The sequence below is a fragment of the Papaver somniferum genome, unplaced genomic scaffold, assembly GCF_003573695.1.
Source record: "Papaver somniferum cultivar HN1 unplaced genomic scaffold, ASM357369v1 unplaced-scaffold_128, whole genome shotgun sequence".
NCBI lineage: Eukaryota > Viridiplantae > Streptophyta > Magnoliopsida > Ranunculales > Papaveraceae > Papaver > Papaver somniferum.
In genome coordinates, this window is record NW_020621936.1 from 10,625,285 (window position 1) to 10,697,373 (window position 72,089).

Below are 72,089 nucleotides of genomic sequence, written 5' to 3' on the forward strand. Positions count from 1 at the left end.
AGTGGTTATGGCTGGCTGTGTACACTCAAAACCTATGGAATATGGTAAGGGTTCTATCTGGGACTCCTTATAATCGGTAGGTTGTTAAGTTGTATTCCCTTCCGATTATACCAGGTTTCAAAATTCAATACATGAAGGATTTTAGAAAAAAACTCATTTTTGGGCAACTTATAATCGGTAGTCATATATGTTGGATAACCTACCGATTATAAAAGGGATTATTAGCCGAAGTATCTACACTATAATCGGTAGGTACAGTTTCAATTTAACATACCGATTCACCTCTAACCTACCGATTATGGTGTAGGCTCCCGATTATATAAGGGCATATTGGCCATTTCGAAAAATCAGAAATAAGGGGTAGCTTAGAATTACGTTTGGATAACTTTTTCTGTCTTTTAGTGTCGCCTCTAATTCCTTTTGGGTCGCCCTAAAAATGCTAGTATTTTTTTATGCCCCTCATTCCATCGAAAAAAAAAATCTATGAACTATGAAGAACCCGAAATTATATCACAAAATTGGTTAAAAAGACCAAAATTAACAATTTCCGGGTGAAAAAGATTTGTACATTTTGATCCTCTTTAAATGGCAAAAAATTAAAAAGATACTGTTCAAATGGACAAAAAAATATAAAAATAGCCATGATGTAACCAGTTTCATCCTACTAATTTTCAAATATTTTTTCTTATTTTTAATTTATATCAGGATGCATTCAGTTTCATCGTTGCTATTTTTTAAGTTTATGCCGCGATGAATCTAGCTTCATCCTTGCTAAATTCTTTTTGGCCATTTCACCCATACTAATTTTTACTCGTACATTTGAACCATGTTTTAAGTTTTTTTGGACAAATGACTCATTTTCCGAAATTATATTGCCATTCACAAAAGTTCAGCATAATCGGACACGTCACACGAGTATTTCAGTTTGTGTACCGTGTGTCAATATTTTATCGGACACGTCGCAGGAGTATTTCACTCCCAGTGTCGATATCTATCTATTTTACCCTGAAACCAGAAACTCATTGAAAATTCAAATGTTTTCAGGGTTTTATTTATTTTTCCTTTTCACAACTTGGCGCGAATACTGAACTCTTTCCCGCCCTCATCCTCTTTACTCTTCCAGTATATAATGTAAAAGTGCGGTCCAAATCTACTAAATATCCTAGAACAAGGGTTCCAAAATTCCATTCCCCCTCTCGGTCTCCCCAGATCGAACATTCTGAGGGTCATATTTCAATCTGGTCACTCATTTTGATTTTCTAGGTTTTTTTTCTTCATTTATCAAGATGGGATCTGCAGCTCTATTGGATCCCAAACCAATCGTCGCGTCCGATGGTGCTGATAGTTGCAACGCTTCAGGTATAATCTCACTCTACCCAAACTCTATATTATATGTATGTTTGGTTTTGGAGTTAGAGTTAGGGTTTGTTGTCATCTGTGATTTCCCCTAATTTGCGTGAATTTTCTCACCAGACTTCCCAGATTCAGGTAGGATTGCAAAAGTAAGATATCATTAAACTGTTTGTTAGGGTTTTGCAGTAACGCATCTAACCTAATTTGCTCGTTTACCAGAAGTAACTTTTGTTCTGATACATTCTGACACTTTGTTGCTAGGGCTTTCTGACAAGTATGTATTACTTATATTACGTTTGTTAGGGTTGGTTCAATTCATTTCGTAATAGCATCTTCTTGTTTGTTTTACCATTGCATGTATAACTGTTTCTATACATCTAGGCATGACAAGGTTTATTTATTCATCTTGTATGGAAGGTTATTCTCCTGCAAGAAGATCTCCATCATTTGTGATATGTGACTATGTGTAGAGTTTACAGTTTGTGTGTGTTTTGTTCTTGGTGGTTCTTAGTAGTATCTCTAAAATAATTTATTGGGATGATAATGGGTTTTTTTAAGCAAAATTTGATTTTTGAGTTGTTGTTATTATCATTGGGCATTCATTTATTGTACGTTAATCCCGATGCACGCCTCTAGTTATTGTTCCATGTCGGGGGGGGGGGGTGATCTTTTTGGAAAGATATTAATTGTGGTTTTATTACAATCAAAAACCTCAATTCCTTGGGATCTTGTCTTCTATGTTATTAGTTCTATCTTGGGGTTCCTTTTTTGGTTTTGCTAGAAGTATCTAACAGCTTTATATGTAAAGTAGGTATATTGTTGGTGGATTTTTAGCTTTAATTGTGCATTGTGCATATTTGAAGAATTTTGAATCCTTCAATTATGACATTGTCTTTTATAGATATTATGACCTGGAAATTGATATCCCTAAGGTGAATTGTATTGGTCCCAAATCTAACCTACAAACATCATGCTCGTTGCATATAAATAGGGAGGGATGCTTTGTTACATGTTATTATACTGCCATACGTGGGTAAACCAAAGATATCTGGTATCTCTTTTGTTTGTCAAATTCATCTTTGGGATAGTTTTTCTCGTTTAGTTATAGATCAGATTGCAGATGTTTAACTGTTGTAACGTTCCCTCCTCGCAAGGTTAAGAGTTTTAGCAGGATATACGGTACTATGGCAATACCTAACACTTATTCGATCCTCTTTTCTGTTTCATTCTCTTTTCTGTTTTTATTGCTTATGATCTATTTTCTTTTTGAGTTATCAAAAGAAAGGTCAATTTGCTTTTCCTGATACTGTTCACTCGTTGAGTTATGTGTTATTCAACGTTATCTTTCGTATAATCTGTTCACAATTTTTTTTTTGTGCAACTTGACAGCATGTTATGAGGTTTATCCTGCAGTTTTGCTTTGCACTTGCTAATTTTTCTTCGCAGATTTCTTGAGTAGTATTTGTTTGATGCCATTCTTGATTCTGCACAATGTAGTGTTGATATTTGCAAAAGAGTAAAACTGTCTGATAAGTTATCCCCGGTTCTCTGTACACGAATTAATTCCAGATTTGAGTTTTTGAACCTTACCTGTTCTTTGAAGAGATCTTTATCCCTGAGAAGCTTGAATTGGAGATAGCAGATGATTACCTCTCTTAAACTTATCGTTGGTTCTATTATGAAATGTCTGTTATCAAACAACTTTCTTAAAGTTAAAGCACATGGGTGTTCGAATGTCTATATACCAAAAAGACCTGACACTTATTTGTTTGTTTGCATGTGGGTGTTCACCACACTTCATTTCAATAGGTTTCTTTTAGACACAGTTTAGGTTGTTGAAACTTTGCGTATATCAAGATGCTGAGTAGTAGAACTCATGTAGGGTTTTTAGCAGTTGATGTGGTATAACTGATTTGCGGGAATATCTACCACTTCATATATCAATTGACCGTTTTCTGTCGGTTTTAATGCACAGTTGGTTGATACATTTGCTTGTTTAGTTGTTAGTAGTTTGCTATTGCATTTTATGGCATTTATTCAGTACTACACAGTTCGGTTTTGAGTTTGGTGTTAGATAGCTCATTCTTACTTTTTGTCTTAATGATTCCTACTCCTTTTTTCCCTGTTGCATTTTCTGTTTGTTTCCGTAGTTTTTAGGTTAGATTTAGCACACATTTTTTCAGATGTTGTCTAACAAGCATATTTATGGTGCATCATAGTGTTCCTTCTTTTGTCATCTTACTGTATTTATTAGTTTTTCATTAGAGTTTCTCATCCTGTCAATCTTGATTAAGTAACTAATTATCATATTGTTTTGAGCACTCTCGAACATGGTTCAAGTATATACTCTTGGTTGAGTTATTGAATCAAAATCTTACCCTGCACATTATGTTGACTGCATGCTCAAATGGGCTGCATATTTGCATCTTATAGGGGTATATTGCTAAGGCCCTTAAACTACCCGTCACTTCTTTTTATATAAATTTTTTCTTTGATTAGAAAAGATACGTGGTCCGGCACTTCCTCTATAAACATCAGTTATTCCTTTTTTTCCCTTTATTCTTTAAGGGGATCTTAAAAGTACCCGGATAGGTTCCCAAAAGGCTTACTTTCTTGTTATTTAATCTCATAGTATTACCTTTGTTATATATATATCTGTGTGGAATATTCTTCTGATTCGTGCCTTTCTAGATTTTGTCGATGACGTATCACCACTTATATTCGTCAGATATCTCTTTTCTTCCCTATTTTTTACCTTTTAACTAGATTATTAATTGGTTTTCTAAGTTGCTTAGCAATTATGGATGAATATGATTCTAATTGTTTTCTTTCTTTTTAATTATGTATTAATAGAAGAAATGAGGAGAAAGACTAGAAGTGGCAGCCGGAAATCTACAAGCTCTGACTTTGAGAAAATAGTTGGTGATGAGGTTGTAGCTGCAGAGGTACCCAAAGTGAAGAAGCGAAATGCTTCCAAGAAGGTTGAAGATCCTTTGCCTACTCAGAAAAGGCCAAAACGTGCAGCTGCTCCCTCAAACTTTCAAGAGAAGTCATTTCGCCTCTCTGATAAGTCTTCTGTCGTGGAAGCGAAAGAAGAACATATTGTTAATGATGAAATCAGCGCAATACGTCTTACTTCTGGCCCAGATAATCCTCGACTGAACAGAAGACTCACAGATTTCACTTTACATAAGGGGGATGGGAAACCACAGCATCTCGAGATGTCAGAAGTGGATGATTTGTTCATTTCTGGTCTGATCTTAACGTTGGACGACAATCCAGAGAATGACAAAGAAAAAGTAAAAGGAGTGCGATGTGAAGATTTTGGTCGGATAGAGTCCTGGGCAATCTCGGGTTATGAAGATGGGTCTCCTGTTGTTTGGGTCTCAACTGAGCTAACAGACTATGTTTGTGTGAAACCTGCAAGCAACTACAAGAACTTATATGACCTTTTCTTCTGCAAGGCTCAGGCTTGTATCGAGGTTTACAAAAAGTTAACCAAGTCTTATGGAGGGAACCGTGACTTGAGTCTAGATGAACTGCTTGCTGGAGTAACTCGTTCCATGAGTGGAATCAAGGGCTTTCCTGGTGGAGTGTCTGTTAAGGAATTTGTTATCTCACAAGGTGACTTTATCTATAAACAACTGATTGGGTTGGATGAAACTTCCACCAAAAATGATCAAATCTTTAACGAGTTACCTGTACTTGTTGCTCTTCGAGATGAGTCAAAGATGGGCAATGTTAGAGTACCTGCCAAACTATTGTCAGGTGGAAGTTTGAAGATTGGAGATGTAGGAGAGAAATTGGATAGCATGTCTATGGAAGTCGATGACGATAAGTATGCACGGTTGCTGCAGGAAGAAGAGGACTGGAAGACAATGAAAAACTCAAGGAAAAATCAGCGCGCTGCATCAGCAAATGATTACATCAAGATCAGTGAAGATGAAATTGCAAATGATTATCCTCTACCAGCATACTACAAACCATCTCCCGATGAGATTGATGAGTATCTAGTCCATGACATGGATGACAATGTTGAACTCCCAACAAACATGCTTCATTACTGGTCGCTCTACAATGTAGATCTCAGACTTATTTCTTTGGAGCTTCTTCCGATGAAGTTCACTGAAGCTGATGTTACAATGTTTGGCTCTGGGGCCATGACTGCTGATAATGGGGGCGGATTCTTTAGTGATGATACTGGTGTTTCTGGAGCACAAGCCGGAGACGGGGTTCCAATTTATCTCAGTGCAGTAAAGGAATGGTGTATTGAATTTGGATGTGGACTGATGTCGATAATGATACGTACTGATCTGTCTTGGTAAGTCAGCTTATATTTATCTGTTAAGTAAAAATAGTAATATACCAATAATACTCGAGTTGGAGCTTTCTACATATAGAATTTACTACCTCCTGTTAATTATTATCATATGAATTTCTAGTTATTCATGTATTGGGTTCTCATTTCTTCAGGTATAGACTTGGGAAACCATCAAAACAGTACACTCCATGGTATGAAACTGTTACCAAAGTGGCAAGGCTTGCGATAAGCATCATCAATTTGTTATTGGAGCAAAGCCGGGTAGCTCGGCTTTCTTTTGCAGATGTGATCAAGAGAGTTTCTGACTTTGGGAAGGACAATCCGTCTTATGTATCATCTAATTTGGCAGTAGTTGAGAGGTTCGTGGTTGTCCATGGACAGATCATACTGCAACTATTTGCTATATACCCTCATACATCCATCAACAAGTGTGCTTTTGTCACCGGCCTTTCTGCCAAAATGGTGCAAAGATGCCACACAAAGTTGAAAATAAAGGGGCGGCATAAGAAAGATGAGCGACTCTTGAACCCTCGGGCAACAATGGGACCTATTATATCTAAAAAGCAAGCAATGCAGGCGACTGCAACAAGGTTGATCAGTAAAATTTGGGGCGAGTACTATTTAAATTACTCACCTGAAGTTCCAGTCGAAGGAGATATGTGTGAAGTTAAAGAAGATGCAGAGGTAGAGGAAGAGGCTGAAGAAGATATTGAAGAGGAGGACGCCGAAGAGAAGGTGGTATTGCTTGATGAAAAGGTTCCGAAGTCTCATTCACCAAAACCAGTTAAAGCTAAGTCAAGTAGCAAAGAAATCAGATGGGATGGGGATTCTATTGGCAAAACTTGTTCCGGCGAGTCTCTTTACAAACAGGCTATTGTACGTGGTGATGTGGTTGTTGTTGGAGGTACTGTAGGACTCGAACTTGATGATTCAGATGAAATGCTGGTTATTTGCTTTGTGGAATACATGTATGAAAGATCAAATGGAAGAAAAATGGTGCATGGTAGGGTTATGAAGAGAGGATCTGAGACTGTTCTTGGTAACACTGCTAATGAGAGGGAGGTTTTTATGACAAATAATTGTCACGAATTTGAATTGGGTGATATTAAACAAATGTTTGTTGTGGAAATAAGAAAAATTTCTTGGGGACATCAGTATAGGAAGGATAATGCTAGTGCTGACAAATCTGACACGGCACGAGCAGAGGAGATGAAGAAAAAAGGATTACCAATGGAGTACTACTGCAAGAGTTTGTATTGGCCTGAAAAAGGTGCTTTCGTTAGTTTGCCTTTGAAAAGCTTGGGTCTTGGAAACGGGGTTTGTAATTCCTGCAAATTAATGGAAACTCAGAAGGAGAAAGATATTCTCAAAGCAGCTTCATCAAATACTGGCTTCATCTACAAGGGAGTTGAGTATATGGTTAACGACTTTGTCTATGTCAGCCCTGAACACTTCACAGCAGATGAAGAAGAGCTTGGTACTTTTAAATCGGGCCGAAATGTTGGTCTGAAAGCTTTCGTTGTGTGTCAGTTGGTCGATGTTGACTTCCCTAAGAACTCCAAGAAAATTACCCCCCAGTCTTTTGAGGTTGAGGTCCGGAGATTTTTCAGACCGGAAGATGCCTCTTTCGAGAAGGCTTATGCATCAGATGTTAGAGAAGTAAGTTAAAAGCCTCTCTCTTTCTCACTTGCTCCCTCTCTCATGCATATATGCATTACACCTGCCAGATTATTCCTTGTTTGTCTAATAGTTTGTCATCTGGAAATGTAGGTGTACTACAGCGAAGAGACACTTCATGTGCCTGTATCAACCTTAGAAGGGAAGTGTGAAATCAGAAAGAAGTGTGATCTTCCATCTTTTGGTGGTCCTGGAATGTTTGAGCATGTCTTCTTTTGTGAACACCAGTACGACCCCACTAAAAGAACTATAAAGCAGGTAAGTAACCATTAAGCTAGCTATGTTTACATCTCTCTCTCTCTCTCTCTCACTCACTATTTACACTTCATGGACAGTTGACACCAAACATCAAGATTAGGTTTTCTCCGGGCAAGGTAGTTAATGATGCTGCAGTCCGTAAGAAAAAGGGAAAAGCTAAAGCCATTGAAGATGAATTAGATGTTACTGACAAACAAGATATGTCTCAGGAAAATCGCTTAGCTACTTTAGATATTTTTGCTGGTTGTGGTGGGTTGTCAGAAGGATTACAACAAGCTGGTAAGTTCACTATTATTAATTTCCTATTCAATTTATTTGTAGATACTTAGATATACTATCATTTGCTTTGGCATTCACAGGGGTTGCATGTACTAAGTGGGCTATTGAATACGAACAACCTGCTGGAGAAGCATTTATAGTTAATCATCCAGATGCTTTGATGTTCGTTGATAATTGTAATGTGATCCTGAGGTAATTGCTTGCCTTCTTTATTTTATTTTCATCTACTTTCCGTTTGACATATCTAGTTTGCATCCTTTTCACTTGCTAACGGATTCTTGCTGCAGGGCTATAATGGAAAAATGTGGGGACCTAGATGATTGTATCTCCACTCCCGAGGCTGCTGAGTTAGCTGCAAAACTCACTGAGGAGAAAATCAACAATTTACCATTACCTGGTCAGGTGGATTTTATCAATGGTGGTCCTCCGTGCCAGGTCTGTGAGAACTCTTACATGCTAACAATGCAATTTGGCTTTAATACCCTACTTGTTTAGCCTAATTTATAATATATTACTCTTTACACTTTTACTGAATATAGTTCTCGTGTAGGGTTTTTCTGGAATGAATAGATTTAATCAAAGTACATGGAGTAAGGTCCAATGTGAGATGATCTTAGCATTTCTATCCTTCGCCGATTACTTTCGGCCCAAGTTTTTCCTTCTTGAGAATGTGAGGACCTTCGTATCATTCAACAAAGGACAGACATTCCGCTTAACTTTAGCTTCACTCCTTGAAATGGGTTATCAGGTACCTGTTTTTTATCGCTTATACCCTGAGTACTTTCACCTAATTTGTTTGTATTTTAAACGGTTGAAATGCTGGAATCAAAACTATAATCCTGTGTTATAGGTGAGATTTGGTGTTCTAGAAGCTGGCGCGTTTGGTATTTCTCAGTCTAGAAAGCGAGCGTTTATATGGGCAGCTTCTCCAGAAGAGAATCTACCTGAATGGCCTGAGCCAATGCATGTTTTCAATAGCCCAGCATTGAAAATTGCACTGCCGGGAGGTGTGCAGTATGCAGCTGCACGGAGTACATCTACTGGAGCCCCTTTCCGTGCGATAACTGTAAGAGATACAATTGGAGATCTCCCACCTGTTTCAAACGGGGCATCTAAGATCGAGATGGAGGTATCTTTTGGCTTTTCTTATAAATCAAGTTCCTAGAATCTATTTATCGATTAGCAGTTTGTTTTCTTCCCTGTTCTCTTAATCTTTGTCTCTGTTTTTCACAGTATGAAAATGAACCTGTGTCCTGGTTCCAAAAACAAATTCGAGCAGACATGGTGCTCTTGTCTGATCATATATCGAAGGAAATGAATGAGCTGAATCTTATCCGGTGTCAGAGAATTCCTAAGCGCCCGGGTGCTGATTGGCTATGTCTTCCTAACGAAAAGGTATCTGCTTTTAACTTGTCACTAAAACATTTGCATCTAACAAACCCACTTCAAACCTAGGCCTCAGCATGTGGTTATGCACTCTAAAATAGTTATAAAGCTGACTAAATTGACCGTTTCAGTGCCCACCAAGCAGGGACGAAGCTAGGAAACTAGCCGAGGGTAGGCAAAAAAAAATCTCCAAGTTTTTAGGGTAGGCAAAAGTGGAAAAATAGGCTTGGAACCCATAATACAAAAGAAAAAAGGCTTAGGAGCCAGCTTAGCAGAGTAGGCAGTCCCTTGATGTGTGATGGCTCCGCCACTGCCACCAAGCATATGTTGGATCTTCTCTACTTACGGTTAACATAAGGTCAACGAAATTGAAACCTTATGGATGATTGTTTAATTGGCTGTGTTGTTAATTGGCTTCGTTGTGGAGTGTAGGTGAAACTGTCTTCAGGAGAATTGGTAGACCTGATACCATGGTGCCTTCCGAACACAGCGAAAAGGCACAATCAATGGAAGGGGTTGTTTGGAAGATTGGATTGGAGAGGTAATTTCCCAACCTCTGTCACTGACCCTCAACCTATGGGTAAAGTTGGAATGTGCTTCCACCCTGATCAGGACAGGATTGTTACGGTTCGGGAATGTGCTAGATCCCAAGTAAGTCATGATTTTTCCAACTTTCTTTACATTATTTATTATCATAGCCATCTTAAGCCTTGTAACATCTTTGCTCATTAAAGTGTGAAGTACAATAATTAACAATTAACACATAAGATGAAAAATACTAAGGGTTTGATTATCTTTTTTCTTATGCAGGGTTTTCGGGACAGTTTCAAGTTTGCTGGAAACACTATTAATAAGCATAGGCAAATTGGAAATGCAGTGCCACCTCCATTAGCGTTTGCTTTGGGTAGAAAACTCAAAGAAGCTGTGGATGGAAAGGGCTTATTTAAAGGAGCAGAATGCTGAAATTCCTCGAAGCATGTAGGGATTCAAAAGATAGCTCAGTAGCCAGCTTTGCCTGACTGATTTTTTGACTGAAATGATATCCACAATCATGTCAAACAATATTGCTTTCATCTATATCTAAATCTATACTAAATAAAGCAAAGCCTGTTCACCTCTTTTTGGCTTATTTGTACATAGTGGTTCTTTTTCTTAGTCCTTGCTTTATTTAAGCTGAAAATGAATTTTGGTGGTTTAATCAGAATGGAGGCAAATGCAATATTTTTAGGTTAGGAGAATGTGGATGTTTTTTTTTTCAGGTTAAGAGAAAGTGGATGTTATTCATGTGTATTACAATTGCACTTGATCATCTGCGAGAGTGTTCAAATGTAGTTATGGAGGAAATTATATTTGGACATAAACATCAAGGACAGTCTTGTATGTAATCTAACTTTGATGTAGCTGAGAATCCTCTTGGCTGCTGCCAAGCGAGTTGTCCTTGGATGCTGCATATGTAGATAAACCCACCAAAAACAAAAGCAATATCAGTCATCCTTGGATGCTGCATATGTAGATAAACCCACCAAAAACAAAAGCAATATCAGTCATACTCTCTGTTGGATGATGTAAAGAACCCACCAAAAACCATACTTTGTAGGATCTTCAATCAGTACGTCAGACTTGCTCGACTTAATGTTAGCATGAATATAGGTTTAACATGGCTTAGAACCAACCACGTTCGTCTTCTTCTTCAACAAGTCAAAGGCTTACTTGATTGGAGACAGAAAGTCCTTTTAACATCAAGACCAAGAAAGTAGTATAAAGGATCCCGGAGAGCATTCCAATGCAAAGGGTCAAGGTTATCCTACGTGGAGGTCTTATTAACACATTCTTATGTGTGAGTCATTAGAGCATTTCTAATGCAAGGGGTGGAGGTCATTAAAAACTATGCCACTTAAGATTTAAGACCTTTTATTACCAAAATTCCATCTCCAATGCTAGGGTTAAGGACCTTGGGTTGTGACATAATTATGTGGGGTGGAAGAGAAAGGCTAAATAAGACCTTCTCTATGACCTTGGGTCAAAGTCCACATTATCAATTGTCTCTATTTTAACTTGAATATTGTTAGATAAAACCTTGAGAATTGAAGATGATTTTTTGGGTTGAAAGGTGTTAACTTTATTTGCTTTGTCCATATATGAATGACCTTCGTAGAAAATGTGATATTTAGACCTCCACATAGGATCACCTCCACCCTAGCATTGGAGATGCTCTTACTAGTTAACGAGTTGATCACGATTTTTGTTCTCCTCAGATCTTTTTTTTGCTCTCCCTTTAACAAAAATCTTTGTTAATGGCATTAGAATACTAATGAAACATATAATCTTTTTTTATTAGTTTTTAGCCATTGGCATGGGAAGACTAATCATACCGTACAACTTTGTGCATCCTTTAAATTCAATGTGAACAATATGACCCTTCTTGTTAGTCAAAATTAGTTTTCTGATTTTCAGTTATTTCCTTTACATTTTTTTAGATATATATTTTAAAATCACATTTAAAATAAGAAAGTTAAAGTTTCCAACATTTAAGCACTTTTGGATTCTACTGCCAAATTGTAATGGTACCCAACTATGACTACTGAGTGAAGCTCTGTAATTTTCTTTCTTTCTTGGTCTCATTTCTTCTTCTCTGTTTTCACTAAGATAGTTGAGAAGATACCAAACTGTAAGATGCAGAATTTGAAACTTCTCAGCAAGACGCAATTATAGCCCATATTAGTATTAGCAACATAAAGCAGAAGAAATAAAACCCAGATCCATAATTAACTTTGGGGAATTTTGATCAATTTTTCTCCCTATACAATCTACATCTATCAATCCATTATCAACAATTAAGGTATAATTTACAAAAGGAAATAAAGATGATGAAGAATCAGAAGCAAAATGATACATGACGTATTTTGGCAAGTCTCATATATTCAATATTTGACTAAATTTTGGATATTTATAAGTTTTGGTATTTAAGTTATTAGGATAATTAGTTTTTTCTTAGATTTATTCTGTTTTTGTGAGAAAAATATATTCTCCTAGGTAGTTTAGTAATTTTAGACTTTTACATTTGGAGGCTATAAATAGCCATTTCCATTATCATTGTAATTAGCCTGGGAGCTCGTTTATTGAAATATTATTAACCAGTTGGTTGTTATTTGGGTTAAACTCCATTGTTACTTTCTTGTACTCTTGGATTAGAGTTTGCTCCTGGATTGGAGTGTTTTATCGGTTACTTTAAGGAGTGGATTCTCCTTGTTTTCAAATCGCTTCCGTGTGCCATATCAGGTGGTACCAGAGCAGGCTTTTCCTGTGATGTTCGTCTGTGGATTTTGCCTGGAAGGATCGATCGAAGAGTCTCGTGATATCTAGGTTATTTATCGAAAAAAAAAAACGTGCATTCATCGTCAAGTTGAAACTTCTGTTTTGGTACGTATCTTATTCTTCATCTGTTGCGGTTTACTGAAATCTTTGTTTTCTTACTTGAAGAAAAAGAGTTGAAGAAAGAGGTATGTTCGGTGAGATCTATAGATATTGATACTATAGGTTGTTGGGTCTTATTTTTATTACTCGTCGACACAGACTAAGTCCATTAACTATTTTACTCTACTGTTCTTAGTTTTCAAAAACCCATTTTAATTAAGTGGTGTACACTAAGTGTCTGTTCCATCAAGGGATAGTTTTCAAACCTCTCGTTCAGTACCTACCCGGGAAAAGTTAATTTATATGCAAGAATCAAGATGCATATACAAACCTATACTTTTCGTGGTTGATATATACTGGAGAGTAAACTTTGGGATTTTGTTATCCATAATTGTTGTGAACAAAATCTGGTGGCGATAAAAATGATGGAATCTTTGGGGTTAGAGATGGATTGGTATCCTGTCCCAGACCGGATTAAATGGGTCAATAGCAAAGACGGCCTAACTACTTGTTTAGGTGTTTGCAAAATTCCAATAGCAATTGGTAAGTGTTACTCCGACATAATCATTTGCGAAGTAGTTGACATTGACGTTTGTGATGTTGTGTTGGGTGCTCCATGGCTGTTTGAGGTTCGAGCAAGTTGTCGTGACAACATTTGTGAATTCATGTGGGGAACAACCAAAGTCAAGCTAGTGCCCGGTAAGCGACCGCCAGGAAAATTAAAAGAAATGGTGTCTAAAAGTGCTCTTCATGCAACATGTGATGTTAAGTTTCAAGGAAATCTTGGTGTTGATGAAAGCGACAGTATCCAGGCCGTTAATCAAATTACTGAAGACAATGAGATACTTAATGAAGGTCCCTCCCAAATGGATGCAGTTGTGGTAACAATTCCCAAAAGCTCATATGAAGATCCTTTTGCAATATTCTATACACCTATATCTGTCGGATGCTCACAAGACTTTTTGTGGAAGTGTTCATGGGAATTTTTGTACTGTGGCCGATCATGTATTTGGTACATGTTAATGAAGAAGCATATGAAGAAAAAATTAGTTTTTGAACGGTAAGTGATTCCGATGCATAACTCAAGGTCCACTTGTGACACAAGTGGGAGCACCAAAGTTCTTTCTTCAACTTGTCATTCTCGGTATAAACTCTAGACGAGTTTCGTTGCAGTAGGGGAACCTGATACGGGACGTATTTTGGCAAGTCTCATATATTCAATAATTGACTAAATTTTGGATATTTATTAGTTTTGGTATTTAAGTTATTAGTTTTTTTCTTAAATTTATCCTGTTTTTATGAGAATAATATATTCTCCTAGGTAGTTTAGTAATTTTAGACTTTTAGGTTCTTACGTTTGGAGGCTATAAATAGCCATTTCCATCGTCATTGTAATTAGCCTGCGAGCTCGTTTATTGAAATATTATTAACCAGTTGGTTGCTATTTGGGTTAAACTCCATTGTTACTTTCTTATACTCTTGGATTAGAGTTTGTTCCTGGATTGGAATGTTTTATCGAGTTACTTTTAGGAGTGGGATTCTCCTTGTTTTCAAATCGTTTCGGTGTGCCATATCCCAAAAACCAAATGATTATAATTTTCATAAAACTTTAAATTTGGATAATTATAATCCAGTTTTACATTGTGAATCTCTCTTTTAGGTTTAAGGCCAGGGATTTAGTGTTATGGAAATACAATAATGAACTGACAGCTACATTTTATCATGCTATACGACAAGAGAAATTATGAAAGAAACTTGGGATTGTGCATCAAAGAAGTTATAAAGTCGATTTATTTGTTTTTAAATTGGTCAAAATAAATATATATACAGAAATGAAAGAAATTAAATACAAAAAGAAGCTTGATTAAGTGGTGGTACCGGCAATGATTGTGATCGTGATGTTAATAAATTCCTGTTAGTAAATATTCCTATTTTCTTACACAATTACATCAGTTATGTGCAAAACCCATTAACATGCTCAATTACACAATTTGAGACTACTAATTAGTGACTATTTAACAAAGAAGAGAAACGATATTGTGGAAAATTCGTGTTTAAATGCAAAATATGAAATACCAAATCAACATATTTGGTAGAATACTTCAGTTAGTTCACGAGGGGTGATACAAAATGAAAGGTAACAAATAGGGACAAAATTATGATAGTCAGGTACTCTCAGTTTTTAAGCTTGGAAATAGAAATATCAAATACAATGAGATTATTGATTGTTATTCGAAGCTTCCAGCAAATGGTTACACTCTCTTCTGCTGCGATGGTTCATCCTTTGGAAATCCAGGCGTTGCAGGTATTGAGATTGTTGCAAGGGGCTGTGAACGTCAGGTGATAGGTACTCTGTCTGGTGGAATTGGAATTGCTACTAACTTTATAGCAGATATGTATGCAATTCTTTGTGCATTGGAATTGGCAGTGTATCTGAACTGTAAAAAAATAATTGTGCAATCTGATTCCTTATCGGTGATCAATTTGTTTAAACAAGGAAATGTACCTTGGTTTATCAGAGAAAGATCGGATGAAAGTACTACAAGCAATGGAAGATGTTCAATTTTATCAAGTTTTCAGAGAAATCAACTTTTCAGCTGACACCTTAGCTAAAAAGGGTGCAGTACTGAATGTTGGAGAAAAAATTATACACATGGAAAAACCTTCTTTTCTTAGGAGAATTGAAATGTCTGAGGTAGTTTACTACATATTTTGTTGAGTCAGTAAACATGATTATTATCTTTATTTTTCTTTGTTGATTGTTGAGTTTTCTTGAGTCAGTCCCGTAATATTGTTTAGCTTTTGCATTTTTTTTTAATAAAAAGTGTGATTTAGTAAAAATAAAATAAAAATGAAATACCAAATCAGGTATTTGAACAAGAATTTCTCCATTTAAGAGGGTTGGAATGTGCACCCGAATTTAGAGGGGTGCACAAATTTTGACTCATAAACATAGATTGTAAGGATTTAAGTTAAATTAAAACTAACAGGGGGTTAGTCCTCCTGAGAATTGGGGAAGTTGAGTGTAGTTCAGTTTTTCCCCGTTAGTCGTGGAGGAGTTCGAAAGAGTCTGTCAAAATCCCCGTTAGTCGTGGGGGAGTTTGAAAGAAACTGTTGAACTCCTTGTTACTGGTAAAAACTAAAATGTTAGGGAGTTGGTTTGTTTTGGGGTGTTCTGGGGAGTTTATAGGTTCGACTTGGTCGACGTTTTTTTCCCTTAGTTGAACCTCACACTGTGAGTACAAAAAATCATCTACATGTTTGGATTCCTACTAAATTAATCAAATCTAAAACCAAACATCTATGTTTTTGGATTCTTACGGAAACTCCATTCTCTTAATTTTTTTTTATATTTTATTTGAGTCATGTTGTGGGTTCACGCTCGTGACAACATTTTTAAGGGTCCGACCCATTTTCCGACCTTGAATATTATATCATTTAGAATCCCCGAATTGATGTTTAGCCTTCGATTATTATGACTTTGATCTTGGAATCGATTCTGGACCTTGGAATTTCCTGGGACTTTGTGTTGGAAGTTAATGACATGATAATGAAGTCTTGATGAGATAAAATATCCGTCTTGAACCAATGGAACTTGTTAATTAGGGTTTACTTGGCCAAAACCCTAATTTTCTCTCTTTGTGCATTCTTGAGCTTCTGAGTTTGTATAGACGCATATGTGGGGAAGAGAGAATTTTTGAACGGTTCCTGGCTGGCTTTGATGTTGGTTAAGGGCCGTGATAAAAGATAGACACTTACTTTTGAAGTCACAGAGTCCCTATCCCATGTAAATTCTGAATTCAAGTTTGTACTGTACCTAAACCCTAATTTTATGTCTGACTCTTTCAGACACTCTGGAGAGGAGCATCTATCTTGTGGGGTCGGCACCTCGTGTGATGAAAGCTTGTTTAATTCATTGTACCAATCAGACTCCTCTTTATTAGAGAAAATACATACTTTTGAAACTAAGTGTAGTTTCGTCAAAACCACTATGAGCTTGATGTTTCTTTGGAATGAGAGATATATGGAGATTCCTTAGGCATATTCATGTCTTGAAAGAGAGATTGACGCGTTTCTGGTTCTGCTTTTGGAAATCATAAACTCGAATTTCTCGTTTTGAGTTAGATTTCTTTATTTTTTATGAAATTCCGCCTCTTTGAATTCCGATTCAATCCTGTTCCTCTTTGAACACTTGGATAACTTAATAATCACGTGTATGAGGTCTTTGAAATGAGCGCTTGGTCAGTATCTGGATGTATAAGGGCGTTCTTCTTTGAAAATACTCAAAATTATAAAATAAGGGTATTTCGGTCAAAATCCCTTATGAGCTCGTCTATTCTGAATTGATGAGACAAAAATGGTTGAAAGAGGTGTAGATAATCTTCCAAGAGAATGGAGAGAGGCTCAACTCCTTGCTATAAGAAGAAAAATCCAATTTTCATCCACCTTTCCAGAATTAGGGTTATTTCGTCAAAACCATAATTCTCTTTTAATTTTTTCTCCCCCAAAAAATTCCGAGAGAAAATGTGAGTCCAAATACTCTATAGAAGCATACTTTCTCGTGTGAGGGTCTTGGCTCTTTCCTTTTTGGATAAATTCCTTTCTTTGTCGAACTCTTGAAATTAGGGTTTTTTGGTCAAAACCCTAATTCTCTTTTCAACTTTCTCTTCTGAAAAATTCCGAGGGAATGGATCACGTCCCGTTGGACTTGGAAAGTGTTTTTACACGAGTGGGGAAGGTCTTGGCCATGACTTGGAGGAATTATTTGAAGGAGGAAAAGCCTAGGTTTCCTTATCTGAGCCAAATTTTCTTAATTTCCTCTCTTTGCTCCAATTCCTTTTCCTTTTTCTGGAGAGATCCCCTTTTGAGATAGGATCGTAAAGATAACTATTTTTCACTTTTTTTCTTTCTTTTTTTTCTTTTTGAGGCGTGTACTAGTTACGGAGATCGGTCCACTCTTCTTTGGCAAATCCTTCGTACCGAGATTCCATTTTTGAGCCGAACTCTTCTGTCTTTTCCTGAAACTCATTTCTTTGCTTGACTTGAACTCTAGTTGGAAAACCGTGTGTATGGGTCTTATATGAGTGGATAAGAACTTAATCAGCTTTCTTCAATCATCTCTGATGCATAATTCTTCGACCATCGAATCAATAGAAGTAGTCATATTTGTCAAGGATTCTCTTTGTTTAGGTGTTCGTCATAAAACTTCATATTTGAGACACTTAGGGAGAATGAATGTAAAATATTTATATGGACTCCGATTTGAGTCCATCACCAACTTTGAAATAAAATGAGATAGGATTTCTAACACAAAAAGAATGACTCGATTCCGAGTTCGTTTGGCCAATCAAATCCATGCATACTTTTGACTTCAGAAATCTCATATAAAAATTTCAGGAGTTTTCAGATTGCACTTACTTCGGTGTTGGGACCACATCTCCTAGATCGTTTGTCCGTTTGAAGCGCACTTTTGGTATGTTCTTGGGAAGACATAAAGGAACATATTTGATTTAGAAAGTACCCCGAAATTCCTTATGAATTGTCATCAGTTTTCAAGTCTTCGTATTGCAATGTTCATCAATCTGAATTATCAAATGAATCCTTGTTTTAGTTGGATTCTTAAAACATTCTCTTGTTTCAAGCAAAACCCCTTGGAGTATTATCACTTCAATACCCTTCCTTCTCTTGGTTTAGGTCGTGAATTTTGTATTCTTACGCCAGAGACACGTCCGTGGTATTGATTATTCGTTTTTACTCTATGGTTTCCAGAAAACGTATTTTGCTTGATCCCTTGTTAAAGTGTGGACCCAAACAAATCCAAGAGTATCTCATGAGATGTGTGATGGATTTATTGATAAGTACATGAATCTAGGCATGAGGGTATGCTTGAAGGGACTAGGATAAGAAAAGGCTTGAAGGGATTGTAGGAGGACAAGGTTTTAGGGGGACAGGCCGGTCCTCATGTAAATCAAACCCTAGTCCTGTGTTGTTGCTCCCTATTTTAACCTATGTAATTTGAAATTTGCAGCCTTGTCTGATCTTCTCTTTGTTTGTAGAGTAGTCTTCATGGTAAGAACGAGTTAGATCTTGGTAGAATGCGGATGAAGAGGGCTTCAATAATTTCAAAAGGATTCCAGGAAGAGATTCAGGTGCAGAGACAACTGACCGGCATGAGGGTAATTTCACAGAACCCATATCTTGACTTCGGATGAGACACTTACATATGAATTATATCATGAGAATGATAACTCCGAACAGTCTTGCTTCTGATGATTTTGTAAACGTGGGAAACTTGGTGACAACCCGTGAGAATATTTGGGCTCAATTCTGTCAGAATCCGTCGGGGTGAGTTGAGTTCAGGTCCTCGTATTTTAGAGAGTTTCTTAATCTGGAATGTAGCATGGTAAATGAAGAGCTGAAACATGCCAAGAAGGTGGCTCGAGATGCAGAGGCCAAAGTGAATCAACGGAACATGAAGAAAGAGATTTTCTCTAGAAGGCTCTGTCGGAAGATTTCTCCGGGGTTGATATTTTCTCTCTCTGAACCTTTTCCATATGCATATGGTAAAGGAATGGGACCCTCATGAGTTCGAAATTGATGCAAACACTATATTTGTCCGTTGGGTATGCGAGTAGGTGAAAACCCTAAGTTAAATTCGTAATATAAGTTCATTCCTTGCGCGATCCTGACTCCAAAGGATGTAAAAACTTCGTTTGATGTCCGATTTCAGTGGTTGACCCCCACTATCGAACAGAAAAGACCCAACCTTCATCAATTGGATAAATTAGGATTTCCAGCTTGTGTTTCCGATGATATATCCATATGAAGTTGAACTTGGAGTCCAGATCTATTTATCAACAATTTCTTTAAGTGTTTTGATGACGTCTCTTGCATCGTGTATTGAAACATCATGCCCTTTTAACACATGGTAAGAGAGACATGGTCAGTTACTTTTATCTATAACGTGTTTTCGAATTCTCTACCCATTTGTCTTAGTTCGTCGAGTCATGTACTAAAGTATGAGTCGCGTCTAAGTAGAGTGGAAACTATAGACTCCTCTTCATACCGATTGTGAACCCTAGTTTGCTCCTGCATGCGTTTATTATTGAGGGATAATTTGAATGCTTTTTCTACTTGATATAGTTCTGGTGCACGCGTATAAAACCCTAAAACATCTTATCTTCAGTCAGGATCCGGGACATGGTTGCAATTGCTGAGTACAGATGCTGATGGAGAAGAATTCGACGAGACTAGAGAGAGATACGAGATTTCTCGAGATAAGTCCCCTTCACGATTTTAAAGGCTAATCTCTAGTCACCTAATCCCAAGTAATAACATGTTGTGTTGTGGGTTTGGGGAGTTGGATGGTCTTGATGTGTCCCGATCTTTTGAGACTCCTGCGCTGATCGTTTCTAAATCTGTTATATGAAAATTGGATGTCTGGGCCACCTCATGTTGGTCATGCAGTTATGTGATGTACGATTCTCCTTTAGTCCCCAGTTTGATATAAGACTAGGAATTCCCATTGACTCGGGATGTTTGGAAAATGAAGTAAGACCCTTGTAGCGTACGAGATTGAGTCTTCAAGGCGGGCAAGCGATAATCTGTGTGCTAGAGTCGTCCATGGAGAGTCATGTCGAGATACTGTCGTGTCTTTGTGGATAAGATGAAGTTGTTGTTCCGCCTCTACAAGGTGTCTTGACAGACATTCATGTGAACTTCTGTAGTAAAATTATCCGTTGAGATTTATTCTTCTTTTGGGAGGATGCTCAACCGAACTTGAGAGTAGTATATGCCTTCTGGTACAATTAGGGTAATAGATACATTCAGGTCCAACTGCGCAGTCGATTTTTTGTTTGTTTTATTGATGAAAGAGTTCTCTGAGAATATGCTAGGTAATTCTTCACGTGGAGGAATCGTGTTTCGACCTGAGGAAGTTGTAAGTGATCGTCATGTCTTTTCCTTTGCTCATCACGTATGACTCTGACTTATGGGATAGCCTGCCGAGCATATCTTTTTGAGAGAGGAGGCTTTTACTGACAAAACTACAAGCGGATTGGAGCTACGGTGTCGGATCCTTCCCTCGTTTACTTCAGTGATAGTAGTTGGTTGCGGTTGTATGTCGAGTAATGAAATTTTATCTTCACCTCACTTGGGATTTCTTTTCAATTGGTAGGTTCAGGTGCGAAGATATTCTCCTTCTCCTTCTTGGGTGAATTGAGGTCCCATAGGAAAATGATACTGGATAATCGTTGGTGTAGCCGAGATGTAGGCTCATTGAGACTTGGTCGTACAATTGCTAGGACTCCTTTCCATTCTGATGGGACGAGTGTTCATATAGCATATCGACCGACGGCTTCGAATCTTCAGATAAGTATGAGCTGTCGCCGAGCAATGTCTTGAAAGCTAGTCTCATCTTATACTTTGTCGCATTATGGTCATGATTCTCTGAAACACGAAAAGAACAAGATGCATCTCGGCTGGCGATTTATGACCTTATATGGCTCTTCAAAGCTTTTGTCTAGGTCACGAATTTTTCGGAACCTTTCCAAGTTTTCGCTAAGTTTATCCTGTAAACGACGAAAAGACAAATACGACGGAAAAAAACTAGGTCAATCTGATACAGAATGAAAGAGTTATAAGTAAAATAGTAAAGTGAAGTAAACTTCCCGAGTCCCCTGTGATCAGGTTGAGGGCCCTCGACCTAAACGAATTTTGGAGTAAATGTTCGTCAGAATCTCCAAGTTTAGAGCGTCATCTGGTCCTTGAGGTCCTTGAGAGTGATAAGGTCGGTTGCATGGTTGCTTTGCTATGTCGCGTTTGTAATGAGTTTTATCTTCTCCGGTGAGGTCGATTGCAGACAAGATCCCGTCAGTGCTATTCTCAGTAGTTTTAGTGCTCCTTCTTTAGGAAATGTGTACTCGATCTAGATTTATTGGATCTATCCATACTGGTAACTCTAAAGGCATTTTCAGATAAGTCTGGATGTCGATTTGAGATTTTTCAAGACTTTGTTGAGTCTCCGTGAGTTCTCCTTGGTCCATATCCAACGTTTTCAAGGATTAGCAGCAGATTTTTATTAGAATATGCGTTTTGCTATGCAGGAAGAGATCCATGTGATTCGGGACGCACTAACCTATTCATTAAGGTCAAACTCGAAAGAGAGACAAAGTGCTGGTAGGGATAACTCTCTTGGCTAAACCTGTAATGGCTTTACAGAAACTGAATCACTGGAACATTTTTATGTTTGGATTGGTGGAATCGTCTTCCTTCCTAAGAGACCATGATTGATATCTGTAACTGAGTGAACAACCTCCCACTGTCGTCGCCAAAATGTAGTTACCTAAAATCTAAAAGAGGTTAGAAGTGGGATTTTAGGTTTCTGAAAGTGAGTTACGGGAGGTTGAGCATGAACAGTCTTCGCCTAAACCACGCACGGTGGCCATTCAAAGGCTGCTTCAATCACAAAGAAAAGATTTAGGGAGAAAAGCATGAAAATCTTTGTCTTAGGGAGGAAAGCAGATGAAGAGAGAGATTAGAGAATTCTAGGGTTTGAAAAAGAATTAGGCTTCCCTCATTTCATTAGTCATTAATCATTTATTTCATAACATTATCATATTTATTTCATAACCTTACCATATACTGCAGCTGTCGCAAAAACTTGAGTAACAAAATAAACAATTTTTCTGTAGTAGCATTGAATCATGAAATTACCTTTGGTCGATCAAATTCTCCAGATAGAAAGTTTCATAATTCATTAAAAAAAAGAATAAGGAATAAAAAAAAGCTAATATGCATTATATTGAATTATCAGTATATCATTACAAATTCACTGAGTTGCTCGAGGTCAGGGTCTCTTTGCTCGTGTTTGTTCAGTGTTATATAAAATACATGTATCCCATAAGAGGGTGTTGGGTGGATTCCTCCAACCTAAACCCGACCATTAATATCTAAGTAGCGCAATTCATTTTTCAGAAGAACAAAGCAAAAGCAACAGCAGATGCCGAGGCGAAGATAGCAGGAACCAAACCAGCTGCATCACCAGAGGGACCAGGTGCAGGTGCATCAGCAGCAGCGACATTTTGAACAGCGGCGACAGCCATGATCATGCCTGTGGCTGCTCCAAAGAGTCTCATCTTCAAAGCATCCATTTTGTTTTGAATGTATATTTTAGACAGAGAAAAGAGAATAAGATTGGCCCGTGCTTGTTCTCTTTGTACTTAAGAAAAGAGTATTGCAAAAGAATGAAACGCAGAGAGACTAATTAATAGTGGAAGGAAGATTTCTCAAGTACTAATAATGGTGAAGGAATTGTGGTTCTAATTTTGAACAATTCGGAGCCATTGCCTTAGGAAGTTGTTGTTGAAGGCTTAATTTAAGCAATCAAATTGAAACCTTTAACTCATTTTGAAAACGTACTTATAATAGGCATAAATGGGTGAATGTATTTAACAACCAAGACTGTTCGACACATCTCATGCTAATAGGGTGTTTTTTTTCTCTTTCCTTGCATGTGCCAAGATTTAGATAACAGGCGATAGTCCAGTGTAAACTGGATAGAAAAATCGTTCACATGATAAGTATCCAACATCCATTTCTTTTTTCTACATTATAATAGTCGTTATTAGTAGTATGCTACAATGTCAATAAATCCCCGTAATCTCACCAATTTTAAGTAATTTTTACGATTTTACAATTGAAGGATAGAAAGTAAACACTCGGTCATATCCGCCATCTAAAGTGAATTTTATACCAAATATCAATTGCGTGATAGACATATAAAAGAATTGTCATAAGATGCTCAGCAACGAATTATTGACTAGGACACTTTGCAGGGATGAACAACAGCAGATAAAAGAAAAAAAAACTGTGATAAGTACAACTGATGTCAAATGATATGAATGCTCGATAATTGATCTTACTACCTAAAAACCGGACAAGAAAACAGCCGCCAGGGCTTCATGATATGAACGATCAATAGAGGATACTCCCCTATATGAATCAACACCATTTCCCTTTACACGTTTGTGACAATTTCAAATCACGTTAACTTCTGCCTATGTACGGATGTCTGAAACAAGGAGGATCTTCAAACAGTGAGTGAAGCGCCATTATCTGCTGGAGTAAGATTAAGGATCATTGCCGCAGCTTTTGGGGCCCTGGTAGAATGAAGTTAAAGAAGGCAGAAAGAATTAGAAAAGGTTCATCGATCTAACGGACTCAGATTTGCCAGACAACTCTATAGGATGAGTATTTCTTAGGAACATTTATGTAAGAAGCATATTAAAAGATGTAAGAGTTAAAAAATGATCAGTTGTGTTAGTTATTTCACAGTACAATCCAAGATAAGGAAATAAAAAATTGACCAAATTAAAATCTGTATCCGAAGGGAAGAAGAACAATATTATGGTTGCATGCACATATCAAAGCTTTTTTCTAGTGTAGCAGCTACAGCTACCCACTGCTAACAATGCTTTCTAAGCTGTCTGAATGATAAGTCATATACTACATGTTTGTGGGTTTACTAGTTCATGGATGTAAACATATTTTTGTTTCTATAGTATTTAAACAGTTTTTTGCCTAATTTTTTTACAGATTACTTGACAGAACAAGCAGACCAGAGGAGCAAAATTCTCATTGTCTTGCTTATGCTATTTCTGAGATGCCTGTCTAGATTACATATTATATATCTTGCATAAAAGGTTGTTTAAACATGAAAGGATGACTGAATTCTAGTGCTGTTACAGTGTTATACCTCAAATGGAACATTTTACCAGAAACCATTTTAACGACTATAGGGCAATGCCAAGAAGAATAGAAGATTCATTCTAATGGAAATTCTATTCAGTGGCTCAGAGAACAATGTAGATGGACCTAATTACACATACTTACAACAACAAGGCAAAAATCTCTATATCGTCTTAAGGTTATAGTCGTAAATAAATGTCTTTATATCCTAGGATCCTCCTACCAACAAGCGCAGCAGCGTGCAGTTAAACGAATACCTACAACAACAAGGCAAAGATCTCTATATCCGTCTTAAGGTTTTATAGTCGTAAATAAATGTCTTTATATCCTAGGTTTTATGTCAGTATAGCGTAATTTATAGTTGGTAGCCTTTAACCAAACAATTGGTGTCTTTATTATTGTAATGGGTGGTTAGGAATTGACCACCTGGAGCTGTCTTAGCCGTAGATGCTAGGTTAGTGAGGAATGTCTTTATAAGCTGATCGTTCTGTATTGAGAAACTTATCAATAAAAAAGAAATAGAAGAGGAACTCAGTCCAGTGTGGCTGCAGTTAGTTACTTTAATGCTTTGGGGTTCTTATTATCTCAATTATCAGATCTTGTTGTGGAATCACTAGGAAGTCCATGACAAATGGTATCATCCAGTAGTTCTTGTGCGTACTCTGCAATCAGTGGCGGTTTAATGGAGGAAAAATGGGTTGAAATGAATGGAAAGATTGTACCTATCATGAAGTTGGAACGGTTAGCAAGAAATGAACTAGACGATTGTCAGTTTCACTATGAAATTTGGCTGAAACCTAGTAACTCTCCATATCGAGAAGAATCCCTTCGGAAGTGGTCAAAATTGATGCACAAGGCTATGTTGAAGTTGAGATCAATCCTATTTATTAGATGTACTGCTTCAGCTCTTTAACCCCCTTCCAGAGTGAAGCAATCTTCTATAGATCTTGCCGAATCTCCCGATTCTGAGTTGATTCCTTCTTATTTCTTTGAAGAAGAAGAAGAAGCTGTTGATCAAGACGAATCCGTAAATTGTGACCCTCAGGGGGGGAAACCCATTCATTATTCGAGTAATTCAAATCATATTAGGGGTCCTCTCACTGAAATTGTTTTCAGATAAGGTTCGTCAACAACCATAACCAGCTCAGAATGAGAGTTACTTGTGTGAATCTTAAACTCTTGAAGGAATTGATACCAAGTCACAACAAGCTGATGGGTACAGATTGTTTACCTCTTCTCTCGGATTACAGTCGATCGTTATTCGATCGTGGAAAGGGTTTTCAAACCATTAGGTGGAAATCGTATTTTTCCGGTGAGTATAGCTTCTCCTGTTCTGATGGGGATGATTCTGATTTATTTGTCATGGACTTCCTAGTGATTCCACAACAAGATCTGATAGTAAACTATTGAACTGAGATAATAAGAACCGCAAAGCATTAAAGTAACTAACTGCAGCCACACTGGACTGGGTTCCTCTTCTATTTCTTTTTCATTGATAAGTTTCTCAATCCAGAACGATCAGCTTATAAAGACATTCCTCACTAACCTACCATCTACGGCTAAGACAGCTCCAGGTGGTCAATTCCTAACCACCCATTAAAATAATAAAGACACCCATTATTTGGTTAAAGACTACCAACTATAGATTACGCTAAATACTGACATCAAAATGATATGGGCACTCTCCCTCTAGGTTTGGGACATGACATCCTCCTACCAACAAATGCAGCAGTGTGCAGTTAAACGAATACGCTCACAGCCACAGAGGAAATTGGAATACGAGTAGGGAAGTCAAAGGCTTAACATGTGCCCCAAGATCCCAACGTGGTGTCCAAGCAGTACTGTCCAACATTATCACACTACGCCACTCCTAAATCAATGTTACGGGCAAAGAGCAATGGAAACCCTTGCTTTTTAACCCTTTTTTTCTCTCATTTCCTAGCCTATTTAGTTTCCCAGTAAACCTTAATCCATGGCACATTCAAGCATCCTTACCAGAGTCATTCACGTCGATAATGATCAAATAGGTAGCTCTCAACCGAAACATGTCTTCGCTAATTCTCCCCTCTTTACCCGTTTTTTCTTTTAAATTATTATTATTTGCATCTCTCTCCTCTCTATTTATCTTTTGTTTCCTTCTTCACTGTTTCACCAATTTTTGCCAGGGGTCCTCAATGTAATTTCAACCTAGATATTGTCCTAGGCCTAAAAGCATGGTTCTTACTTGACCTTCTCTCATTCCTAACATACTCAATTTGTCAGAAATAGCAATGGCTCATAAACTGTATATCTAACCACACCTGCGGTATAATAGGAGGAACTAAATAATATACTCTCTAAGAAGGACGCCAGACATGATTCAAGAAAATCTACTATTTCACTTTCACCACAAGCCCTTGGAAATCAAATTGATACAACAGGTAAAGGAATACCTTAACATGAAACAAATGCATATACTTGGAAGCAAGAAATTTTGAAGTTAATTAAAACCAAGTAGATGCAAATTGAATAGAAGAATACCAAACTTCAGGTGCCTGATATACTGATGCTGAAGTACCAAAGCACGACGCAAGCATGTCGGTATTGACTACACCTGGACTAACCGCCACAATTGCCATTCCCTCTGGTACCTCCTTTGCAACAGATCTGGTCATTCCCTCAATTGCCCATTTCGAAGCACAGTAGGGTGCGACCTATTTAAGAATTTCTTAGGCTTAAGCAAATAAAACAACTTCACACAATAAACACAAGGATAGTTACAGTAGCAAGTATAATACCTGTGCAGCTCCAGACCTTCCCCAACCAGATGACATGTTAACAATAATCCCTTTCTTGATCTCAACCATATGTGGCATGAAGTGTCGCAAAATATTAGCTATCCCTTTTATATTGGTGTCTATCACAGCATCAAACTCTTCAGCTGGCACTTCCCAGATCCTGTTGTTTTTATTAATTGTGCCTGCATTGTTTACTAAAACAACGAGCACTAAGTTAGAAGTAATGGCCAATTTATTGAATGCAAACTTTGTCAAAAAGAACTAAAAATCCTTTGAAGTATGAGCTATCAAACTTTGTCACAAGTGTTATTTTGTTGTCACAAGGCCTCCATGAGATCAAATACTTGATATTTATTCCTAAAGTGTAATGGCATGGACACGTTATCATTCCTAAACTGTAACAAAATATCAGAATGCTCAAGCTTTTGCCAAATTCATAGTGCTCATTACCCACTTGCCACTGGGCCGCTCACAGCTGTTCATAGAGCATCTACATGGTATAGTGCACCAAATCTGCAAATATAAATCTTAAACGCACAAAACACAGACTCCAAAGTTCAATAATATCCATAATCCATAATTCATAAGCCAACCACATTCCATAAAAACTCTAAACCCTAAACCATCTTTAGATTATAGATATCTATTACTCCGAAACCCTAAACAAACAAAACGCTAACTCCAAAATTTAATAATTTCCAAAAAAAAAAAAAAAAATAATAATAATTTCCATAACCAGACATAAATCAACAAAAAAAAGAATAACTTAGGGCAAATAAATGGAAGTTTACCTATAATATCAGGTAAACATTTGGATTCCATCACCAGTCTAGCTAATTCAGCAATACTACCATCTGATCTAACATCAGCTTTCATCAAAAGATGTTTAATTTCTCGAATTGGAGATGAAGTTTGTGTTGCAGAAGAAGTAAGTTCTGTTTGAAGTAAATCAAGTTTATCCTGAGAACGTGAACAACCAATAATAGTATGACCTCTTTTTGCCATTTCCAAAGCCAAGGCTTTACCAAGACCCTTACTTACACCTGTTATTAGTATAGTTTTTGATGAAGATGCTGCTGCTGCTGCTTTGTTCATCGCTGATACTACTGTTTTTGGTACTGGCGGTAACATTTTTCGAGAGAGAGAGAAACGAAAACGGAGTGAAGAGAGTGAGAAACAGGAATTTTGTAACTGGCTTTTGATTTTTATATCGATACCGTTTCATAACCCGTCGATGCACGTGGAGTTGTTCACAAAAATCTTGAGAAGAGCCTCAGGCCTCCGGTCACATTGTAATTATTTTTTTTAAAAATTATTTTGACACGATAATCTAGGTCAAGGAACTCGAACCAAAACAAAAACGAAAATGATTAATCTACGGAAACGAGCAACGTTGTTAGAGGACGGTGGGGCCCATCCCTGTCTATTCCAATGCATAAAACGTTAATCTGTGTCCATTGCATTTCCCTTGGTGTACATCACGGTACTCGGTGGGTATATCATCGTTGAAACAAAAAAGAAAAAAAAAACGAAACTAACTACGAGGAAAGTTTACAACTGTCTGCGTACAAAAATAACTTGATTCTTATCAGCAGCTGCAGTTCACATTCTTTTTAAAACAAAGAGAAATTTTTTCAATTTTGCCATCTTTCCAAACACTCAAAGCCTGCCAACCTGCTAAAAAATATGCTACTTTATTAGATTGGGTCTTATGGGCATGCCCAACGGCTTCCCAACCCAAAAAACCGTTGCCTAAAGGGATGATTCCCGCGAGGGTTCCCTAATGTGCTGGAATCCCAGCGAGAAGACTCCAGGAACGGCTAATGGTTAGCCGTTCTCAAAAAGCAAAAAACGGTTATTCATTAACCGTTCTTGTGAAAAATAACGGTGAACCATTGACCTTTCTTATGGAACGGCTAACCATTAGCCGTTTTATATTTCTTAGAACGGTTAACGGTTAGCCGTCCCTTGACCTTTTTTCGTTTACACTCTGTGTACACTCATTTGCAGTTTATGGTTCTTAAGTCCCTTTAAAGAGATTACACATCCGTGAACAGTCACTGCAACGAAGGGACGACACATCCTTTATTTTTTCCTACAAATAGAGTCCTGGGTATTGATATTGATTGCGCAACCAAACCGTGAACATTTTATTCATCCAGCATGAATGTAAACTTCACCGTTGAAGAAGATACTGCAATCATAGATACATGGATTGCGGTAATGAAAGCTACGGTTACTGTTGATGCTGTAGCACCACCGTATAACTTCTGGGAGCGGGTTATTCTCATTTTCTACAAAACTTTTTGAATCCAAACCATAGATCAAAGCAAGTTTTAAGATACAGGGTTGGTAGTATAAAAAGAGATGTGAAAACTTATGTTATCATCTAAGCTACGCTATTAAGAGACTTGCCACCGGCATTCATTACAACGGAAATGACGGTCGTAAGTAAATATAATTTTAAAAGATGTTTTAATTTTATAAATAATAAAATTACGTATACCAATTTGAGTATATTTTTACTCCGTGTAGGAAACAATGGCGAAAGCAAATTTTCGTGAAACACATGGACGCGATTTTAGGTTTTACGAATGCTACCTCCTTATGAAGGATGAAATGGTGGACTACAATCCAAGAAGGTTGTTTAGGCGCGGATAGAATCGTAAATACTTGTGATTTTCAGGTTTTGTTGGTAAAACCACTTGTAAACCATCCCGAGACACCACTCGGCCGGCAGGGACACCTGGAGGTTTAAAGACTTGTTGCACGTGCTAAGTGCATCTGAGGTGCCTATGACAGTGACCTAATAAGAGTTGTATTGGCTCAATGTACTATCTTGTATTTTGGTTTGAGATTAATGAAGTAAGTTAAATTATTTTTGAGTCCACTAAACATAACACTCCACGTTTCACGTTGTGTCCACAAAATGTGTTTGCTACTAACGAAGAAGATTTAATATGTTACAGAATGAGCTACGCTTACAATTTTATTATCGATTGCTAATCTACCACTAGTCTCGCTCTCTAAAATTAATAAAAAAACATGTACGTTAGGGTTAAGCTCGGTCACATTGATCCCATTAATTCTAAACTACACGTTCAACAATAATGAGGAGTTTTTAAATCGTATTTATAGTGTACATATGGAGTTGCTAAGTCGTATTTAGTTTGTAGAATATATAACTATAAGTAACAAAGATGTGTAAACAATCTTATTTTATTTGGGTACTTAAACTATGTAGTACATTAAATGAAAATTATTGGAAATTGAACCTAACTCACTGTCGCAGGCATTGCGACTGCACTTAGTCGGTGCAGCAACCCTTTAAACCTTTAGGCGTCCCTAACGGCCGAGTTTAGTCTCGGGAGGGTTTGCTATAGATGTACCCACAAAATCTATAGTGTTGGAGCAGCCGAACTAATCTTCCTCATCATCTTGACCCTCTTCACGGCATAATATATCGGGATCGTATTCTTCAGGCAACCTCTGCTTCATGATTAAATAACATTCATATAATTGGAATGCTTTACCGGTTGCAGCTTCGTATTTATGTTTCGAATGAAGTCCCTATATTATACAACCAAATATTAAAATTGTGTTATTAAAACTATGTTATGAAAATTTAAGATGTTAGTCCAAAATTAGTACACTTACACATTCGTTCATTGTCCATTCAGAAGGCATGTTTCTTAAAAGTGGAACCAAAAAACTTAGGTACAGCTTAACCTTTCTCTTAATATTTGGAACCCGGTTTTGTAAAACTGTAGATGTTCTCTGGTGTGGGTTTCCGTTCCTAACTGTAAATGTAGAACCACAACCATAAATTGAACCCTGAAACAATATTTCTTGTTTCTCCTTCAGCGACAAAGACATTAATCCAAGACTGGATGATAGATGCATCTTCAAGAGGGATGAATCTGGCGACCATGACTACTAAAATAATAAAAGGAGGTGCTGAGAATTGAAGAGAAGATATATCTAGTTTTTTTAAGATGTTGATAATTTGGTTGTGTTGTTATGGTATAGAGAAACATTATTTATAGTACATTGCCTGTCTTTTTGGTATCTCAATTTTCAAATCTTACTACTGTTATTGGGGTCTAGTGTGGTCACTTTGTTTACTGATGCATGAATGTCGGGTCGAGTTTTCTTATCACCAGTTGTCGGTTTAGTCATATCACTCATAAATTTATAAAACTATTTGCGAATCTGTAAGTGAGTTTTCTTATCACCAGTTGTCGATTTCGTTGATTCACTCATTAATTTATTAAAGATTCAGAAATTGAGTTGACGGATCAATGTCTTTTTCACCTATTTGGTCGACTACTTTTCCAAATAAAGACATGTACTTGTCTTAAGACTCATTAGATCACAAATAGTATGGTAACATTTTTTACTTTTCTATAAAATTCCCTAAATTGGATCACAAATACCATACCCTCATTCCATATGCAAGTTTTGAAAGTAAAAATTCTATTAAGTTATGTAAGAAAATATTCGTGATGAGGTTTAGTAATGAAGAAGATGTCGGTGTTGTGGAAGCATGGATTTTAGAATCTAATCGAGGCACAACCCCTGGAGAAGTCAATGAATCAACTGAAATTTGGAACCGCGTTTTCCAAAATTTTGAAGATATTACCGGAAACGACAATAGAAGAACAAATTTGAAATCCAAACCTTTGTTACTATTCTGTTTGATATCAACTTGAAGCATGCATCATTGTCATACGAAGTTCGAGTAAGGATATAATAAAAACTAGTTAACAAGTTGATTAACTATGTACTCTAATGTCAAATGTTTTATGTTAAGTTATCATGTTAATGTTTTCTTTTTATTTTTCAGAAAATGAAAGCTCGGATCGAGTACCGTGAAGACAAGAATAAACCTTTTAAATTTGATGCATTGTATGAGCAATTGAAAGATGTTGTTCCTTGTTATAATCTTGAATGAATATATCAGTGCGAACATTCCTTTTTAATAAGCTGAGTAGTCTTAAATTCAAAAATCAAATGGATACAATAAGATTTAAGTTAACAAACACTCTAATTAAATAAAAGCATCTCGAAATTAAAATCATAACTAATTAACAACACCACTAATTAACTAATAATCTGGAAAACTAATTAACCATTAAACAAGAAAACTAATAACCAAGAAAACCAACTAACCATATTAAGCAAGTCAATTAAATAACTAATTATGAGGATCTTATCCCAACCAGGTACATATTTCCTCCTGCATCTTTGTTACTGCATATTTCTTCCATTCAGGCAGCTTTTCTACATCCGTTAATAATATTTCCATATCTTTATGCCTAATGGACATTTCTTCATTGTGGTCTTTTTTCTCTCTCGCCAAGGTATCCCTTGTCCCATTTTCAACTACCTGACGCATTAACTCATTTTCAGCTAGTTTTTCTTCATGTTTGGCTGCATCATTCTTCTCAAAATACTGAATCATGTTGTTCCAGCCTCGTTCTGCAACTTTAGCCATGGAATTTTCCATCTTAGCATTGTCTTTGCTAAGTCTCCTGGCTTTATCTTTTGCAAAAAAACGTGTGTGTGTTTGGGTTTCCGTGGTTGTATCTGTGCCATCACCATCTTCACTTTCTGAAACAACCATAGGAATCGGGGTGGACTGACTAGGTTCACCATGATGGGACCTTAAATTCTACGGGTCGCAACCTTCAACATGCTGCCTCAAAACAGCAAAAGCCGCATCATGTTTCCAAGGTTTTCCACCCCTTCCTTCAACAAACTTCATTCTTGATTCTATGTACTGCATCCATATACTGAGAAAGTGTCAATGAAGTAAATCACTGTATTTATATTATCATATGAAATGAAATTAAAATTAATAACCTTGTTTGTATGAGGAAACTTACTATTTGTTCATCAGTCCATCCACTAGGCGGGTTCTTGAGAAAAACCGCCACTATTGCAGCAAATCTTCTGCAATATGATTTGATGGCACTCATTCTGTTTTGAAGCGCTTTCCGAGTCCGGTTTGTACGAGTGCCAAAAGTACGGTGGTATTCCGGTTCGATTTTATCCCAGAAAATTTCTGAATATTGATACCTACCGACTACTGAATCCTTTGCAAACATAACATAAGCCTTTACAATTGCCAAATCTTCTGCTCGTGTAAAATTAACCATTATGTTTTCGAACAAGTACAATAAATAAAACCAAAATATAAAATAATTGCAAAGAGATATAAGATTTTGAAGTGATTTTGAGGTGAGTGTAATAATATGATGGCTAGATTTGGATTGGTGTGATTTTTTTCTTACCAAAAATCACATATATATAAGGCGTTTTGAAAAAATAACCGTTGGATAAAAACGGTTTATGATTAGCCGTTTTTGATTTTGTCCGCATGATCATTCAAGCCGTTGAAGATCTATCGGACTAGAATTTTAACGGCTAACAATCGACCGTTTAAACGGTTTATAGTTAGCCGTTTTACTTTGGATGTCATTAGATCATCAACGGTCTTTTAAATCTAATGGTATCTTTAAATAACGGCTAACAATTAACCGTTTTTCTCAATAGTTCAAATTTGAAACCATTATATATATCAGAAGCTGAGGTTTACTTCACTACCATCAAATATAAACAAAAAAAAAATTCACTACTCAAGTTTGAAAGTTCGATTTATCAATTTTTTTGGTTTACATTTTATTAGTTTCTGTATGTTTGTAGAAAAAATAATGGTTAATTTTAGTGAACAAGAAGATATTAAACTTGTGAGAAGCTTTTGCACTATAGTAGATCGACTGGATTTTTTGGATATGCCAGCTGAAATTTTTTGGAATGATATTTCGGTCGAGTTTCATTCAGGAGGGGGTGTGACCCAAAGATTCGCGAATGCTCTTGATGTCGCCTAACTTTCCTTAAGATGAATTGCAGGGTTTTTAGGAACTGTCTACGCGAAGCAGGTAATGACGTAATTTTAGCCAGAATTAAGTTTACTGAGGAAGGAAGGGGAACATTTCGTCACTCAAGCGTTAACGATATATTTGGAGTGCATTTGAATATCAATCCAGAACATATCTTATAATCTACCGAGTTATTTAGAAAATATAAGATGCTTATTTTATAGGTAATCTTATTGTTGTGTGTTTCTATGTTGTGTTATTTAATAAATGTAATGTATTTTCTTATTTCTTGCGAATGTAATGTTTTTTTGAGTACCTCCAAATGTAATGTTTTGAATATTTTCCTGCAAATGTAATGTTTTTCTTAACTTAAATTTAAATTTAATTTGTAGTAACCATGTCTCACCGCTCACATAAATAAAAAAACATATAATAAAATCATTCTGAATCGGAGCCCAAAAAAACTTTTCTTGGGTCGTAGTGGTCTTGATCAACATCAACCTCGTCTGTGTCTTCTCCCGAATCCAGCTCGTTGTCTATCGCATCTCCAGGCATTTCACCATCCCGTAGACCTTGACCATGTCGTTCCCATATATGAGCTGCAAAATCCGTACGAAGTCTCCCCTGAAGAACTGGGGTTTGTAATGACTCGCTTGTCTGCCTCAAGTATCCGACTATAGGTGCATGAGGTGGGTCGGGCACATATTTCCACTCCGGGTCACGATGTTCATCCTCTACAATGATATTATGCAATATCAAGCAGGTTCTCATGATCGATTACATATATTGCTTTTCCCAGTAGTTACATATATGGTAAATGATCCTAAATTTACTTTGCAGTGTCCCAAATGCCCGTTCCACATCTTTCCTCTTTTCCATTTGATATTTGTTAAATAACTCGAGAATTGGAATACCACTGGGTGCACCGTAAGCTTGGACTAACACAAAGTAACTCTTATAAATTCCATCCACTAAATAATACCCTGCGTGTACTGGTTCCCATTGATAGTATAATGACAAGGTGGTGCAATACCATTGAGATTTTCATCAAACAAATTAGAGGACTTCAAAACATTAAGATCACTGCTTGATCCACCCACTCCAAAATACCCATCCCAAAACCACCTATTGTATGAAGCAACCACCTCAAGAATACAAGTGGGATAACTTTTATGGCCTGTGTGTGTTCCCGCCTCGTCCATCGGACACACCCTCTAACCCCAATGCATACAGTCCAGGCTACTAAGCATTCCCGGAAAGCCTCTAGCTGCGTTTTCCTTCATCAGCTACTTGATATCACTCACAGTTGGACATCTCATGTATTCCACATTAAACCCAAATATAATTGCATCACATAACTTCTTAATATAATAGTAAATAGTAGAAGCAGCCATACAGGTATAATCATCAATGATATCGGGTGGGATACCTTTACAAAGACACTTCATAACGGCATACATTTTCATGTGTGGGCTATGACCTGAAATTCTTGCAGAATCTTTTCTTTGTCGAAAGTCGGGGTCAACCTCACATATTTTGTGAATAATCTTTAAGAAAAGGGGTCGATACATACCTAAACGGCCATGGCACTTTGTCGGTCCCCAAGTGCAACCATCATTGAAATAATCCTGCATCAACCTTGCATCCGCTTCGGCACGATTTTTCTATTGATTAATTCTCTCTTCGTCACTTGGGTTGGAACGGTTTGATGCAAATTATGAGTATGTTGCAGCATACATTGATATAGCATGAGAATATTTTGATTTGTATCTTCGTCATCTGAATCATCGGCCAGACGAATCCCCAATTTGATTGACATATATCTCCTTAAAGACATTCTTCAATCAACAACAATACCGGAGTGAAAATAAAATGGTGTCAAAATTGACATCTAACAAACTTAACACAACAATTCAAGTAAAATTGACATTTGCAAATGAATTCCAACTAAAGTGCAGCGTTTTATGACCATAATAATATCTATAACGTGTAAATTACATATACAATTAGACATACAATCTAAATTATCTCATTTTTAATCACACCAAATCATATAACTTGTAAATAACCTATAGAATTAGACATACTAAGTAAAGTTCCTAAAATTAACAATCTTAAACAAATTCAATTCCTCACGACTATAAAACTAATTGAATTTATGTTATTCATCAAATAATTAATGAAAATCTTTTCAATTGGAAAAAATAAAATAAATAGGGTTTTAAGTTTATTGGATTACCTTTTATTATTGAGATGATTAACCTCCTCAAAAATAACCCTCACTTTCAATAAGAGCTTCCTCAACAAACCCAAATCCTGAAATTGTGTAGGTGATGTTTATTTGGTTATTTAGTTTTGGTTGAGAAGAGAAGGAAGAAAGGAGAGGGGAAGAACAAGAACAGGACGAAGGAGGAATGAACTGTGTTCGTTTTTCTTGGAACTTTTGCCTAAAAAGGGAACGGTTAATGGTTAGCTAGTTTAATCGATTTTGACTGGTCAAGATAAGGAGAACGGTTAACCATTAACCGTTTCTTTCAAAAAGGACGATTAGTGACCGTTATATGGAGAATGACTGATCAATGCCCGTTTTTTAGAGTTAGAACGGCTAATGGTCAGCCGTCCCAGGTTGTCTCTGGGTAAAACCGTAAGACCCAGGGCCTTTCCAGGCTGATGTTTAAAGGGGTTTGGGAAGTGTCTGGGAAGCACAACTAGACCCAGTCTTAGTCTCTACGTAACAGTGACAAACTCTACAATTTTGAAATTTCAGACGAAGCTTCTTGATCCTTTTCCAAATTTGAAGAACATTTCAAGGAGGGTCTACATCTAAATTGGAAAGACTTCTATAAACAACCATCAAATCAGTTGTACCCTGACACAACTCTTTCTAACAACCAACTGAAGACCCATTTCAGCGCCTTGCAACTCATGTGTTAAAACATAAACAAGGGGGAAACTGCCATGAGCAACATCAACCAGTTCACTAATATGATGATGCCTTATAATAGCACAAAAACCACCAAACTTCTTTAAAGAACCATCGTATTAATCATAATCTCATCTGCTGCAGAAACAAGTCAAATACAATAAATCACCTCAGTAGGGAGAAATCAACAATTTACTTTCCACCTACTCATAAACCATCTCTGTAGTGATCTTCACCACAAAGGATAGAAACTTCGAGAGATCTAAGATGAAGTTGAAGGAAAAGAAGAAAAAATTTAGACAGAGAGAGAAGAGATAAGATTTCAGAGGAAAGAAGACAATAATTCAATAATTTGCAGAAGAGCATCCAAGGCAAAACATGGATACTAATACATACTATCAAGCACGTAATCCGTGTGACATGAGTTCTAGGCACCCGCTGACAAGCTAAGGGCACCCTAGTTCAGACATAAGAATTTAAAAGGCGCAGTCTTAAGGGTGGTCTATGACAAATACTCCTCACTTCAATTGATTTTTGTCCCCAAGAATCGCATCAGGAAATTGTTGTTTTATAGCTGCCATGTCTTCTCAAGTTGCTTCCTCAGCAGTGGAGTGAGTCCATTGAACTAGAATATTATCTACTAGTTGTTGTTTCTTGATAACTCTGGTAGACAAGACATAGAGTGGAGAAATCTTCATACAACCTTGAGAGTCCAGAGCTGGTAAAACTGTTTGAGGAAGTAACCCTGCACCAATCTTGGGCTTAAGCTGGGAGACATGAAACACTGGGTGTATTCTGGAGGTAGAGGGTAGTTTCAATTTGTATGTCACCTTGCCAAGCCTTGCAATGATTTGGTATGGACCAAAAAATTTAGCAGATAACTTTAAACTCCTCCTCAACTGAACTGAGCTTTGCCTGTAAGGTTGAAGCCTCAAGTAGACCCAATCACCCACCTTGAATTCTCTCTCAGATCTCTTCTTATCAGCCTGCTGTTTCATCCTGTATTGCGCCTCTTCAAGAGTGGACTTAAGTATGATTCCCATGGCATGCCTCCTTTGTAAGTACTCTTCAACAGATTCATTAGTTGATGGATGATGAGAGAAAATGCCAAATTGCTGGGGTTGGTATCCATAGAAGGCTTGGAAGGGTGTAGTCTTCAAACTAGAGTGATAAGTAGAGTTGAACCACCACTCTGCTAAAGACAACCAACTAACCCACTTGGTAGGCCTGTAACTTGTCATGCACCTCAAGTAAGACTCAAGACATGCATTCACACTCTCAGTTTTTCCATCTGTCTGAGGGTGGTATGCTGTACTCATGTGGAAAGCAGTTCCCATCATAGTGAATAGCTCTTGCCAGAAGTTACTAAGAAAAATACTGTCTCTATCTGAGATTATGGTGGCAGGTAGCCCATGTAATTTGAAAATGTTGTCTAGGAATACCTTTGCTACAACTGAGGCAGTGAATGGGTGACTCAGGGGAAGGAAATGACTATACTTGGTGAATCTATCCACCACAACCATGATGACCTCTCTGCCTTCTGATTTGGGATCCCAGTGATCAAATCCATGGATATATGCTTCCAAGCCTGATTAGGAACTGGAAGTGGCTGGAGTAGCCCTGCTGGTGATGTGTGTGGTACCTTGTGTTGTTGGCATATGTCACACTCTTTAATGTACTGGTACAAGTCCTTCTTCATACCAATCTAGTGGAAGTGTTCTTTGGCTCTCTAGTAGCTTGCCTGGGTACCTAAATGTCCTCCCATAGCTGAAGAATGAACTACATCTAAGACTTGTTGCCTTAAGGTTCCTTTGGATCCAATATAAACCTTATCCTTGTATCCGAGGATACCTTGTTTCAGTGTATAAGGAGGTCTGCTAGCAGGAGATATAGTCAGTTGTGGTATCAGTTCTTGTGCCACTTTATCTGAATTATAACTATCTTGAACTTCTAGTAGCCAAGTAGGTTGCAACTGTGAAATGAGCTGGCACTGTGAAAAGTTAGAATGTGGTACCTTGATAAGGCATCAAACACCTTATTATCAACTCCCTTCTTGTAACAAACTATGTAATCATATCCTAAAATCTTGGAAAGCCACTTTTGCCGAGCCATAGAATGCAGCTTCTGCTCCATGAAGTACTTCAAGCTCTGGTGGCCTATGAAGATAGTAAAGTGGTTTCCCATGAGGTAAGGCCTCCATTTAGTTACATCCATTACTATGGCTAATAACTCCTTTTCATAAGTGGACATGGAAAGAAATCTGATTCCCAAGCCCTTACTGTAATAAGCAATTGGTTGCTTCTTCTGCATCAATGCTGCTCCTATTCCTTGTCACATGCATCAGTTTAAACTTCAAATGGCAGGTTGAAATCTGGTGAGACCAATATTGGAGTGGAAGTTACAATCCTCTTGAGAGTATCAAAAGCTGTTTGAGCACTTGGGTTCCAATGGAAGTTGTCCTTCTTTAATAAGTCTGTCAAGGGACTGCATATGATCCCATAGTTTTACACAAACTTCCTGTAATACCCAGTTAACCCTAGAAATCCCCTTAGCTCTTTCAAATTAGCAGGAACAGGCCACTGTAACATGCATTCAATCTTTTTGGGGTATGCTGCCGCTCCTTCCTTCGAAATAATGTGACCGAGATATTCAACTTTATCCTGACCAAATGAGCACTTGTTGAGCTTGGCAAACAAGGTGTGTTGATTTAAGGTACTGAGAGTGATGTCTAAGTGTTTCAAGTGAGTATCCATATTGAAAAAGCGGGGGTACAACAACCACACCCAATATTTCGCTTAGCAATCTATATGGACAAACTCCAATATACTTTCTAGAGAATCAACTAGACATTCAGACTCAATCTAGATAAAAAGTATATCAAAGAGTTTATATCTCAATCTCTCGATTTGATGTTTACTCAAGCAAATAGAAATCTGCGAGTCTTTATCAAAGAGAGATAACTTGGATGGTACCAAAGACCAATATCCAAGTGTCAATCAATTTAAATCAACAACGAAAAGGTCGGATATTCTAATTGATTGAACAACGCACAACATATGATATTTCAATTATATAAACAAATATAATGCGGAAAAGAAATAACACAGACACCAAAATTTTGTTAACGAGGAAACCGCAAATGCAGAAAAACCCAAGGACCTAGTCCAGATTGAACACACACTGTATTAAGCTGTTACATACACTAGCCTACTCCAAACTAACTTCAGTCTGGACTGTAGTTGAACCCCAATCAATCTCACACTGGTCCAAGGTACAATTATGCTCTTACGCCTCTGATCCCAGCAGGATGCTACGTACTTGATTCCCTTAGATGATCTCACCCACAACTAGGAGTTGCTACGACCAAAAGCCGAAGACTTTAATAAACAAATCTGTATCACACAGAAAAGTTTACGATAATAGATAAATTCGTCCCCCACGAATATACCTACGAGTTTTGTTCCGTCTTTTGATAAATCAAGGTGAACGGGAACCGATTGATAAACCAGACTTATATTCCCGAAGAACAACCTAGTATTATCAATCACCTCACAATAATCTTAATCGACGCAGCGAAAAAAGATATTGTGGAATCACAAACGATGAGACGAAGTGTTTGTGATTACTTTTTTATCTTGCCTATCGGAGATATAAAATCTCAAGCCAATTATTACAATTGTACTCGTAACGATAGAAACAACAAGATCAGATCACACAACTACAAGAAAAGTAGTATCGGTCTGGCTTCACAATCCCAATGAAGTATTTAAGTCGTTAACCTGGTTTAGAAGAAACCAAAGGTTAAAGGAGAATCGACTCTAGCTTAGCACAACTAGTATCACACGTAAGGTGTGGGGATTAGGTTTCCCAGTTGCTAGAGTTCTCCCTTATATAGTCTTTCAAATCAGGGTTTGCAATCAATGTTAGCTTGGTAACAAAGAATTCAATATTCACCGTTAGATGAAAACCTGATTAGATTCAAGCTAATATTTCTCAACCGTTGGATCGAAAACTTAGCTTGTTACACACAAATGAAATGTTCAATTTTGGGTTTATGTAACCGTTCCCAAACATTAACATTTGTTGGTTCAACAATAGTTAACCAAATGGTTAGCCATATGATCACTTTCATATCCACCATATTCTTCTTCACCATAACTAGTCCAAATGACTCAAACGAACTAGTTAGAGAGTTTTTCAACTGCTTAGATCTTATGTAGCTATGCAAGACACAATCGAAGCAAAAATGGTTTGATTCACTCGAATCGATTCATGAACTTTATAGCCATGGTTTGCAAAAGCATTCCTTAGTTTATATAAACATGAGTTCAAGAACAACCGATTTTAGATATAACCTACTCAAGTTCGCGGACTGGCTTCACGGACTTAAGCTCACGGAAGGAGTTCACAAACTCCAACAGAAATTCTCGGGTCGAGAACTTCCTCCAGTTCGCGGACTTGGCTCACGCCACATTCCGTTTCTCTTGATCAACAAAGTTTGCAAACTTTGGTTCAAAGAATAAAGACTTATACATATATGTGTTTCCACAACAATGCTTATATCCTACCAATGGTTATGTAATCTAAACTCTCATTTCAATCATTGAAACATTCTCAGAGGACATTATATAGTCGTTATTCACATACCATTTTTCGTCAGAGCAATTTCCAAAGTGATTGAAACATAACATGACTTTCGTCACTAGGTAAAGATGAATTTGGCTAAAGCGATAGCTTACCAACATATATTTCGAGAAATAGATAGGCGAGTTAAACTCGGATCGAAATAGCAAATGTGTATAATGAAAGTCTATATATCAACACGACTTTTGTCTCAAGAATAGGAGATAAAGTAGATAGACTTTTGAGTGACAGATAAGTTCAAGTCTCCACATACCTTTTAGTCGATGAAGTTCCACCAGTTCCTTGAGTAGTCATTCGTCTTGTATGATGATTGCCATGGAGTCTTGAGCTCAACTACACTTTCTATCCTAGTCCGAGACCTTTAGCTATATAGGCTAGAAATCAAGACTTATAGTTTTGATCACTAACATTGACAAACATGCTTGAGATAACAACGCATGCGAGTTCGACCGAGCAATGCTCTAACATATATCAGGACTATAAACTAGGATATCATCCAAAAAACAAAAGTATAAACTTCTTGAGGTGAGGCTTAAAAACATCATTCATCAAGGATTGAAAGGATGATGGTGCATTGGTTAAGCCAAAAGGCATCACCATGAATTCATAATGCCCTTGGTGAGTCTTGAAAGCAGTCTTGTAAGTGTTTGGATCTGAGCACAACAAGAACAATATCAATACATGGCATACACTGTGAAAGTAATCTGACTACAATGGATACATGACATACACTGGGAAAGTAAAATGATGAAATGCTCAGATTATATTTATCCTAAACATTATAGCACAACAAGAACAATATCAATACATGAACCAAACTTAGCAGTAGATTATGGGTTTCATCTAAACCCTAGTTATTGAACTAAAACATGATAATAATACTGAAAACAAATATAAATTACAGCTTGGTGCACCGGCTAATCCGGGCATGAGTTTTACAACACAAACCCATCTCTATTTATACACACTTTCTCCCAAAAGGTTTCAATTCAACAAATTCATAGAGACCCACTCACCATAATTGCTTCTATGACCGTTCTTCTTCTTCTTCAATTCAACTCTGCAAGATATTAATTTGATGTTCCTCCACTGTAGAAGATAAACCTAGCCCTAGCTTTCCCAATCTTATCTTCTAGGGTTACTGTTCTTGATAATGAGGAAGATAATATTGAGAGAGGTAGAGAATAGAGGTTTAATTGATGATTATGGTGGTAGTTGTGTGCAGAGATGGTCGGGGAGATGGAGTTAATGGAGGAGGGTCGATGGTCTGTGAAAGAGAGAAAGAATTGAAGGTGGAGTTGATTTTTGCTCGACTAGAGGAAGATGGAAAATGGGTGATATGGTGTTGGGAAGTTGTGATACTGATGTACCAGGAAGATGATCCGTTGGATCTGAGCAACCAAATAAATTCTGACGGCTTAGGTTGGGAACATGTTTGGATCTTTGGTTTGGGTTCTGGGTTCTCTACCAAGCCCAATTCATCTTGTAATCCCACTACTTGGTTCAGCTCTTGCAAGCGGCTTCCCAGAGGTGCGCAAGCGGATTGCACATCCGTTTTACGCGATATTTCCTTTACGAACTTCACTGCCTTCTAGTGCGAGCTTTGTTTCTCTCGTCCGTCGTCACTGGCCACCATTTCTCCGCTCTTTTGGCTTCTTTATTCATCCAAGCTTTATTTAGTACCTAAAAAAATGAAATTAATTAGTAAAAGTATTTATTCTTGAAAACAATGAAAACACAAAATTTGGGATAATATATGAATTTAAAGCGCAAAAGATGAATTAATTTCCAATAAAAAGATGTAAAAATATGCAATATTTAGCACTCATCAGGAGCTGCTAGACTCACCGATTGATCTCCCGAGTAATATCCCGATAGGGGAACCAAAGTAATCTGGCCTTTCCTCTCAATATTTAGATGGGTAAAGGTAAAAGTGGGACCCTTTTCATGTATCTTGCGGTATTCTGTGCAGGAGAAGCTGTCGGTAAGTTTATTATTTTCCGCAAGTTTTTATGGTTGAAAGCAGTACACTAGGTATCTTTTTTCTAGGGCTGAACATGGTGTCGGTTAACCGTTGGAAACCGACCGAACCAGACCAATAAACAAGAAACCGAACCAAACCATTTAGATTTGGATTGGTTTGGTAAAAAATGTTGAAAACCGACATTACTGGTTTGGTTTTGGTTTGACCTGAAAACCGAACCAAAAACCATTGGGGAACCGATTAATTTTTAAACTTAATTTCTACCGTCGATTTAAAAGTATTAGATTCTACCCATTAATTTAGAGGATAAATAGAAACCCTAAATCTAATATTTCATTATGATACGCTCCCTCTTTCTCTTTCTCCTTCTCTCAGCCGCCTCCCTTCTCCACCCCCAACTACAGCTGCTGCTACTCGACTTTTTTCTTCCCGTCTTCCTTCTTTTTTATTTGTCAATATCTAAATTAAGATATATTATATATCTTCATTTGATCTCTAGAATTAGAGTAAGCTTTAACTATTCTTGATTTTTTTTTGTCTGTATATTTGTGTAAACCAATACTATCGGCAACTACGATTTTTTTATCTGTAAATTTGTGTATTTTTTTTTGGTTTGACATAATTATTGGTTAACCAAAAACCACTGGGACAAACCGAAACCAACTGGAACCATTTGGAAACCGAACCAATGGTTAATGGATTGGTTTGGTTTTAGATTTTTAGAAACCAATAATATTGGTTTCGGTTTTGGTTTGGCTAGAAACCGAACCAAAACCGACCATGAACAACCCTACTTTTTTCCCTTCCCCTTTGTCTTGATTAACATCTATTTCAGTTACTTGCGAATTATCCGTATCCAAAATTTACTTTCCAACCAGATAAAGGTTAGTCGGACCGAGAAGAATTACCTCGATTAGGCTTGCCAAAGAAATGCACTTTCCTTAATTCTTGAGTTATTACCGGGAAATTAGTGGCGAGAGTCATGACCCTTAAATTTTGGTGTTTTCCTGCTTAACTGTATATATTTTGGTCTGATGCCTTTAGAGTTTTCTTAGTTAGGATGGAATGAATTTGAGTGACCAGACATTTGTTTGCACAATTGTTGTTTGTGTTTAGATGAATGTTTTAATGACAGCAGTCAATTGAGATTATTCATTCAATTGTCCATGAAAGCTTAGACATTAATCATGTCCGAGTGTATACATGTTTATACAAGCATTCATGGCCGTTAATCTTTTGTGTAAATTAGTAGATAGACCAAATGTTCGTGTACAATTGTCAACCTTATAAGGTTTCAGCTAAAAATTCCACGATGATTTGTTTCATTCATTTTCCTTTCATTCTGAAAAGTAAATTTCTGTGGTTATTTAAATGTTTATCGATTTTGTCTTTGTGTTCATTAGCAGATACTAGAGGGGCTTCTTAAATTGCCGAAAAATAGAGAATGTACTGACTACAAAAGCAAGTAAGTTCACAACCTACTTTATTTCTATCTTGATACTATTGATGAACATGGTCGTACTTTTCAAAAATTTCTAGAATCGTCATTTTGAGTGTGAGTTGCAGATAATGAGTGAGAGAGAATGTTGACATGTTAGTCATGCTTTGCTTGCTTGCAGATGCTCATGAAAGAACACCGCACATATAAGAACTTTAGATTTTTTTAATGATCATCAGGTACCTGGATTTAGTAAGCACTGTCAAACCATTTCTGGCTGTGATGCATGTACATTTTCACTGATCAAAATGTGCTTAGGCTTGAACCGTTCTATATATCTTTAGTTAAGTAAAGTGTATTACTGAATATTTGGGAATGGTTAAAAATCTATTGAGCTCTTGGTGAAGAGAAGAAAAGAGTGAAGAGAGCAAAAAGAGTATGAGATATATGATATACTACCTAATTTCATAAGTATGTAATGTTTGTCTGCAAATTTTAGGGATATGGGTGCACATTTATATTCTTATGTTTCAAGGCTATAATTCTTGCACCATATTTTCTTATTACAACAGTGGTTAGCCAGTTGGTTATACCAAAAAAAAAATACGAGTTTTGATAAATTGCACCAGGAAACTGAAATTGCCTCATGATACTAAATTAGTTTTTTTTTATCACAGGGTTCTCATAGTCTTTGTGTAATGTATGTAACTCCACGCACCATCATTCGCCGTCTTAGCTCAATTGGCAGAGCGCGTGGCATTCTGCCCCGAGGATGTGGGTTCGATTCCCATAAATAGAAACAAACATGAAAGACTAATCAATTATCACCAAAACCAATTTTAGGATTACAATGAATTCTTTTCGTGTTAAATTTTATTATTTTTTGTTTTGGAATTTATTAATCGACTATTTTTAATTAATATTATCATTTTTAGTATTTTACAACCTATTTTATCTTTTTCAGTTTCATGCTTCAAATTTCGGATCCCAAAAATTCACTAGCACCAATATATACCTTTAATTAAAATTATCATTTTTGGTATTTCACCATCTATGCTATCAGGAATAATAGTTAGATAATTTAGTGTTTTGTGTGGGCATAGAGGCGAAGCCGAGAAGCACCAAATCAAAAATGCATCGGGACGGGATGAGGCGAAGCCGCACGATACCTAATAAAAAATGCATCGGGGCGGGGAGAGTCGGAGCCGAGCCACGCTAAATAAAATCCTAAGTGAAGGGCCGAGGCGAAACTGAGCCATACCAAATCAAAAATGTATCGCGACCCCCGTGATACCAAAACAAAAATGCAAGACAGAGCCGGCGAAGTCGAGCCACACCAAATCAAAATTCCTAAGCGACGGAGCGAGAAGAAGCCGAGCCACACCAAATCATAACTCATCGGGACGGGGCGAGGCGGAGCCGAGCCACACCAAATAAAAAATCCATCGCCACAGGGCGAGACGAAGGCGCACGACATCAAATCAAAAATACATCGGGATGGGGCGAGACAGAGCCCGAACCACACCGAATAAAAAATCCAAAGGAATGCGGCCAGCCAAAACCGAACCATACCAAATCAAAAATACACGACGGGGCGACATGAAATCACATCGCACCAAATCATAAATATGATTAAAAGAAAAAGATCTAGGTATATTATCAAATTTACAAACTGTAGATATGAAAAAGATCTAGTTATAGTTATATTATCAAATCATAATTTCGTTGTGGGTATTCCGTAACCCGGGTTTCCATTTAAAGATCCATACCGTTATTATTTTGTGAAAAATACTAGAACCCCCAACTATATGGGTTCAAACATATAGAAGCCCCACTAAATGGATCATCCACTGTCAACTACATACTTTAAGAAAATGATATTACTAGGCCCAAAAAATCAAATTTTCTTCAGATCTGACCCATAATTAATTATTACGAATTTTAATAATACCAAGGCTACCCTTTAATATTTATACAAGAGGAATAACATAAGATACTTTCATTTTCTATTTCATTTTCTTTCTCCGTCTAAAACCAGAGTTGCTCTCATAGATTCATTTTCTAGGGTTTTATCTATTCGGTTGTACAAGATCTAATCTTCTGATTTGATTTCACATCAACAATTTGCAAGCAAATCGATCTGTGATTTAGAAAGAATCAATTATGTATAGAGATTTTTGTTCTACTCTATCTTCTGCTAAAAGAATTTAGTGGTTTTCGATCTATGTCATCTATGGATGCCGATGTACGACGAAGAGGAAAAAATGACATCAATCTCTACTTCTGTATCTGTATCTACTGATGATGTTTGTAGATCATCATTTGTTTGTGAATAAGTCGAAATCGAGATGCAGAGACAATGGAATTCGTCATCAACTATTAGATCTGAAGATTCAACAACAAAAAGTGAGAAAGATAAGTTTCTCCCTTCTAATCCTGTTTAATTCAATTAAAATTCCTAGTTATGTGATCCGAAAATAAAATTGACTCTAATTTGTTGTTTCGAAGCTACTTCAGGTAAGGTTTTCTATTTAATTCAATAGGTTTTCCTGATTTAGTAGTTCTACTTTCTTAGTTTGATAAGGTTCTGATTTTTGTTTCGTTGACTTTATTCAGATCGGAGAAGAACATTATTTTTATTGAATCAACAGGTTTTGAATCTAGGTATGTTTAGGTTTGTTGTTTGTTTCTGCCGATTTGTTGATAATACTAGTTAAATTCTCCATTTAATAAAAACGCTGATCTCTCATAATTCTAATGGAGCTAGTTGTGGACTCTTGTTGGTGTTTTTATGTTGCTTATCTTGACTATATATGTTGAGTTTGGTTAACGAATCTATGGTGGTGTTGATGGTGGAGATGCAGAATCTGGAGGAGTATGAGGAGGATGTGGTGGTAGAGGTGGTGGTATTGGAGCAGGTTTGAAGGAGGATTTTGAAGTCAGTGGTGGTGTTTTTCAGAATTGATGAATTGAAGGAGATGATGAGAAGATAAAGGATGAACTATTTTAAGTTTCTACTACTGGTGCTAGTGGTGACAGGTAATTAGCTGATTTCACAAGGTTCTCTTCTTTTTTAAATGTTTATGTTTTTTTTTGATCAAGGTTAACTTGTTCTGATAAATTTACTACGGTAGCATCCCTGTCAATGATTGGTTTTTACTGTTGACTTATGCATCCTTGTAAAGGTAGTATATGGATTTTGTAATGTATATCAAAGGGGTCAATGCTTTCCGTTGAATGAATGTATATCAAAAGGTAGTATATGGATATAGGTCTGCACATTACATCTGTTTAACTGCACATTAGACAAGCCATATGCATGACAGTTTGCACATTTAACTAGCATTGGCAGACTATATATGTGTAACTAGTAGTTACACATCTAATCAAATGTGTAACTTCTAGGTACACAAGCTAAATGAATGTGTATCTACTAGTTACACATGCAAATTAGATGTGTGACTTATAGTTACACATGTTAATTTGATGGTATATGCATATGTAACCTAATATGAAACTTCTATCTAACTGTAACATTTTTAATTTTACCTTCTTTTTGTAGAGTCTGTAACTCTGTAAGGGTGAACTATTAAGTTTTGTATACTTGCTCTAGTTTATTCAGTTATGAGATAGATTTGACTATTCTGTGTCCATTGGTTTTTGATTTTTGGATGTCCTGTTTTGTTCATTTGTATGAGAAGTGTTCTAGCTGCTATGGTACTGATATCATTTGCTTGTCATGTAGTTACTAAGAAGGCTGACCCCAAGGTGCTGGCTAACAAAGCTTCCAAGGCTGTCAAAGCTGGAGCATCAACCATTAAGAAGAAGGCTAAGAATATCTGCACATCAGTCATATTTCACAGGCCAAAGACATTGCAGAAGGCAAGGAATCCCAAGTACCAATATATTAGTGCACTACCAAGGAACAAGCTGGACCATTACCAGATCCTGAAATACCCACTCACCACCGAGTCCGCAATGAAGAAGATTGAAGACAACAAGAAGAAGAAAACAAGGATGCTTTCAAGAAGATGTACAACATCCAGACAGATAAAGTGAACACCGTTATCAAGTAAGCCTTCTTGATTACTTACGACTAGCTACTTCTTTTTCTTGAAAGGTAGTATATGGATATAGGTCTGGAATGGTTTCACTTAACTCATACATCTGTTTAACTGCACATCACACAAGCCATATGCATGACAATTTGCACGTTTAACTAGCATTGGCAGACTATGGATGTGTAACTAGTAGTTACACATGCTAATTAAATATGTAACTTCTAGGTACACAAGCCAAATAAATGTGTATCTACTAGTTACACATGCAAATTAGATGTGTAACTTATAGTTACACATGCTAATTTGATGGGATATGCATATGTAACTTATAGTTACACATGCTAATTTGATGGGATATGTTATAGTGGTTATATTTATGAAATTGAGAAAAGAACATCAAGTCCTAGTAGTAGGGAGTAGTAGTGGATGCAGATTAGACTAATTAGATGCAGGTTATACTTATAGTTACACATAATAATTAGATGTGTAATTTCTAGTTACACATGATGATTGTATGTGTAACTTATGCTAATATGCATGTGTAACTATTGTTTACATGTGTAACTACTGATTACACATGCATTTTGTTTTCCTGGGTTCATATCTATACCCTGCTGAATCAGTTGTGTGATCATTTTTTGCGATATTAATGTGCTAGCACAAGGTTCCCAGGTGTTTGTATTATTCTGCCAGTATAATTACTGTCTGAAGCTTTACTTTCTGTTGCTTAAAATGTCCTTCGTCATCGATAATATGAAAATGGCTTAGGTACATCTAGACTAGCGCTGTAAAACGTCTGTTTAATACAGTGCTAACAACGTCTTTCTGCTGAAGCAGTGATATCTTAATTAAGAGCTTCTCATTCACTTGCAAGGTTAACTGTATTATTTTATGACTGGTAATTGCTTGATAGTCACCTCTCGTTTTTGCTAGTGTTATTCATTTAGAGATGGATTTGCTGATTTTATGTTGACATATCTAAGTCAGATGCATGTGTAACTCCTAGTTACATAATTCAGATGCATGTGTATCTGCAAGTTACACATGTTAATTAGATGTGTAACTTTTACTTACACATACTGATTTTGGGTACACATATCAATATGTATGTGTAACTCCTAGTTACACTAGTCATATGCATGTGTAACTGCTAGCTACACTAGCCAGATGAATGTGTATCTCCTAGTTACACATGTTATATGCATGTGTAACTCTCAGTTACACAATTCAGATGCATGTGTAACCGCTAGCTACACTAGTCAGATGCTTGTGAAACTGAAATATACATTGTTTTATGTACTGTTCATTTTAATCGTATAAATACTGATTGCTTGTTGTTATATTTCAGGTTTTAGATAACTTCATAAAAGCTAATTGCTTAAACGTGGTAATGGTCTCGCTGGAACTGGAGTTGACGCTGAATACACAAGTCAGATGCATGTGTAACTCTCAGTTACACTAGATAGACACATATGTAACTCTCAATTACACTAAACAGATGCGTGTGTAACTTCTAGTTACACGTGCTAAGAAATTATTGTAAATGAATATTAAAGTAATAACTTTTTTTTTTGTGTGTTTTTTTTGATGTCTATTTATTTGCATATATATACAAGTGTAACTTTGCATTGCACATATCATAAGGATGTGTAACTTCTGGTTACACATGCCATATGCATGTGTAACTTCTGTTTACACCTTCGCACTGTATTTTAATAATTTCGGGCCTAGATTTAATAATTTTGGGCCTAGATTTAAATTTTATTTAATTATGGGCTTGACAATATACATAAGGGTATCAAGGTCTTTTAAAAACTCGGGGCCTAGATTCAAAATTTTTTTAATTAAGGGCCTCATATTATGGGTTATCCATGGGTTAGGCCTGAGCCTAATTTCCCCTTTTATTTTTCCATCCAACGTTAGACACCAGCCCGTCAAATCTTGTGAATCTTTATTCCAAATATAAGGGCGTAATACAGAGGGTATTTTGGTATTAATATCAGAAGACAATTGCCAAACCCTGTTCTATTCATTCATTCATTCTCCTCGTCTTGGTTAAAAACTAGCCGCTCTCAGTTGTTATCTGAACTTCTCAGTCTTCTGATTTGCTCGAAGAGGTGAAGGTTTGGGCAGAATTTTCACATCTGGTAAAGTTTCATAATTTTTGTTTTTCATGTTACTAATTGGATAAATTTTGACGATTTTCGGTCTAACAAGTTTGGGTGGGGTTGTGAAAGAAGAATTTATTGGGTGAATCGGTTACTGAGTCAGACCCAGTCAGTTTGTCACAAATCTATTTGATATTTCTATCCGTGATACTCTAATTGATTGAATTAAATCAATCGATGTCAGACATTTTTTTCTTTCTGTTCTGTGAAAAGGATACTGAAATTGAATGATTCCGATCAATCTAATGTCTTTTTTGAAAAACTTCCAACAGTGAATTTGTTTGTTTAATTGTGTTTAATCAATTTGATTGATTACCTCAAATTTAATCTTAATTTTGTGAAATTGGTAAATTATACATTTCAATTTTAATTTTTCTGCCACTGGGTTTTTTTTCATCACTTAGGGACTCCCTTTGGTCGTAAGAAACCCCCCCTCTGAAATTGAACTTATATCACTAAGGACAGTTTAACTTCGCTTTGTTTGTGTAAAGTGTTTCATGTAGATTTAATAGTGAAACTCTTAGTGATTGAATCAGTTCTTCTTTCAAAGGTTGAGCTTTTTTCTTGTTTTTTGTGTTGTAGCCTTGAGTATTGCACAAGTGGGATTTTTAAGTTTTGGGAGAAAAGGGCAATGCTTGGGGAGATTATAGGGAGCTTTTGTACTTGGTGTGAGAGTGTCGAAGACAAATGACTGGTTTATGTGTAACTGATTCTTTGAGCTCTTGGTCTCCTCCTGTATCTGATGGAGAATTAAATCTTCAGTCATTATCATTAGGTAATGGAGATCTGAAAAAATCTTCATCCACAAGTGTTCAGTGTACACCTGACATTGAAAAGAAGTATGTTCATCGTGTTTATGAAGCGATTGCTCCACATTTCAGCTCCACTAGGTTTGCCAAGTGGCCGAAAGTGTCAACGTTTTTGAATGCATTGCCACGTGGTTCTCTTGTTTTGGATGCGGGATGTGGTAATGGGAAGTACTTAGGATTGAATCCGGAGTGCTTTTACATTGGTTGCGACATTAGTCCTCCTTTGATCAACATATGTTTGAATAGGGGAAATGAAGTATTGGTTGCAGATGCTGTAAATATGCCGTATAGGACTGATTTCGGTGATGCAGCGATTTCTATTGCGGTACTACATCACCTAAGCACTGAAAGTAGAAGGATAAAAGCTATTGAAGAATTACTCCGAGTTGTCAGGAAAGGTGGGTTGGCCCTTATAACAGTTTGGGCAGTAGAGCAAGAAGATAGGACTTTGCTTACCAAATGGACTCCTCTTGCTGAGAAGTACTCTAGTGAGTGGGTGGGACCAGGTAGCCCTCGTGTACGTAATAGTCCTTCACCTTTTGTACTTGGAAGAATTCCAGAAACCGATGAGAATGGTGGAAATAGGATAAAATATGATTCAGAGGAGAAGAGAGAACATGAACATGTAGCTATAGATGAGGAAGGAAGTTCCTTAACATCTGGAAATGAAAACGACATTGACAGCCAACAGGAGTATTTTGTTCCATGGCATTTGCCATATCACCGGGCTGAAATCAGCGGTGCATCTGTTGGCGCTCTTGCAAGTGGACTAGCGAAAAGAGATGAGAAGAAGGGCACTGTGGTGTACAACCGATACTACCATGTCTTTAAAGAAGGAGAGCTTGAAAGGTAAGGACACCATCTAAATTTCTAGTTTCAGTTTCCCTCTCTATCTGATATCTACTATTACTATGCTTTTGCCTTCTACTTCTACTTTTTTTTCTTTTTCTGTAATGATGTTTACTATACATTTTAGGGATGTTCCCTTATTTTGCCCATCTCTGTAGTTCACTGTGTCACAACAGATTTAGAATTTTGTCTGCTATAGTTAAGGCACATATGTGAATCACCCATAAATTGATATTGAGGCACCTGATTCTGATCCATGGTATTATAGCTTATTCACCACATCTAGAACATTCTTTTTTTGGATAATGGCAACCATTCTGTTCCTAATCACCCTTACTTCCTACCTTTTTCTCGTTGTACTTGGAAATTGGATGCGTGGTACATGTGCTTATTTATCAATGTTTCCTCGTCGTCTTGCAGGATAACTTGTGGTATAAAGAATGCAGTCATACGTGATCGTTTTTATGACAAATCTAATTGGTGTATTATTCTCGAGAAGACATGATTATCGAACGCATGTTTTATTTTTGTGATACAATTATGATATTCTCCACCAACTTCAGCTTGTATTGCACAATTTGTTCTTTATCAATGATAGAAAAAGGTGTGTTATGTCAACCTTACAGACCTATCAGGGAAAACTGGTGTATACTTTGAGCTTTATTTTATTTTTCAAAGATTTGCTCATCATACTTTGAACTTTATTTTATTTTTCTACTGCAAGAAAATTCGCCAATTCTTTTAACTAACAAGCCTTATTTGCAAAATCACTTTTAACTATGAAGCCAACTAACCCATAGTTCTAGACTCCCATGCTGCTGCACGTTATGACATATACAACGGTTAGTGAGTTTTGTTTTATTAGGCTGCAACGAGAAAAATTTGTGCATGATTTTCTAGCATCTGAAAAAGGAAAAGTATGATGTCCTATCCCCTTTTTCTTTTTAGTTCTTTAGAAACTGAGAATCCAGAATTGAAATCCTACGCAGCTCTAAGTTACTTACTTGTATTGAAATATGATCAATTAGGATCAGTGTTTTATCATACACTTATCCATTCGGGGACCAACGAGACTACGATACTAGTCTTACTGAACTGAATTAACAACGTTGATGACCATTAGCTGTACAGCATATGCCCAGAATGAGTAGGGAATTGACTTTTTGCAGAGCGTTTTTTTTATAGAAGGATGACAAAGTCATAACTACTATAATTAAACATAAATCTTTGGTCTTGTTTCCATCCTTTCTTCGATTTGGTTTAGACTTGGAAATTTTCTAACATCACGTATGCATGCATATAGGATAGAACGATTGAAGTGATTTTTCAACAGTGAGAATGATTAGAAGGAACCAATGAATAAAAATGAAGTAGATACGTATTACTACTCTAGTAGAAGATACTTTCCCTACTAAAAAATTTAGTCGTTTGTGATTTGTGTTGAGTTAAGACTCACTTGCACCACAATTTACCAAAAGTAGCTTTGATTTGTTAGCTTGTGCTTTTACACCTCTAGAAGACATCAGTAGATATTAACTTTACTGATGGTTAATGTTCGATGCTCCAAACATTGGCTACTGATCCAATGCTCGTGTTTTTCTTCTCAACGTCATTGCATCATTAACGCTTTAACCAATATTCGAACATCAACACACAATGTACCGCTAGTAGTTAAGACGCCATTGCACTAGAATTCTAGAGTTACCTAACACTCTACGGGAATGACAAATATCCTAGTAAACCCTGGTGCATATTCTAATCGAAGTGTTTAAATCTAGTCTTGCTGATCCAGCTCTTGTCAAACAAGAAAATAATCTACACGGTTTCTGTTTGACTACATCTTAGAAACAAATAAATTTTGATAAAATAAAAGAAATGAAAGTAAAATTATTGGCATTTTTAGGGGCGACTCCGAAAAAATTAGGAGCGACTTTTTTATTCCCAACCCATAAACAAGGTTAAGAGATGTCCAAAAGGATAGTAGAATACGTTAATGCCCTTCCGTAATCGGAAATTATTTTGTGTCCGATTGTTAATATTAAATTGGTAGTTAAGTAACGCAAAGATACTACCGATTGATATGAATTTGTGCTAAATGCGTATTTGGGGCTACTATTAATAGGAAGTTAATGATAAATTCATTTACTACCGATTATAGGCTCAACCAAAATTCAGAAAAAAATGGATTTTTGTAAAATCTCATTTTAGGGCTACACTATATTCGGTTGTTATATGAACTATTTTGACTACCGAATATGATTGAATATTTGCAAAGAGACACTGTATAATCAGAGGTCAGGATTTTACTTCATTTACTACCGATTATAGGCTCAACCAAAATTCAGAAAATAGATGATTTTGGCAAAATTTCATTTTGGGGATACTCTATATTCGGTAGTTATATAACTATCTTGACTACCGATTATAGTAGGATATGTGCAAAGAGAGGCACTGTATAATCAGAATTCATGACAACTTCATTTACTACCGATTATAGGCTCAATCAAAATTCGAAAAATTGATTTTTTTTGCAAAATCTCATTTTGGGGCTACTCTATATTCGGTAGTTATATAAACTATCTTGACTACATATTATGGTAGGATATTTGCAAAGAGAGACACTGTATAATCGAAAGTCAGGATAACTTTATTTACTATCGATTATAGGATAATCAAAATTCAAAAGATAGATAATTTTTGCAAAATTGCATTTTTTGGGGCTACTCTATATTCGGGAGTTAAATAACCTAAATTCACTACCGATTATGGTGGCATTTTCGCCAAAGGTCTACTTTAATCGGGAGTCAAGATAACTTTATTTACTACAGATCATAGGATAATCAAAATTCAAAAGATAGAGGATTTTATTTTGGGGGATACTTTATATTCGGAAGTTATATAAACTAAATTGACTTCCGATCGCGGATTAACTTCCCGATTGTAAAGTTTTCTACCGATTGTAAAGGGTAGTTTGGCCATTAAAAAAAAACAGGAGATAAGGGATGGCTACATTTTACGTTTGGGTGACCTTTTTTTTGTCTTTTTATGTCGTCCCTAATTTTTTTGGAGTCGCCCCTAAATATGCTAGGCAAATTATTTCAGAGAAAGAGATTAAAATTAGGTCCGACTTCTTCATATAGATGACCCTAATTTGAACATTGATTCCGGAGTCAACCCATCCTTCAGAAATCAAAACTACTTCACATCCCCACCTCGTGAGAGAGAATTTTCACTATTTCACTACTTGCTCCTACCCAGCTATCCATGTGAATTGTTGTCTAGTATATTACACATATTCAGTAAGACAATTAGTAAGGCAACTTACATATTCTAAACGAACTAAAAACAAGCATGTGTTTCCTCTACCTTTGGCTCTAATGTTGCACCAGTGCTTGCAAGAAATCTCTTGGCAAAACAGTTTCTGTGACTAATCTACTCTTTCAGACCTTACAATCTGCACCACCTCCCCCTCTCTCCAATGTCCGTCTCCTCTTGAATTGAACCAAGCAGCTCTACAACTTCTGTCTTTTATCCTTTACATCTTTCAAATTTATCAACACTCTAAATAACAATATTTTTGTCATGACTGTCCAAGCGAAAGGACGTCTGCTGCTTGGGTCTCCACAAAGCTGCATTTCTCATCAGGATCACTTGTTATAAGAGATTTACCGGATGGAACAACCTGAAGCAAAGATTACCGACTGAGTTAGGGCTTAGCTAAGAAAAATGAAAACTCAAATTACATGAGATTTCTAGAATCTGAGTATGGTGCCTTACCTGATCTTTGGCTGAATTACTGCTAACCACAGTTTTTTTCCTTTTGGCTTTGCACTTGATGCTTATAGGAGACTTTTTGTAGTCTTTATCATCAAAGTTTTGGTCCGACACCTCTGGATTATTTTAATAAAGCAAAACGATCAGAACATCTACACAACTAAGTGATATAAATACATGTTTAATAGTTAGAAGTGGTAACTATTAAGTTTCATCATGATAACCAGGAAACTCAAAAATGCTTCATTTTAATTTACTACGAGAACTAAACTAGGTTACAACACCTTGACAGTATAGACTTCATAAAAAGCAAAAGGGTCGGTGCTATTAGAGCTACCTAAACTAATTTCTGTATTCCTAATCCTAAAAGGTGGAAACATGTAAACTGCAAGCCGAAGAATCCTAAAAGTACAGAAGTTCAATAGAGGCGGACCATCACGTCCATAACATCAGTTTGCAGCATAGAAAAGGTAATATGGATCTGCCACGCACGATTTAAAACTACAATGGTACCAGATAAATAGTACTACGTTTCCTGTAAATTTGAATCCACATACTGCAATGTTTCCTAAAATTCTGGTCCACACTTATTAAAGGCACTATTCTCTACATTTATGGAGGCATTTAAAGATCAAAATCCCAAACATAGCATAATGCGAGGTAGGCAAAGGCATCTGAATGTCAATGAAGTATAATCATGGAACGTTGAACTTGAAACCTCATTGAGGCGAAGAGACGGAAATTCTACCAGGGAAATGGACTTTAGTAAACCTGCTACCTGTATTGCTCTCTATTGAATCTTGATGATAGAGGTGTTTGTGTCCAGCAGAGAAGTGAATTGAACTTGTTGTCACTCCACATGACACCATCTTCTGCTCTCTCAAGTAGGTTGCATGACTAGAAGGTGCACAACCGTCTTTCAAGCTGGCTGATGAAACTTCCCGTTGCTTATCCCCAGACCTGAAATGCAGGATCCATTGATTATGTGGAAGAGCATGAGTTTCATCTGCAATTTCCAACTGAGGTTGGGCTCTTTCAAAATTAATTTTTTGCCAGCTTCCACCTCGAAGAACCTTGAACTATAAGAAAAACATTATTGGATAACAAAAGTGATTTTGTAAGACATTTATTACAAGGCCTAGAGACAGGTTAGCAAAGCACATGGTATTTGAAACACAATACAATTCCACATCTGGACAGAGGAACTGATCGCATTTAATCTTCTTGAAGAGTTCAAATCCAGTTTATTTATTTCTTTCCCCCCAAGCAAATCAATGGAACGTTGTTGATACATGAAAATGAGAGTTGTTCAATTGCTATGAGATCTTATGTAACTACACAAGACACAATTGAAACAAAGATGATTCGATTCGATGAATCGGCTCATGAACTTTATAGCCACGGTTTGCATAAAGCATTCCTTAGTAATTTAAGTTTCATGTTCAGAGCACATCTTTAGATCATAACCACTTAAGCTCACAAACAAGTTCGCGGACTTAAGGCAACCGGCAGAGTTTTCCAAACTCAGCAGAAAATCTCGGCAAAGAGACTTCCGCCAGTTTGCGGACTAGGTTCCGGACTGAGTTCGCGGACTAAACACGCAAACGAGTTTTTGGAAAATCCCAGCAGAAATTCTCGGTAAGAGAACTTCCGTCAGTTCACGGACTGGGTTCGCGGACTTGGCAAAGTCAATTCCTCCGGTTTCTCTCAATCAACAAAGTTCGAAAACTTCGGATTAAGGAATACATGGTTATGTAATCTAAACTCTCATTCCAATCATTGAGACATTCTCAGAGGACATTATATAGCCGTTATTCACAGACCGTTTTACGTCAGAGCAATTCTCAAAAGTAATTGAAACTTTTCATGACTTTCGTCACTAGGTGAAGATAAACTTGATCAAAGCGAAACGCTTTACCAACACACGATTTCGAGAAAAAGATAAGTACTGAATACTCAGCTCGAAATGTCAAATGTGTATGATCCAGTCTATATAGCATACGACCTTTTGTCTCATAAGAAGTAGGAGATAGAATAGATAGAATTTTGAGTGATAGATAAGTTCAAGTCTCCACATACCTTTTTGTTGATGAAGTTCCACGGTTCCTTGTGTAGATCTTCGTCGTTGTATGATGAATCGCCATGAAGTCCTTGAGCTCAACTACACTTTTCTATCCTAGTCCGAGACTTAGCTATAATAGACTAGAAATCAAGACTCATAGTTTTGATCACTAACATTGACAAACATGCTTGATATAGCAACGCATGCGAGGTTGACCGAGCTATGCTCTAACAATCTCCCCCTTTATCAATTTTAGTGACAAAACTATTAATACATATGGAATACAAAAAGATAAACTTTAGTGGCTCCTATTCCATAGTCTAATCTTCAACGTTCCTTGAAATTTTCGTCCTTCCAAGTACTCCAATGATCCCAAAGGTTGTAAGTTTAGCACCATCGTTGTTGAAGATCTGTAGCTATAACAATGAGAGAAATTGAGATTCTAGATCATTATTATACAGTGTCATAGTATCATTATGTAACATCAAAGTCTAATTGCATCACGACTTTAACAACAATACTATGGTCATATGCATCACTCCCCCTTAGTCAATACTCCATCTCGATCATGGAAACCACTCCCCCTTACACAATGATCCGAAAACCATATGTATTTGTAGTGTGAACTACATTATTTCTCCCCCTTTTTGTCAATAAAATTGGTAAAGGTAAAAGAACGAGATCATAATGAAATTTCCACAAGAGACATTTCATAGACTAAAAGAAAAAAAATACATACCAACTTAATTTAGATGCAATCATAAAGCTGAACCTAAATGCATTCATCAAGGAGTTTTAAGATACAATATAACCCCTATAAAATTCCATAGCCGCACACCCCTCAAGATATTACCATTAAGCACAAGTTCAAAAGAACTCTCCCCCATTTGATGTCATTCCCGAAAGAACAACAAGAACGACCTTAATTCGAAATAAAAGAAGGATTTTTTAATTGGACAACAAAAAACATGGAAATGATTTTCTATATCCAAAACTCAACCAAATTAATCACAAGTAAGAATGCGCAACTAAATCAAACCACAAAAGTGATCAATTTAATTGATTGTGCTCAACATAAGAAAACTCACGGAGCTACGACTAAGATAACCACACGGAGATGACTACCTTAATCGTTCAAATACTCAACATAACGAAAACCTTACGGAATATACGACTACATCAACCAATAGAACATGATTATTATAGCCGTTCATATACTCAACACAAGAACTTGTGGAATATATAAAAAACTCAACTAGATTAATTACAAGAGATCTTATAATTAATCTAATTGGAATACACAACCAAACTAATCACCGAAGCGATCAATTTAATTGTCAAAAGATTTTGCTCGACAAAAGAAGACTTTCGGAGCAAATAACTAAATAACCAATCAAGAGGATTAATTTAGTTCAAGAATGCTCAACATATAACATCTCATGGAAAAACCAACAAGGCCAATACTAATCAACATAGTAGTAAGGTGCTCAACATAAGATACACAATGGAGCCTTCACGGTAAAACATAACAAAGTGGATCAATGAAGATCAATACCGTGGATAACATACAAGGATCTATTCTATTTTCCATCATTATTTGCATAACGACATAATAAACTTTATCCTTGTCAAACAAAAGATTTCATCCTATTTTTCATCAAATAAATGACTGCATAGGCATAACTTTTGTAATTGTCAAAAGTCCATTCGTCCTTTCATCAATACGAATATCAATTAATGAACGACTTTACTTTTGACACAATATGAGACCTTCAAGTTCACGGACGCAAACAATACATATCCCATAAAAATATTGCAATACTTCAAAACAGATTAATACTGCAATAATATCATCCTCCAAATATTTTTAGAATTTAAAAACCAATAAACCTAAAAAATAACAGAAGAAGATGAAAACAAAAATAGCTATGTGTAGTCACAATCTTCGCTATTCAAAACGCTAGTTATTCTTCCAACTAAACCAAAAAAAAGACGTACTAGGCATTAATGAACTTTTCCAAAGTTTCTTCAGAGAACTCCTTCTCGTTATTGAAAAAACCATTGATTATGGGATCATTCAATTCCTCTAAATCTTCAGAAATAACAGTTAACTCACTAAGTTCCCTTTTTAGATCACGCAAGGTATTCTTGGTTAAAGACAACCTTTGTTCATAGTGAGTTATTTCTTCCACAGAGGAAATGATTCGAGATTTTAAATCATTTCTCTTGCTGATGAAGTCTTTCACCATTTCTCTAAAATGATTATCAACACGACAAACAGAAAAGAGACAGTTAGAGGAAGAACTTTTTCTATTGATTGTAGACTTCTTCTTTATCATCCTTGAGGAAGTAATTCCTTTGCACAGATATACGTTGACTGCTTCTAATGCATTACTTTTCGAAGAGCCTCTAGTTACATGAGCCATGAAAATGTATGAGAAGAAAGAAGAATATTTATAAGTGTCAAACCCTAATCCTTGACACAGTCTTCCATAGTTTAAGGATTCACAATCAATATCGTTAGCATGATATTTTCTTAACAAACATAGATACATACTTGAGCCACAAGATGCAAAGCCTCAACCTCTCAAGCTAAGAATGAGGATGCAGGCGTCTCCGAGCTCAACCAGAGACAAATTGAGCCAGATTCTCCCCTTGCTTGTCAAGGCTTGTTGCATAAACAGGTTTCCTCCTCCTTCTGATTCTGGAAGCATTGGTTTTGCACGACCTTTGATTATCCAGATTCAACTTTTGCATGTTCTCTTGTAGTTTAGAAATTCTTTTATTCCTCTGCTTGAACCTCCAACACATGTTTTGAACATGATTTGCATTTCCATAAAACGGACAAACCGGCGATCCTTTGTCTTGTTGAAGTGCCTTCTGTTTATCACAACTGCCAGCCTTTGTTTTCCCATGACACTTAGGAACATAGTTGACGATACCTGCAGTCTTTCTCTTAAATCCTAAACGATTAGTGTTTCCGAAGGATTTATGACCAAATAACATTGCTGAGATTTTATCAGAACTTCCAGATAATCGTTGAAGATCATCTTTGAGAGTATTAATCTCTTTTTCATTTAGAAAAATGGTCCTGGTGAGATGATCATTAAGACAATCTATCTCAAGATCTTTCACTTGGATTAAAGATTCTAGTTTCTTCAATAAAACTTTTAATTGAAGATTTTCTTGAAGGACCTCTTTGTTCAAGAAATCGAAAATCTCTATGTCAGACTCAATTTCTGAATCAGATTTTGAGTGTATGGAGGTTTCTGCCGCGAGAGCTTTAGATTCACATCCAACAGACGTATTCAAGACGTCGACACAAAGAGATTTATCTTCCATAGAATCTTTAGAAGCAATAGCTGACAGGGGATGTTTATCACATCTAACGCTCCTCTTTATAAAATCCTTGATCCTTTCTGTTAACAACAGTTTATTGATAGACACATTTATGTGTCTAATGTGTCCTCAATGTTCCGTATTGTTAGTACTCGATTTCGTACTTATTATGGTGTTTTATGTGTTTGTAGGGGAAATAAAAATTCTTGGAAAATTCGGCTCGAAAAGTTGCTAAAGGCACCCGGAGGACGCATGTTATTCGGACTCTCAGTTTTGGATAAGGGGTACCTTCGTTACTGTTCACATCCCAGTGCTATCGGCACCCCTATTCTGGATAGGGTGCGTCCTTCTTCTTCATCTGGTTTTGGCGGGAAAATGGAGTTTGTAGCTGCGTAACTTTCAGGACAAGATTGGACGTGAGTTTTGCCGAGTTTCTCTCGGTTTTGACTTGGAATGACATTGTTTTACTAAAACAGGAAAGGTATAAGAATTACTGTCGGAAGAAAAAAAAAGAAAAGAAAGAAAACAGAGAACGAGATATACTCGGGATTCTGTTGGATGAGTTTTACTTGTTTGGAGCGTGTAGAAATCTTCCTGGCACGAGTTAGAGTCGATCTTGTACGAGAACATAACATGTTGGGTGTGTGTCGACGTCAGCAGACACTTGAAGAAGGAATAAAATCTTCGCAAAGAAAGAAATTATCCCGTGGAGAATAAAAACAATAATGGAGAAGATACATGAATTAAACTCGAGTTATGTTGATCCTGTGAGTATATATAGGGTGCTGGGGACTCTTAGAAGAGGGATGGAGAGTTGGGGAAGAGAATAGAGAGCTACAGAGAAGAGATTGGACGAGTTGCAGAGAATATTTTTCTGCTGTTGTAGAACACGAAAAACACGAAGAACAGACTTACCAGGACAATCGTTTTCCAACAGTGACAACGACACTTAGCCGTGGGTCGTATAGCTACAGTGGTTCCGACACATAGTGACAGTCGTAGAATCTACAGCGTCAGTAACAATTTATTGTTGTATCTGTTACAATTATAACTGTTACAAAGGCCATGTTTTATACCTTTTCTCTTTGTAAACACGTTTTTGAGCAATGAAAAATTCCTTTGAGTGTGTTTTCACCATGCGGAGCTAGACCCCATCACTGGGACAACGGAGGAAGCAACTTTTCATGATTGTGATAAATGAATTAATTCTTTTATTGACTTTTTGCATATATTTAATTGTTCTATGATTTCTATTAATTATTTGTTATTTTTTTAGATGCCGCATGCTTAGTTCTAAATACTTTAGATGCATCATGCTTTTAACTTACAAATAATATTTTACGAAATCTATTTTTGGCAAAGAACTAGAGTCACAACTTCTTTTGTTTGAGCTATATTGTCTAGAGTTAATGACTGAACCATAACAATATGAAAAGTAGTGGAATCCCGCGTCTCAGCGTCTCTTCATCTTGTGACAAATTGTGTATATATATTTTTCCTTATTTTCTTTATTAAGTCTTAAAACAAATTCTCGAAAAATCTGAGTGAACGAATCTTTTTACTACAACATCATTGAAAAATACCATCAATTTTTGGCGCCGCCGACGCGGGCTTGTCTTTAGGCTAGAGTTTTTAGATTTTTTAGGTTTTTATTTGTTTTTATTTTATTTGTTCTTCTTTACGTTTTTGGGTTTTTTTCTTTTCCTTACAGATTTTGGAATTTGGAGCGAAAGAAATTTTTTCCAAAGCTTTGGTGAATACTTAAAGACTTGGAGTAAAAGACAAAGTGAAAGGAGCGAAAGAAGATTTTTTTTTTGTTTTTATTAAAAAAGAGAGAGAAAAAAAAAGAGACATTTTATTTTATTTTTATTTATTTATTTATTATTTTAGACTTTTAGACTTTTCTTTTCTTTTGGACTTGGACATTTGGACATTCTTTTTGTAGTATTAAATATTAAACTGTTTGCAGAGAAGGACGATGATTACGATATCACCTCGTCCCCTCGGGTTCGTACACGACATTGGAGTTGTAGCCCGAGTCGACTTCAGCGGTTCATCCCCCGTCTGGAACGGGAGGTAAGTTTGTCGAAACACTCGCGAATCCCCTGTCAGCGAGTTACAGTATTCCTTCGTTTGCATATATGCTGAGGACTTGAAAACGGCTGCTTTAATTTCCTAGTAGAAGGCAAGGACTGGCCATACAAGATAAGGGTTCGGATTTCATAAACGTTCTCTTCTTTCCCGCCTTAGGAAAACAAAACCAAACGTGAACCTAAACCTAAAATTTGGAATAGAACGAGACCTATAGGGGAACGAGCTTAATAGGAAAGTCGTTCGAAAAATATTGGTTACTCTTTTGAGCATACTTCGAAGTTCATGATGGTTTCTGTGAGTTGAATGTGTGACTGCGCCGCCTTGGAATGCGGTGAGGCCTTGGGTATCAAAGCTCTACGCAGCTTCCCTCGCCTCTATTCAACTTACTTTGACTCAGATTGATTCCAGAGGGGTTTTCTCAAATTATAACGAATTCCCATTCGAAGGATTAGAAACTGGTCTAGAAACAATCTAAGTGGATCTATCATGCTTTTTGTTTGCTAGATAAAATAGGCTTGTTGTGGTCGAGTCAGCCTTCTTTGTGTTTGTTTAGAATTCCCTTGCGGTTAGGATATCAAACTGGTATTATAATAGCCAATACAATGAGTATCCGAATGAGCAGCTTGGACATTATCCTTTTTATGACCATGGTGTGAATAGTGATTGGGAACGCGAAACTTTTGAAGGTTATGGTCCATACCATTGTGAGCCCAATTACTATCCATATACCTACAGGTCATACGAGAAAAACAATCCTTCTATTTCTCTAGAAGAGTCTCTCAAGAGTTTGAATGAGTCAACACGGAAGTTATTTATGAAAGATACTTATAATATTCTTCTCCCACAAGAGTCCGTAGAGCGGTCAACTAAGATATCTCTAGAAGAGACCCTCAAGCAATTTACTGAGAGTACAAATAGGATTGTGGAAAACTTGCTCAGGATAGTCTTAAATTCCAGTATAGTGTTCCCAATACCACCGTTGAAAATAAGGATAGTTTTTATTCACATAATCAAGATGACGAGGTTAGAATTGGTAACACTACTTGTTTTGATGAGGTTCGACCATTTTCATGTTATTACAATGATGATTATGATGAGAATAATATTGATGAAGAACATGAAATATGTAGACATAGTGATCAGGAATTTGTTACTCCGATTGAGCTTTATAATGATAGTGTTGTTTCTAGTACAAATCCAAATAATTTTAATAATTATTCACCTATTCAAAAGGATGTGGATTTGACTAGAGATACCACCGTTTTAGACGATGTAGTTCATGATCCTTTAGCCTGCAGTATGTTGGATAATCCATTATTTGATGTGCCTATCAGTGAATCGGAGGAGGTAACTATGATTAAAACCTTAGTTAATGAGCCTTTATATGAAACTTTCTCTGATAATCCTTTATATGATTGTGATGATGGTTTAGAGGAAAGAGTTTACCCTGAGAATATTGTTTTAGAGTCTAGCGATTTAAAAACTCTAATCTTAGAAGACCATAAACTCGTAGAGATGAGTGAGGATGAACCAGACTTAGAAGAATCAATTGACCATTTTCAGGAATCTGATGACCTAGAAATTAGGGAAGTTGTGACTAGTCTTTCTAGAGACACATAAAACTCTAAGTTTGGGGGTGATTATCATTCTCCGTGTGCTTTAACTCTTAGAAAGTACCCTACTGTATGACTTGACATTTGTGCCTCAACCATCTTACAAGATTATCTCCATACACGTTTTCCGAACCTAATGATGTCCAGAAAGAAGCTCAGTTGTTAGAAACCCATCCTCTGGTTGATGTGGTTAACCCAGGATATGATACCAAGATTGACTTTGTTTTCCCACCAAAAAATTTTCTTCCAATTGTGGGAACTTTTGATTTTAAGATGTGTCGGTTATTAAGTTTCGAGACTAAACCTAATTACTTTAGGATATTAGGGTCGACACATTTTCTTAAGGAAGACCACCTCTTTTATTGTGGTCAGCTGGGTGAGTCAAATCTGATTGACTTAGAGGATCCCCAGTTATTCAGGCTTTTGTTATGCGCTTCTAAGTTCCTACTTGAGTATTTCCAGACTCTTCATCCTGATCTTCAGAATTCCTTTGAGGAAATCCATTCCAGGAAAACTTCTTATTTAGACCCTTTTATAGAGCCTGAACCTGAACCACAACTATATGTAGTTGTCTTAAGCAAGGGTATGTTCGGTATCTTCTTGGTCTGTTGCAATTTCCTCTTCTTGTGGGTAACACTTTTTGATCCAGATGAACCACAATTATTTCGGCTACTGCTATATGGTTCTACGAGGTGACTAATTCTTCCAATGTATGGCTGAAGAATTTAAACTTAGCACTTCTTGGGAGGTAAGCCATGCTCATGAAACACGGTAATATCTTTCCTTGACTCTTTTGCTTCAAGTGGTAACCGTTTCTCCTTGTTCATGCTTTTAATTTTATCTTTAGAACATTGAGGACAATGTTAGATTTAAGTTTGGGGGTATGGGAGAAACTTTTTAGTTGCAGTAAAAAAAAAACAAACTCCAGAGCCTAGAAATTTATGTTTATTAAGGATGGCACTAACCAGTCTAAGTGGATGGAAGCATTTTGGTTGTAGGAGTTGAGGAACCAATCTGATTAGATGGAAACATCTAAAGAGTCTATTCATAAAAGTACAGAGCTCAGGTGTTATAATTAAAAAAAACATGGTAGTTTCGCCATATCTTGTTGAATCCTAATCCTTTTGTTTTTATTTTTTAAGTGATTTGGTGGGGCACACGATTCAAGTTGTTACCTTTGCTAGGGTGAAATAGGGTGATTGAGATGCATAAAAAAAATACCAGACCATCAGACCAACCGGAATAAATTCACTAAAATCGACCACTGATGCCCTTGTATATGCCAGTCGTGTTGACCTAGAGTTAGGTTTATCGACCACTGGTCCCCTTGTATATGCCAGTTGTGTTGATATTAGTCAGACCGGTATCTCAGTCCATTAGGATAGGTTCATCTTGGCAGAGGCCTTCAGACAGATATGGGAAACACCGTTCACTTTAAACCATCGATTTTTTCTCTTTATCCATCTTCTTAATCTTTCCATGTGATTGGTTGACTCCGGTTATGATGTCCAGAAACTATCTGATTAGAGCTCTGTCACTTTATATGAATTTTAGTATGCTTGAGTGCAAACTCGTGTACATCAACTGGAATTTCGCATCAGGGTACTTCCTCCTGTAGTCAATAAGTATGCCAACCAAGGATATTCTTTAGTGCTTTCCAAGGTTCTGCGTAGATAGCTAGGGTCTGGAGTAATGGTTTTGTGGGCACACCTCTGGTAAACCCTCCCGAGATTAACTCGGTTCTATTTTTTTAGTTTTGCTCGAGGACTAGCAAATAATAAGTTTGGGGGTATTTGATAGACGCATTTATGTGTCCTCAATGTTCCGTATTGTTAGTACTCGATTTCGTACTTATTATGGTGTTTTATATGTTTGTATGGGAAATAAACATTCTTGGAAAATTCGGCTCGAAAAGTTGCTAAAGGCACCCGGAGGACGCATGTTATTCGGACTCTCAGTTTTGGATAAGGGGTACCTTCGTTACTGTTCACATCCCAGTGCTATCGGCACCCCTATTCTGGATAGGGGCGTCCTTCTTCTTCACCTGGTTTTGGCGGGAAAATGGAGTTTGTAGCTGCGTAACTTTCAGGGCAAGATTGGACGTGAGTTTTGCCGAATTTCTCTCGGTTTTGACTTGGATTGACACTTTTTTACTAAAACAGGAAAGGTATAAGAATTACTGTCGGAAGAAAAAAAAGAAAAAAAAAAAAGAAAACAGAGCACGAGATATACTCGGGATTCTGTTGGATGAGTTTTACTTGTTTGGAGCGTGTAGAAATCTTCCTGACACGAGTTAGAGTCGATCTTGTACAAGAACATAGCATGTTGGGTGTGTGTCGGCATCAGCAGACACTTGAAGAAGGAATAAAATCTTCGCAGAGAAGGAAATTATCCCGTGGAGAATAAAAACAATAATGGAGAAGATACAGGAATTAAACTCGAGTTATGTTGATCATGTGAGTATATATAGGGTGCTGGGGACTCTCAGAAGAGGGATGGAGAGTTGGGGAAGAGAATAGAGAGCTACAGAGAAAAGATTGGACGAGTTGCAAAGAATATTTTTCTGCTGCTGTAGAACACGAAGAACAGACTTACCAGGACAATCGTTTTCCAACAGTGACAACGACACTTAGCCGTGGGTCGTATAGCTACAGTGGTTGCGACACATAGTGACATTCGTAGAAGCTACAACGTCAGGAACAGTTTATTGTTGTATCTGTAACAATTATAACTGTTACAAAGGCCCTGTTTTATACCTTTTCTCCTTGTAAACACCTTTTTGAGCAATGAAAAATTCCTTTGAATGTGTTTTCACCATGCGGAGCTAGACCCCATCACTGGGACAACGGAGGAAGCAACTTTTCATGATCGTGGTAAATGAATTAATTCTTTTATTGACTTTTTGCATAGATTTAATTGTTCTATGATTTCTATTAATTATTTGTTATTTTGTTAGATGCCGCATGCTTAGTTCTAAATACTTTAGATGCGTCATGCTTTTAACTTACAAATAATATTTTACGAAATCTATTTTTGGCAAAGAACTAGAGTCATAACTTCTTTTGTTTGAGCTATATTGTCTAGAGTTAATGATTGAACCATAAAAATATGAAAAGTAGTGGAATCCCGCGTCTCAGCGTCTCTTCATCTCGTGACAAATTGTGTATATATATTTTTCCTTATTTTCTTTATTAAGTCTTAAAACAAATTCTCGACAAATCTGAGTGAACGAATCTTTTTACTACAACATCATTGAAAAATACCATCATTTATTGAACCGAAAACCAGATGAACAACACTCATCATCCCAAGATAAGTTAGAGGATTTACTAGTCTCGGAAACAGTGTTGAATGCAAAGGTTTGAACAGAATTTGGATCACGAATTGTCACCTGTCCACATGAGGTATTCGTGGAAGGAGTGTTGAGGTTGTTTCCTCCATTGATGGCATGTTTCTTAGAAACGTATCTCTTGTATTCAAATACAGTTTCTAAGATATCCCAGACTTCTTTAGACTTAGTGCAAGTAGCCACATAGTACAAAAGATCTGGGGTAACGACCTGTCTGATAGCATTTAATCCAAAAGAGTTTTGCATTGCAGCAAGAGATTCTTCAGGACTATTACTACCAACATCCTTTGGTATAGATACATCGTCTTTTGTATTAACCAGAGGATTATAGACTTTAACAGTACATACCCAGGTTTGAAAATCACATACTTGAAGATAAGCACACATTGCAACTTTTCATGCTGAGTAGTTTGAGCCATCAAAGACTGGTGGTACGTTAATAGAGATAGCACCTCTGTCCATAGAGTCAGATCGCTACAAACACAGACTGATGAGGTCTTAAACGTGTTTGCCTGCTCTGATACCAATTGAAAAAGCGGGGGTCTAACAACACCACCCAATATTTCGCTTAGCAATCTGTATGGACTAACTCCGAAATACTTTGCTAGAGAATCAACTAGACAGTCAGACTCAATCTAGATTAAAGTATCTCAAGGAGTCAATATCTCTTACTTGTTTTGATTTACTCAAGCTAAAACAATAGCGAGTCTTTAATCAAACACAAGGAACAACTTGGACGGTACCAAAGACCAATATCCAAGGATCAATCAATATCAATCAACAACCAAAGGTTGGATTTCCAATCGATGATCTTAACGCACAACCTGTATTATTTCAATTATATAAAATATAATGCGAAAAAGAAATAACACAGACACCAGAAGTTTTGTTAACGAGGAAACCGCAAATCCAGAAAATCCCCGGGACCTAGTGCGGATTGAATACACACTGTATTAAGCCGCTACAAACACTAGCCTACTACAAGCTAACTTCGGAATGGACTATAGTTGAAACCCAATCAGTCTCCCACAAATTCAAGGTACAGTTGTACTCCTACGTCTCTGATCCCAGCAGGACATTGCGCACTTGATTCCCTTAGCTGATCTCACCCACAACTAAGAGTTGTTGCAACCCAAAATCGCAGACTTGATAATAAAAAAATCTGTCTCACACAAAAAAGTCTATCAAAGGATAAATCTGTCTCCCACAGAAAAACCCTAGGTTTTTGTTCCATCTTAAGATATAAATTAAGGTGAACAGGAACCAATTGATAATCCGGTCTTATATTCTCGAAGAACAGCCTAGATTAATCAATCACCTCTCAACGATCTTTCTTGACTACACAAGCAGATGTTGAGGAATCACAAACAGTGAGACGAAGATGTTTGTGACTTCTTTATCTTTCCTATCAGAGAACTCTCGCGATCTCAATCCAATCAAAGATTGTACTCGTACGATAGAAGATGCAAGATCAGATCACACAACTACGATAAAAGTAGTATCGTTCTGGCTTCACAATCCCAATGAAGTCTTTAAGTAGTTAACCTGGTTTTAGAGAAGAAAACCAAAGGTTAAAGGAGAATCGACTCTAGCGAGCGCACTAGTATCACACAGACGTGTGGGGATTAGTTTTTCACAATGCTAGATGTCTCCTTTATATAACCTTCAAATTAGGGTTTTTCCTTAGTTACAAAGCAATCCATATTCACCGTTAGATGAAAACCTGATTTAGATTCAAGCTAATATTTCTCAACCATTAGATCGAAAACTTAGCTTGTCACACACACTTGTGTAGACGTTTACTGGGTTTGTGAAAACCATGCCCAAACGTGTACGTGTATGTTGGTTCAACATAGTAACCCAAAAGGTTAACCATATGAACATTTCATATTAACCTAGTTCTTCTTCACCATAACTAGTTCAATTGACTCAAATGAACTAGTTAGAGAGTTGTTCAATTGCTATGAGATCTTATGTAACTACACAAGACAAAATTGAAACAAAGATGATTCGATTCGATGAATCGGCTCATGAACTTTATAGCCACGGTTTGCATAAAGCATTCCTTAGAAATTTAAGTTCCATGTTCAGAGCACATCTTTAGATCATAGCCACTTAAGCTCACAAACAAGTTCGCGGACTTAAGGCAACCGACAGAGTTTTCCAAACTCAGCAGAAAATCTCGGCAAAGAGACTTCCGCCAGTTCGCAGACTAGGTTCGCGGACTGAGTTCGCGGACTAAACACGCAAACGAGTTTTTGGAAAATCCCAGCAGAAATTCTCGGTAAGAGAACTTCCGTCAGTTCGCGGACTGGGTTCGCGGACTTGGCAAAGCCAATTCCTCCGGTTTCTCTCAATCAACAAAGTTCGAAAACTTCGGATTAAGGAATACATGGTTATGTAATCTAAACTCTCATTCCAATCATTGAGACATTCTCAGAGGACGTTATATAACCGTTATTCACAGATCGTTTCACGTCAGAGAAATTCTCAAAGTAATTGAAACTTTTCATGACTTTCGTCACTAGGTGAAGATAAACTTGATCAAAGCGAAACGCTTTACCAACACACGATTTCGAGAAAAATATAAGTAGTGAATACTCAGCTCGAAATGTCAAATGTGTATGATCCAGTCTATATATCATACGACTTTTTGTCTCATAAGAAGTAAGAGATAAAATAGATAAACTTTTGAGTGATACATAAGTTCAAGTCTCCACATACCTTTTTGTTGATGAAGTTCCACGGTTCCTTATGTAGATCTTCGTCGTTGTATGATGAATCGCCATGAAGTCCTTGAGCTCAACTACACTTTTCTATCCTAGTCCGAGACTTATCTATAATAGACTAGAAATCAAGACTCATAGTTTTGATCACTAACATTG

The 72,089-nt window shown here is 36.8% G+C and overlaps 4 protein-coding genes across 4 annotated transcripts; 3 read left to right on the plus strand and 1 right to left on the minus strand.

Annotated features, from left to right (window-relative positions):
* The first annotated feature begins 1,016 nt into the window (after positions 1 to 1,016).
* Positions 1,017 to 10,506, plus strand: LOC113331719 (DNA (cytosine-5)-methyltransferase 1B-like). Its single transcript, XM_026578363.1, has 12 exons — positions 1,017 to 1,359; positions 4,207 to 5,674; positions 5,827 to 7,333; positions 7,445 to 7,609; positions 7,687 to 7,888; positions 7,969 to 8,080; positions 8,176 to 8,323; positions 8,439 to 8,636; positions 8,739 to 9,017; positions 9,122 to 9,283; positions 9,707 to 9,925; positions 10,085 to 10,506. Exons 1-12 carry the CDS (start codon positions 1,287 to 1,289, stop codon positions 10,235 to 10,237), a joined length of 4,686 nt encoding a protein of 1,561 aa, XP_026434148.1. The 5' UTR covers positions 1,017 to 1,286; the 3' UTR covers positions 10,238 to 10,506.
* Positions 10,507 to 23,415: 12,909 nt separating this feature from the next.
* On the minus strand, positions 23,416 to 28,488 carry LOC113332006 (NADPH-dependent pterin aldehyde reductase-like). The gene is made up of 4 exons (XM_026578659.1): positions 28,005 to 28,488; positions 27,214 to 27,407; positions 26,957 to 27,129; positions 23,416 to 23,847 (listed from the first exon to the last, which is right to left on the minus strand). The coding sequence occupies exons 1-4, from the start codon at positions 28,342 to 28,344 to the stop codon at positions 23,778 to 23,780; spliced, it is 777 nt and encodes a 258-aa protein (XP_026434444.1). The 5' UTR covers positions 28,345 to 28,488; the 3' UTR covers positions 23,416 to 23,777.
* A 19,210-nt stretch (positions 28,489 to 47,698) lies between these two features.
* Positions 47,699 to 49,145, plus strand: LOC113331791 (60S ribosomal protein L23A-like). The gene is made up of 3 exons (XM_026578432.1): positions 47,699 to 47,760; positions 47,951 to 48,125; positions 48,832 to 49,145. Exons 2-3 carry the CDS (start codon positions 48,083 to 48,085, stop codon positions 49,143 to 49,145), a joined length of 357 nt encoding a protein of 118 aa, XP_026434217.1. The 5' UTR covers positions 47,699 to 47,760; positions 47,951 to 48,082.
* Positions 49,146 to 51,157: 2,012 nt separating this feature from the next.
* LOC113332003 (tRNA (carboxymethyluridine(34)-5-O)-methyltransferase-like) lies at positions 51,158 to 53,685 on the plus strand. Its single transcript, XM_026578656.1, has 3 exons — positions 51,158 to 51,294; positions 51,898 to 52,973; positions 53,394 to 53,685. The coding sequence occupies exons 2-3, from the start codon at positions 52,003 to 52,005 to the stop codon at positions 53,476 to 53,478; spliced, it is 1,056 nt and encodes a 351-aa protein (XP_026434441.1). The 5' UTR covers positions 51,158 to 51,294; positions 51,898 to 52,002; the 3' UTR covers positions 53,479 to 53,685.
* The last annotated feature ends 18,404 nt before the right edge of the window (positions 53,686 to 72,089 follow it).

Excerpts from the sequence above, each read along its gene's own strand:
- LOC113331719 (XM_026578363.1), top strand. The coding sequence starts at position 1,287 with ATGGGATCTGCAGCTCTATTGGATCCCAAACCAATCGTCGCGTCCGAT. Across the intron at positions 7,334-7,444 it reads ATGCATCAGATGTTAGAGAA|GTGTACTACAGCGAAGAGAC; the intron begins GTAAGTTAAAAG and ends CTGGAAATGTAG. Across the intron at positions 8,081-8,175 it reads AATTGTAATGTGATCCTGAG|GGCTATAATGGAAAAATGTG; the intron begins GTAATTGCTTGC and ends TTCTTGCTGCAG.
- LOC113331791 (XM_026578432.1), top strand. The coding sequence starts at position 48,083 with ATGAACTATTTTAAGTTTCTACTACTGGTGCTAGTGGTGACAG. Across the intron at positions 48,126-48,831 it reads ACTGGTGCTAGTGGTGACAG|TTACTAAGAAGGCTGACCCC; the intron begins GTAATTAGCTGA and ends CTTGTCATGTAG.
- LOC113332003 (XM_026578656.1), top strand. The coding sequence starts at position 52,003 with ATGACTGGTTTATGTGTAACTGATTCTTTGAGCTCTTGGTCTCCTCCT. Across the intron at positions 52,974-53,393 it reads AAAGAAGGAGAGCTTGAAAG|GATAACTTGTGGTATAAAGA; the intron begins GTAAGGACACCA and ends GTCGTCTTGCAG.
- LOC113332006 (XM_026578659.1), bottom strand. The coding sequence starts at position 28,344 with ATGTTACCGCCAGTACCAAAAACAGTAGTATCAGCGATGAACAAAGCA. Across the intron at positions 27,130-27,213 it reads GAAGGTCTGGAGCTGCACAG|GTCGCACCCTACTGTGCTTC; the intron begins GTATTATACTTG and ends ATTCTTAAATAG. Across the intron at positions 23,848-26,956 it reads TATCAGGCACCTGAAGTTTG|GGCCCCAAAAGCTGCGGCAA; the intron begins GTATTCTTCTAT and ends TCATTCTACCAG.